A 68,129-nucleotide genomic window follows, 5' to 3' on the forward strand; every position below is an offset into this window, starting at 1 on the left:
GTCCTTCCTGTATGCCCAAACCCAGCACTGCAAATAGAAACAAAGTGTCCAAGTAAACTTCATGAATATAAGCTGCATGTAATCTGATTTTCACCTTGCAGATCTCCCTATAAGAGCATCTTGGACTCATCTCAGACTCATGCTGAATGATTCATGGCCCAAAATGATATCATCCGAGGAGATGGCCTGTTTGATGTTTAAAGTCAGAGCGACAAGGATTTTAAGTGAACATAATAAGATGTGTGTAATTTTTAAGCCAAAAATCTTGAATTGTTGCTGGATAATTTATAAGGGATAATTCCACAATTATTATAATGTATGCAAGGGATACACTTGCCTGTCTTTCGGGAAGCCATGTTGTGTTCATCCACTTTTGAAGTCTTGTATTGGTCCTCCACAGTTCACTGTCTTGAAGATCTCTAAGTGCTAAATTGAAGTCCCCTTCTGTGGAAGTTCTTGCAAGGTTTTCGCAAACTGTTCAGGAGGTTGTCTTTCTTGTCTTTGTTGATGCCATTCTTTGAGTTGTTGATCCACCGTACCCATGCTTGTTCTCGATGGAAGTCACAAATATACACAAGACAGCCTGGAACAGTTATAAAACTGAGTTGTAAAATCTCTCTGATAAGAGAATACATGCTGCCGACCACTTCAGCTAACACAAGGCCTATTGTATGCTAAAAATTAAACTACCAACGAAGGGCACCTAGCATGACCTGTGAGCCATGGAGTAAAATAATAATACTATTACTACTACTACTACTACTACTAAAAATAATACTAATAATGCTAATAATAATAATAATAATCCTAGTAATTTATTATTATTATCGTTATTGTTATAATAATAACATTGATTTTTTCCAGGAATCTAAAATACACATTGACCCTTTTGCTTCCAAGATCTCAATGTTAATTATCCTTACCATCATCTACACATTTCTTATTTTTTAAATGATTCTAAAAGATTTCCAAAACTTTCTAGGACCAGAAGCCTTTTTCCAGGACTTTCCAGTTGTGGAAATGCCAAAATAAAATTCCGGGACTTTCCAGGTTTTCCAGGACAAGTATGAACACTGTTGATATTTTCATGAAATTAAAGTAATGATTTTGGAATGTCTGGAGAATTACTGGTAATTGGCAATAATTTATTGTCATTATTTCAGGTTAGTCCTGTAAGAAAGAATTTTTTTTCTTTTTTTTTTTTGGGGGGGGGGGGGGGGGAAGAAGTTATTCCTAATAAGTATTGCCTCTCTATAATTCCCACATGAAATAAAGAAAATGGTTATTATCGATATTTACCAGTATATGTTTACATGCTTACTTGGAAACAGCCTTTCATTGGCATTGATCTCTGCCTCACTGAAGTCCACCATAAAGAAATCAGGGTTCCATGTTGGGTTCCAGTCCTTAATGAGCTGTAGAGCTTCATTAATGGCATCTGCATTTTCCAGCTGAACCACAGAAGAAAGAAGCAACAACACAGTAATCTACATTGGTTTTCACACACAGAAAGAATGTGGGGAGGGCAATTAACGTGAAGTTTTGTAGGTTGCATCCAGTAGGCAAATTTCACCACCATACTTTAAAAGCCACTTCTTTGCCACTTCGTTTGGTGAACAAGGAGGAGGTTGTTGGATGGATCACCTATACTTATTTCAATTACATCTTCTTCCTTCAGTGACTGTGGTTGTTGATAGGACTCACTATCACTTGGGAATGGTCAGCGGTCATCATGGCGGGAAGCGGTCATCATGAAGCGGTCAGCGGTCATCATGGCGGGAAGAAGCAAAATTTTTAGTTCGCCTATACTTTGGTTTCTTTTTGGCTTTTCTCTGTACATATTGGCATGTTCAAGTGGCAAAGATGCACACATCGGATTAGATATGCGCCTCGTCAAAGTAAACAAGCAAAGCTGGGATAATCATTGGTTTTTGAAACCGATATCATCCATTTTGTTTCGACTCAATATCCGCCATATTGGATTCGTGTGGAAAGCTCGAGTCAGATTCAGGAATTCGAGAGTCAACTACTACAGCAACTCCGATGCAAGCTTCAACTTTGAATATTTACAACTATGTGGCGACATATGTCCTAACCCGGGGCCTGCTTCCCCTCTGTTTGATGCACTTCACGTGGTGAGAGACAATGGAAAGCAAGGAGTATCCATCGGTCACTCGAACGTGCGAGGCCTCCGTAAGAACCTCCCCGAAGTGAAAATACTTTTACAGCATACCAACCTGGATATCCTAACCATTTCTGAAACGCATCTGACACAAGATATAAGCGATAACGAAGTAAACATCGATGGATACCGAATTCTGAGAAGAGATAGGTCACACAAAGTAGGAGGCGGAGTCGCTATTTACTTTAACATTAGCCTAGATTGTGTACGTATATCCAAATATGACAACGACGGCATTGAAGCTCTCTGGATTGAATTGAAAGCTCACTCGCAAAGATTACTTGTGGGTTGTGTATATAGACCTCCTGACGTTACATCTTTCTTTGATGAATTCAACCAAGTATTGAGTACAATTTGGATGTCTCGCAGGAATGTTGTGATCGCTGGTGACTTCAATTCAGATCAGCTTGCTACTAATGGAAATGGTGCGAAATTCAAACGCATCTTACAATCTTATAACTTTTGTAACATCATAAAAGCACCCACAAGAACCTCAGCACATTCTAACACTTTGATCGATCTGATTTTGACTATCAATACCTCAAAGGTCTCAAAGTCTGATGTGATTGAGTATTGCATAGCTGATCACAAATTCATCTACGTTATCTACAAGCTGAAGATCAGGAATCCAAAGCCTTTTATTAAATATGTCCACAACTTCAAGAACGTGTTGGAAAACCCGAAAGACTTCAAACATGACCTGGAAAGTGCTCCCTGGTGGGTCTGTTCCACCTTTGAGGACTTGGATGACATCACTTGGGCTTGGAATTGCATGTATAATGTTATTGCAAGCAGTCACATTCCCTTACGTAAAGCCAAGGTTAGAAAAAATTCACTACCTTGGATGAACAGTGAGATCCGGAAAGAGATGAATAAGAGATATAAACTTCTGAAAGCCTGTGATGGCACACCCGCTACTAATAAACTCTGGGTTGATTACAAATCCTCTAGGAACAAAGTATCTAAGATGCTACGACGTGCTGAAGCTCAATATTGGAAAAAGAAATTTACAGAGACCAAGGACTCAAAATCTTTCTGGAAAACTGTGAACGAGGCCACTGGAAAACCTAAGAATAAACATATTGGCCCCCTCAGAGATGCTGAAAATAAGGAAATCACAAATGACTACGAGAAAGCTGAACTGATTAACTCTTACTTCATAAATATTGGCAAGGAACTAGCTGAAAAATTCCCCGAAGCTGATGAACCCCATCAATTCATGTACAGAGTTACCCCCACTGTGCAGGTCTTGGAGGTCAACATCAACAAACTCAAAACTGATATCAAGACAATTAAAATTAACAAAGCATCTGGTCCTGATGGCATCTCTTCTCGTAGCTTAGCTATTGCAGGAACATCCGCCCTAGAGGGCATTGTAACTGTTTTCAAGAGCAGCATGGCTCAGTCCAGCTTCCCTAACACATGGAAGATTGCAAAAGTTAATGCAATCTTTAAAAAAGGAAACCCAGCAGATGCTTCAAATTATAGGCCAATATCACTTTTAAGTATCCCCAGCAAGCTGCTCGAAAGCCAGATCTGCAACATAATTGATACCCATCTGAACAGCTGTGGCATAAAAAGCTGTAAACAGTGGGGGTTTAGCAAGGGACTATCGACTGAAGGAATGCTTACCTCTATGACTGAAGGATGGAAGACAGCAATTGACAATGGTCTGACAGTTGGAGCAGTCTTTATTGACTTCCAGAAAGCTTTTGACACTGTCCCCCATTATATTTTATCGCATAAACTACACGCCATTGGAATATCAGGATCTCTTCATGAATGGCTAATGAGCTATCTTACTGATAGATGTCAATTTGCTGAAGTTAATAATTGCAGGTCGGTCACTGACTATGTGCGATATGGAGTCCCTCAAGGCTCGCTTCTTGGCCCCCGGCTCTACACCATATATGTTAATGATCTCCCTGACCACATCGACTCGGGAGATCTATACATGTATGCAGATGACACTACAGTTTACTGTATTGGACCAAATGTTGACCAGGTTATGTTGTCACTAAATAAATCATTGGAGCAAGTTCTCCTGTGGAGCATTAAGAATCAGCTAACCATCCACCCAATTAAAACTGAAGCAATGATACTAAGTAAAACCTCTTTTGTTGGGCCTATACCTCCCCTCCACTTTAACACTGGCCATATCGACCTGGTTAATTACACCACTTGTCTTGGAGTTAAAATTGACAATAAGCTGACATGGTCTGTGCACATTGACTCAGTGAAGAAATCTTTTACGCAGAAGGTTGGAGCGTTGAAGAGAATGAGAATCCTTCCGAAGAAGGTTCTCGAGGAAATATACTTTAAAACAATTATCCCCAGTGTAACGTATGGAATTTCGGTATGGGGAAATTGTTCTCCTTCCGCACTGAACTCTCTAAACCATATTCATGCAAGAGCAGCTCGTATTGTGAATAACCTCGACTCAACGATGGCAGATGACACATGTCTCATGAAATCCGACTGGCTGCCCATCTCTTACTTCTATAAAAAATCTGTACTGTTTCTCTTGCACAAAGTATATTTTGGAACAACGACCCAGTCGATATGTGAACTGTTTTCTAAAAGAGTTTCTTCTAGATCTTCTCGTGTTCCTAACCAATTTAATGTCATTAGATTTAGATCAGAGACCGGCAGGAACTCCCTACGATACAGAGGTCCTGTTATTTGGAATTTTGTAAATAGATTAGTTAAAGTACCTGAAAGTTTTTATTCTTTTAAACAAATTTTACGTAAACATGTTAAGACTATTGACAATTTTTCATTTGAGAAAGAGGCAACAGTAGTTGCCAACAGAAAGGACCATTTCATTTACTTTTAGATTTATATGTTAGTCTTAGTGAACACCATTTTATTTGTATATAGTAGTTCTAAGTTATTATTGCAATTTTTATATATATGTAATTCTTAATATTTAGTATAGTAGGTCCACATCAGCCCTTTGGCTGCCTTTCACACAACCTACTTATCAAATAAAGAATGTATGTATGTATGTATGTATGTAAGGCAGTAAGGCCTGAAAAAGAAATTATCATCTGGGCTTTCTTCTTTCCACTTCTTGATTTTTAAGTCAAGGTTTTCTTGATCAATTTGTGAATGTCTGCATACCACTGTGGCACGATACATGTGGTTCCTGACATCCATGGTTGTTGGGAAGAACCGTCTGTTGGTTAGATCTGGAGGCTGTTGGCCTGTGAAAAGTTCCTTCTTTACATAATGATGCAGGTGCCGTTGCATTTCAGAAACACAATTAACACCATTTCCAACAAGCTCATGAATTTTTTTAACCAGTGTCTCATCAATAGGCTGAAGTAGCCCAGCAGTCTGATTACACAACAAGAAAGAAAGAATAATTGCTTTATTATTAATTTTTATTCATTTAAAAAATTACACAACCTCATCCCCAGGTTTTCTTGGTCAACGGTTCAATAACCTGGAGCCGGCTGCTTTTGATGTCATTGGTTCAATATTTGAAAATTTTTTCTTAATTTGGTCAACAGCAGCTGGTTATGATGAAATATGCGAGTGGTTTTTAACCTATCAGAAACAGGGAAATATTTTGAATTAATAATAATGCAAATTATACCAACATTACTATAGGCAGTCCTCTGGTAGGGTTTTTCAGCAATAGTTACAGAATGTTATAATTACAGATTACTGAACGCTGTATTTTTAAAGAAAATCCATTTAAATAGTCCATGACAGCATTCCATTAAAACAGTGCCAGTGGAAATCCCTCTCTGATAAAATTGTGATATTATAGTTTTGACTTTGAGTTTGAGGAATAACTGCTTGTGTAGCTTAGAGAAGTTGTACATGTAGTACATTTAATTGGTCTTTTGTTGTGATGTATAATCTTTATTCATTCTTTATATATATTCCACATGACAGTGGAAGCAGCACAGTCTACAGTAGACTGATGATCTGTGTTAAGTTAAGTCACCTTAAATCCCCCACCAAACTTCAGTTTCCTGATTCCAAAAAAAATTTAATTGATGGCCAAGTACTTACCCTCCCCATGGGGTGAAATAAGTGATCCGTAGGTTTACGAAGTAATATGTAAATATGCTCCTCTGTAGCTATTGTTTGCTTCTTTTCTGACTCTAGGGATGTTCTCAGAAATTTTGACATTGTCTCCCTTCTACTCTTTGTGTTCTCTGAAATCTAATGATACAATGTTTTAATTAAAATAATTTTTGAAAAATTGGTTTCTAAAATATTCACTCTGTTTCCATTACAGGTAAATTTGTTTCAATTCTGCACAACGAAATGTCCAGGTTGTCTTATCATATGTCCACTTCACCTACATGTAACACAAGGCCCATTGGGATTAAGCACCCTTTATTGGGCTAGTGATCATTCATGTTAATGGTAGTGCCCCCTGAACCCTTATTCAATAATTTAAATAAACTGACCTTATTTTCAGGATAGCAGGTAATTTAGTGTTAACAACTGGGTTGAAAACGTAAATTAGCCACCGTAAAGAGTAAAAAAGCTGACGTTTCGAGCGTTAATCGCTCTGACGAAGGGCTAACGCTTGAAACGTCAGCTTTTTTACTCTTTACGGTGGCTAATTTACGTTTTCAACCCAGTTGTTAACACTAAATTACCTGCTATACTCTCCCACCGACGCAGCACCACAGTTTCTTTAGAAACTTACCCCTTTATTATTTTCAGGATACTTTATTATTTTCCTTTGGTGGACTTTGCTGGACAGTCACATTTCTTCGTATCCTGTACTATAAAGCACTGTTTGGTGTTGTTATAGCAGTGATCAGCATTCTCCTTCTGAAACCAAATAGATTTATTGGATTGTTAGATAGAGCAGTCATATGGGAATAGTCAAGTTATCAATAAACTTAGAAGTAATGAAAAGTATCCTTTAAAATAGTACTTGATTCCTACCTTAAACTGCAGTCACAGTGGTCCTTTTTTGCGACTTTGCTTATTTTTACAAATAAAATGTGATATATCCTTTTACTTGCAAGTGGTAAAAAAGAAAACATTATTGCATGCTATTAGCCCTGAGGGAGAGGTGAGTGCTCACCAACTTGCTCAGAAAAATCAGTTGGGACTTACCACCTTGTTAGCTTAAGAGCAAATAGGTGAAGGTAAATCAATAACTATGTAATGCCCTATATATGATATCCTCTTTGGTAGTCCTTAAGTAATAACATCTTGTTTACATTCTTATTTAGTTAATTATTATGCATGCTTACATCTTTTTGTAGTCTCTTTTGAGCCTCCTTCCTTTTGAGTGCCTTATTTCTGTCTGGCCCATTTTGGCATTCTAAAACCTTGACCCCCACAATTTGGAATGGGATGCCATCAAAACTTAGTCTGCATCCTGTCATCTCCTGTGAGTCAGCCCATTGTATGCAGTGGTTCTTAGCATTTTTATCTGCATTTTCTTTTACTCCTACGTTTTTATGTGAGAAGAGGAACCGAGCTAAGTTAGCAATACGATACATGTACACAAACACATACGTAAATATATACACATGGGTGCTTAAAATGGAGGGCCTGAAAATCAAGCCTGCCCCACCCAGATGTAGCCCAAGGACTGGTGTAATGGATGGGGATGCTGGCAGCTGTGTGTCAATAGCACTGAGTAGGGTTTTGACACTTTAAGCTTAATCTTAATTAATTAAGCATTTCTTGCCAACTCTTGCTGCAGGCTCACAGTAAATTGACACTTGAAGCTAAGTTGAATTTTAATTACATTTTAATTTTGAAAGTCTAGCTGACCAGTGTAAACCGAAGAATAATGATGTGTACATGTATTCTTAAGATATCAATAATTGGAAAAAAGTTAAATCCCTTTTTTTATTTTGATTTATCTATATTTCACGTTAATAACACGATCTCACACGCCCCTGGCTTTAAATACCTATAGCGTCTAATAAAGTTATACTTCACTTTACTTTACTGTCAGTATGGTTTGTTTTGTAAATCTTTACATGTGAGCTTACTTACCCAGCCTACTGCAATTTGAAAATCCTCAAGCGTGTCGTCGTAGTTATCTCGTACTGTTTTATGAGTTCGTCAGCGCTGCTTTCATCGTTAACATATCCGGAATAAGGGTCAAACTGTACGGTCCATCTTGAAGCCCAAGGTGTACTGTTATCAGCCATGTTTGTTCTTCTACCAAATATTTAGATTTCCCGCCAATATTTACCCGCGAGCCGCAAAACATAAATGCATGAGTGTTAAAAATTAACTGGACCACCCCTTGGCAAATATATTTATTAGTAGCAAATAAGATGTTGAACAAAAACCAAGAGATCATGGTCAAATAAAACATAAAGATAATTTATTACAAACAGAAAAGAACTGTATGTTTGTTCCAATCGAAAGATTTTACAGTGCAAAGTTATGCAAATGATCTTTGACCTGAATCTGCTTTTGGTCGATGATAGCGAGGTCAGAGGATAACATCGACCGAAACTATTAGGCCGGTCATATTTAAGTGTCGATCCTCCTTTTAACGCCTTTATAACAGGCTAGATTGTTTCTTAAATATGTGATCTAGACAGAAATTAGTTTATACAAGTTATGGGAAGAATACTTTCGCAATAAAATATTGAAGAACACGACGCTTTATCGTCAGTCACACAGGTCACGGTCTCTTGATTCGCCGGAAACGAGCAGAAAAATAGGTCCGCAATGCGTACTTGTGTGGGATTTTATTGACAAAGTGTTTGGAAGGGGTTTTTGAGCGGAAGCAAACCTGTCGCTCACCGTGAGTCAACTGTACTACAGGGGTGATATTAGGCCTGGAATCAACAGTCTGAATAGTAATTTTTGTGTGGGAATTATTTGAACAAATACAGATTGACAGGAGGGATCTGGGGCATTAACTTTTCCTTTTATCAAGCAATATGCCTTTCCTTCCCTCCCTGGAAGCTTTTTGGCGTGTTTTTGAACGTTTGGTAATCGTCTTCAACAAATAAATTACCTCTTGGTGGCTTGGGCTATTTATTTGTTTATACGGCAATTCTGGAAATACTTGGAGCAGTAAATATTTTCGTAACAGTCATTGAAAAAAAATTGAAAAAATTTCTGCTACTACTTTTTAACTCGTGGATACACGATAGCGTAGAAACGAGTTCTTGTGGGCGCTCTGCGATATGCAAATTAGCGTGGACTCTTCGTAATTAGTCGTAATTAGTCGGCTTCAAACTCGAGATCTATCCTTCCGAAGAAGTAAGTCCAAAGTCGTGGCGCTATTATGATTGCACTGATCGTTGCGATATTTATTGTCTTTACACGCCTGTTTCGACATTTACTATATTGAAATGGACTTCAAATGTTTCAGATTAGTGCTATGATCAACTTAAAAACCAAATTTGAAGCGTCTTCGAATCGTCCATGCGCTGAACATAACGAGGACCAGCGAGAATCACGAAGAGTTTGTGAGTGACAGCAAGCTGTTGACACAGAAATTCCCACGGAAACATGTACACATGACATAAAAAATGGTAATTTGCAGCATTATTTCTTTCTACGCCAATTTGGGTCTTTCCGTTGTAATCGTTTCGTTTTGTTATTCTTCTATGCAAACGTGACTGTTTTGATGGTAAGAATGAAAGATGATCGCTTTCCACAAGTCGTTGCCGAGCACGTGACTATAATCTGGCCGGTGTTGTTTTGATCACTTGACAATCTTTTTCGCTGAAAATACAGGACGACTTCCTATTTCAAGGAATGTTTTTCCAATTAATTTCTATCGCATCGGTGTAAAAAAGGGCTAAACTTCAGAATACCCCGCAACTTTGGTCCGCATCACTTACACGTGTCGGGAGGCTTTGAAGATCGAGGCATAACACAATAGACGCTATTCTTATTCAATGACATGTAAATGAGTTGCGGGGTATTCTGAAGTTGCTCCTAAAAAAGTACAGGTATATGGGTGTTCTGAAAAACAAAAGGGAAATTCAAAACTACGAGAAATTGTGAGTAATCGGCCTCTTGTACTACACGCGGTTTTTTTTGGTGTAACATGCGTGTGTTTCCCGTAAGTTACAAGCACTTTACGCACGTGGGAATGCTGCAATCACGAATTTTATATTACGTGAAAGTCACGCATGTGGTTGTTTGCTCACTTCACTAATATGTTTGTTTGCTTGTTATTGTTTTTTTTGGTATCCTGGAGTATTTCAGGAGGGGTTGCAGACTTAACTGTGGAATAATTGTTTAATGCAGGGTTGTCAATAAAGGTTGCAGTTAGAAATTAGCCAAGATGCTAAAGGAGCTGCCCTGAAATTTCAGGACTGTGTGTTATGTAGTTTATTTTTGTCTTTTGTAAATGGTTGTTAAACTGGACAACTCTTAGAAAGATGACTTCAAACTTAATTTTAAAAGGCCTGTTCTGGTACCAAATGAATAAGCAGCATTTCCTTATTAATAGTTTTGCAAGTTTCTCATTACAAATTCCTCTGAAAAAAGAGAAACAACTCTTTTCATAACTATTTACTGCTTTCTTTTGTTGCTCTCTTAACTTAAAAACAGTGTACATCATGATAAAGTAATTTGTCATAGGACACCGTGAAATGAGGCCCAAACAGCTTTATGATCTGTGAAATATGTTTCTAAAACATCTGCTTGTATATCAATGTTAGATATATTTGTATATATATGATCAATTACTGTGTTGTTGTCAGTTGTATAAGTTGATATGAACTGTTTGTAGTGGTTATCCCTCACTAGTAAATTATACAAAGGTCTTCTGTCTGTTTCAACAAGCCAATTTATATCAAAGTCTCTAGTAATGATATTGTTGTCTGGTGAAATGTTATTTAATACCTCAGTTATTGCTTCATAAAGTTGTCTTACAGGCACGTTTGGGGAGTGATATATCCCTATGATTGTCCAATCCTCAAACCTTGCTAACTTAATTACTGTTATTTCAACACCATGTATATTGTGACAATAGGGGTATCCAGGTAAGTATGGGATTTTACTGTACACAGCTGTACCACCATAAGACCTTGATCCATTGCTGGAATTAAGGTTATCATTACTGAAGAGAACATAACCAGCAATGTCATACATGTCATTATTATCTTGAGAATTAAATCTTGTTTCTGTGAAAATATTGATATCAGCACTTAGATAAATTAAGTCTTTACGTATATCTTCTATGTGTTTGTGAAGGGACCTTACATTAAGATAACACAGTTTAAGAAGGGAAAATGTTATGTCATGGAGAGGGAGATGCAAAGCTTAAGTTTTGCAGTTGTTCTTAATCTCTCCATCTGGACTAACAGCAATCTTGCTTTCACACAAATCAGAAATATATAGGCCTTCTATAGCAGTCACTCTACTGAGTCCCATATAATGTATGTGTGGAATAGTATTTCTGGTACTAAAATCCACAACAATTCTACTGTCAGTATCACCTTGTGACCTGTGAATTGTTTTTGCTGCTGCGGGATGCAGTGGAAATTGTTTTCTAACAACTTGTGCTGTTCTGTTTCTACCTACTGCAAACTGTGTAGTCACAGGGTTTACTGGGGTCCATGTGTGTTCAATTCATTGTACATACAAATGTCTTTTTTCATTCCTTGTTTTCTGACCTACATCTGAGTGGTCAAATTGTACCCATACAATACCAGATGGTTTGGTTTGTTGATGTAACTGAACTAGTTTAACAACATTTCCAGCACCATTTGTCATGCCATCTTCGGTTCGTACATTCATGACAAGGTGTGTTCTTTCACCCTCAGCAAGACAAAGGGTTGAGGCTAACTGTTTTGTTTTTCTTGGATCATTGGGTATTTGTCTTAGTATTTTGTTTCTTAGCTCTGGAGAGATAGCTCCAATAACACTATCTTGAGCATTTATTGTGAATTTGTTTCCTGTGGCTGCATTATGGGCCCTTTGTTTAAATTCATCTACTTTAGCATTCTGTATAAATAGGTGAGCTGCATCTATTGGGTTGTTGATGTCTTCTTGTATAGCTCTCTTTAAGTTTTGCAATGTCAGCTATTGTGTGTTTACCTTTACACAACCTATTACTTAAGTTATTCTACAAACAATTTGCTGTCTCTTTGACCCATGATTTCATTAAGTTCAAACATTTTAAAGTGTTTATGCCATAAACTGGGAGAAAGAACAGCATAAATCTACATTTTTGAGGTCTTTGAAAATATAAGCATCCATAACAGATTCTAATTGGAATAAGTCACCAATAGCAATTATGCTCACACCTCCAAAATCCTCTCTACAGCCTTTTATATCTTTAAGCCTATTGTTTAGCTGTATTGCAAACATACCATTTCCTACCATTGAGATTTCATCAACAAAAATCAATTGACTTCTCAAAGTGTTTAGTCTACTTGAATCAAGCTGTTTGTAATTTCTCAGTGATTGATTGGCAGGAATGGCCAGAGTGCTATGAAGAGTGTCACCCTTAAGCTTTACCAGTTGGAGCTAATAGTATAACTATGATCTGATGAAAATCATCACCAGCTCTAGTGTTATAATACTTAAGCACTGCCTGATACAAAGCTTTTGTTAAATGCGATTTGCCAACACCAGCCCCTCCACTGAGGAAGCAGTAGAAAGGGGTTTCTGAGGTTTTAATCTGATGTAAAATGTGTTAAAAAAATTCTTTTTGCTCTTTATCGGGTGTCTGGACTATTTGACGAAAATCAAAATCAGGTAATTCATTCAATATCAGTGGTTCATTATTCAGCGATGTTGATGAAATGTTGAGATCATCAAAGAGGTCATAGTTTTCACTAAAATCAGGATGTAAATCTTCATGAGATCCAATCCTTGAACGGAATTGGTTAATGGAGATCCCCATATTTACTTGTGTGCTTGAGCGAGCAACAACAACAATCCAACTAACTAGAAACTCAGTTTATTAAAATAGATAACACTCTTGACAGTTCAAGGCAAACAATAGTTTCTTTCAGTTTGTGACACTTTGAGACACTCGTGAGACATTTTGAGACACTCGTGAGACACTTTGAGACACCCTGAGACTCTTTGAAGCGCAACCCGCACAAATACATTCAAGCCGACAAATGTTGGCTTGCGAGAGTACAATGACTCCTTTCAATCTGACACAACCCGCACCGAAGGTCCAAGCCGATAAATGTTGGCTTGTGAGAGCGTAAAAGCTCCTGTGCAACCTGCACTGAACACAAGCCGCGTTTCAGCGTGTTGACTTACGTGAAAAAATCTTTTGTTATAGACACCTGAAGAAATAACGAAACAAACGCGTCAGATTATGAAAGAAAGAACACAAACCAGGTGTACAAACGTAATCGCCTTTCGTGAGAGCTTAATCGTGAAGCTCCCACAACAAAATTGAAAAGTTAAAGAACGCAAAGAACCCGTGAAAATATGAAATGACTTATCCTTACCTTGGAAACAAAAATCCCCAAGAAACAAACATGAAATTCCGAATAAGTTCTCCAAAACCCAACGACTGAGAAGAGAAATGGCCGCCGTACAATACACTATGAAAAAACGCCGACTGGAATCCAGTCTTCATGGCTCACTGAACGCAAATAGAAACCACGTGACAAGCACTTCTCTCTCGTGGACAAATAAATAAAGAAATAAATTTCGCGGGCGTTGACAAAGTGTGGGAAGTCCCACACAAAAATAGAAGACTCCCGCTACGATTCCGCTGACGTGTCATGGGCTCATCTGGTTTGGGACGATGATATGTATTGCCCTAGAGGTGTTGTCAATCAATCAGATCGACCGAAACCAGGTCGACTACTTACGAACCAGCCAAACATTTCGTTAACAGCGCCATCGATCAAGTTTACTTCGCTAAATAACATGTTAAGCAATTTTTCAAATATGTTGATTGTGCATACATCTCAGTTCACTGCTGTAATAAACCATGGAGGTATCGGAAAGGCATCGGTGGCATCCCGAAAGGCACCAAGAAGAATTATATTGACGTTTTGTAACTTGCAGAAAACAATCGTGTTTTAAAGCCGAAATGTTTCCAAGTTATACTTCACTAATTAAAAAGTTAAGTAATTTTCCAAAGGCTTTGACTGGAACAATATTTTTTACTGCTATCCTAACCAACGGAGGCATCGGGAAAGGCATCGGTGACACTGGGAAAGGTATCAAGAAGAATGATATTTACGTTATGTCACTGGTTGTGTGACGAAAAAAAAGTATCTTGACTCGTTCAAGGCTTTAATCACAGTTGGCTTCCTCTTCACATGAATTTTGCCATCTCGACTGTCGTTTCCGTAAAAATGAACAGTTAAGCAACTCTACAAAAATTTCGTTCTCGATTTTTTATATTTTTAGAGTCATTAATTGTAACTGCTTCCGTTGAAGCTAAGTGTTACCGCTTCCGAGAAAAGCTGCGAAATATTTTTTGGTCAGGTTGACGCCCCCATGATTAGTTCTTTTTAGACAGAAAATTATAGTTAGCGTTTCAGTTCAAGATAAGACCCTGTGTGTTCAAGATCGTTTTGAATAGAAGACAAGTTAGACTGTAATCCTCGATAAAGTAACCAAGACCCGCGAACGTTGTTCACCGCCTCGATATAATAACGCCCTAAGGAATAGGACAAGGAATAAAGAAAGAAAAGATCCTATTTGGTTTGGTGTTTATCGCATGCGCGTGTGTCAACCCGGGAATCGAATTTGCAACTCTAGCTTGTAAAGAAACGTTTACATTAATAAATTTGTATCCACAGCCTAAGATAAGAAATTTAAAATTTCCATCAGCTGAAGTTCTTTTACTGTATATTATATATATTCGATCGCCCCAATTTCAAGTAAAAAAAAGGCAAGTAGGAAAACACTGAGCTTCGAGAAACAGCTAAGTTAGGGCTTACGTGTTTACCATTTCTTAAATATTTATAATCAGTGGAGACTCGTTTACGAGACCTTTTCTCAAAAGATACAGACGTTAAATTAATTCTGATTTCCGTTCGAATTTTTTTTCCTATTCATTTTAACAAATGCACTTGGGATGAAAACTTAACGTCCGAACCGAACAAAATCACAAATTTTGAATTCTGGGATGTTCTCCACTGTTGGCTCCATCACGTTACGACTCTAGACCATTGACGCTCGCGAAACTCTATTTTAATTGACTACCGAGGACTGTATAACTTATCTTGGTAGGAATAACTTATCTTGGTAGGAATCCAGAGGAATCGCTGAGAATTTGAACCCGTTTAAGGATTTGTATTGGAAACAAAATACGGACGATTTACAACGTTAAATATTCCGAAATATGAAGATTTTACGCGAAAAGTTAACATAAATTAATCATTCCTTGTGTGTCCGTTGTGGTTCCTTGTGATCACTATTGTTTTGAGCTTGCTTAACCATCATTGTTATTCCTGTCAAAAGACGCATTCAAGTTTTCACTCTATCTTATGTCATTATTTCAAGAGTATCACAGTTTTCTAAGTCATCACCCGCTGACCCGTTACCAGTGTACAGGACACATAAGACAATCGAAATTGGTTTGTACATATCATGGGTAAGCTGGATAAATACGAAAAAAAAATTTGGGTCTTGGATACTTTAATTCGTTTCCTTCAAATAAAAACTTCGATGAAATAAGATCCTAAAAAACTGGCTAATAGAACAACGGATAAACAAGAGTTACGAATACAAAGAGGAGAACATCACCTTAATAAATGTTTTCCTTGGAAAATGATAAATGGCCTCAAGAGTCGTCACTTTAAATAATGACATGTCTCAAATCACTTGGCCAAGAGCTGGAGAAAATTCCCATGGAAAATTCCAAGAATTGTCATTATTCGCCGTAAAAAACTTTGATCCGTGATTTTTTTATTATTATATCTTAACCACAAATCGTAGTGTACCTTTGCATTGCCCTCACACAGAAATGTGATTCCATATTATATTTTTGCTTTCAATAGCCATAGACTATCCAATGTTTTTTCCAAGAGGTATGCACACGGGCCACCAAAATATGACAGAGCTTTCATAAATGATATATGAAATAGATTATATTTAGGGATCATCTGGCAGTAGCGTGCTTCCAGCATCGGGAATATACAGGGTCAAGTCTGGCTTTGCGTTCTCCGGTTGTGCTCATTGCCGTGATACTGTTAAATGAATCATGTACTTGGATTAGCTGGCAGTAGCGTCCTTCCAGCATCTGTAATGTACAGGGTCAAATCCGGCAAGACGAGACAAGACTTTTTACACCACACGCTTCATTTCAAATGCTTCAAGTACACCCTACATTAGAGGTTTCCCTCACTTAATGTTGAACGGACAGCCGGTTTAAGACAGCTAACACCACGGCATAAAGTTCTATAGAAGCATGGTATTTGATTAAAAGAAAACCAATTTTATGCAATCAACGAATTAATGACAAGGGGAGTTCCTAAAGTCCCATTCCAAATAAATTGGGGAACATAATTCCTTTTTGGTTATCTTACTGGCATAGATTTCTCATTTACATAATACACTGATCATGATCACTGAGTCCTGAAAAGTGACCATCGTTTTCCATTAGCATCAGGTCTTGACTTCACGATAAATCAATCAGACATCAACAAACTAAGTTTTGCCCACCGATGCAAGTTCTTTACGTAAGAGGCAAGTTTCTTTTCATCTTTACTCTGCACTTTGCGCATACCCTCTCAGAAAATTGTTCTGGTTTGTAAGGGCTGTTCCAATCGTAGCCTACGCAATGTTGCCTTTTAATCTAATTTATTCAGAAACTAAAACTGATCTCATTCCTCGAGTTTCAAGACAATGAAACTTAAACACATTTGAACTAAAAGTGAAGTCGAACCACATCTGAACCAAGAACGGACGCACTCAAGGTGTGATGATGCATAGGCTTGCAATAGTATGTGGTATCGTTTTATTCGTATTCAGCTCTTAACCATTTACAGCCTAACATCAGTATCTATACTTCTCTCTCCTTTTTTGTAAGTAATGACAAGGAGAGTTCGTGAAACAATGAACAGGGTCTTCGTAGGGTTACCGCTAGCCGTAAAGAGGCCAAAACATTTAGCCTTTAGGCGAAACAAATGACAAATTTTAACCGTTAGTCGTGAAAAAAGTTAGCCGAAAACATTTCTTGTTTTATTAATTAAGGAAGGAGTTAACCATTAGCCGTAAAATGGCCAAAATCTTAACCGTTAGCCCCTCAATCAAAGCTACTTTGGTTTGAAATCATTTCCTTCATTCTAATGTTTCAATAATTAGGCAGTCTCAATGTAAGGAGAAATTAGATGCTGGTCACTCTTGCGGTTTACAGGTTAAACAAAAAGTTCTTCAGGTTATTCTTATGGGTGAGTAAATTTACTCTTTTACTTTTGAAATAGAAAAAGATGGACCGAACCAAAGAACTTCCATGAAATCTTAAACCGTGTGGTTGTCGCTCTTCTTTACTCGTGCATTGAGCAATTGAGATTAAATAATGATCTGACACCGACCAGGTTCAATAAATAAGTAAAGAAATACGCGTAGAGATCTGTACACAAGTTTGCCTGAGGCTCTAAAAGCTATCAAACTATTTCAGACAAGCCGGAAAACATCTTTGTTTCTCTTAGTTTAGCTGCAACTGGCAGCATGACCACCGACAGCTGTGCTCAGAGCCTTACAAAAGTAATCAAACAGATCAGAAGGAGCAGAAACAATGCAGTGTAGTCAGTTTACTCACTCTTTCTTTTCTATAGTGTTTTCAATCTTAAAATAAATAAGGTTGTTAGATTCTTTGTACGTTGTATGAACAGATTTTTATCTTCGTCATTGATCATCAGGGAATATATGGTGAGAAATTTGGATCATCTTGTTAGATGCATTTTGCCTGCCTAAACATGAACGTATTATTGTTGATTTGTTCGTGTATTCTAAGCACTTTTGAGCTCGCTGAAGGTAAGATTGTTCCCTTTCCTACAAACTCCTGCTCTTAATAATAATTGTTTAAAGCGCTGTGTGACGATTTGGGCATTTTGAAAATTTCAGTCAAAGCTCGTAATTTCCTGCTTTTCATTTGCAACTGATCCGATTCTTAAAATGTTCTCCAATCTTGGCCACTCTGCTCATTATCGGCTTGTTTAGTGTTTTCTCTTTTAACTTTTTTAATCCTATGTTTCTTTTAAATTTTCTTATTACTCGACGTAGAAAAATAGGCAAAATGGAACTGGGAAGTTTTATATATTTTTTGCACGTGTTTGCTTTGGAGATGTTGGAAACTATAGTACAAAACAGGCATGGTCTGCGTAAAAATTTGTTTTTGTTGATGAAAGCTTGAGCTTTAAGCTTTCGATTTGTAGCGAGGAAGGCATATGCATTGGCATAAGATCGTAAGGGGGGTCTTAGGGTGTGCCGCCCAATTTTTCAAAAGTGCCTTTTAATTCGTCTAAGGTAAACAACGGGATGTTCAACTAAGAAATTTAAAGTTGTTCTATTGTATCGAAACTGAATATTTGCCAATCAATCCGTTTAAATCGAAAGCATATAAACCAGACCAGGAATATACTGCTGGTTTTGGTTCATTATCAACACATCTACCATAAAAATCTGCTCCACTGTCAACCACTGCCATGACCTTACAGACCAGAAATCCAATGATTTCGTCTGCATTTCACCTAAACCAATGGTGCATGTATAAGCATTGCATTACACGTATCAGCTCATTGAAGGAGCGGTGCCTGTTACAGAAATTACGGTCCATCAGTGAAAGATTGAATGGATGTTTCAACATAGTGCATGTATAAGCATTGCATTGCACGCATTAGCTCATTGAGGAAGCGGTGCCTGTTGCAGAAATTACAGTCCATCAGTGAAAGATTGAAGTTTATCTTTTCAATGATTTATGATTTATAAGCCCTATCCCTTAGATAGGTAATGCAAAAACGATCATAATTTACTTCATTTTATTTTATTTTTTTTGCGTTTTAGACCATTATTTCAACATCAAACCGAATTTCATGACCAGTTACTGACTTACGAATTTTCCAGTGAAACTGCTTCTATTTCATTGCCTATTTTCTTTTTCCGTATACTTCTTTGGTTAAATGCATGCTTAATCTTTAAAATGTGGTAAGTCTGTTTAAGTCAATGGAAAGGTGCCTTTTTTGTGATTGTATCATGATATTATCAGGTTATTACATGGTAACTATTTAATTTTGTTTTACATGCTTGAGCAGGAAATTGCGGTTCTCGTCCAATCACCAGAATTGTGGGTGGTCACGAGGCTGCTATAAACAGTTGGCCATGGCAAGTTATGTTGAGGTATTCGTCTGGTTTCCCTTTTTGTGGAGGATCTCTCATCGATCCGAGTTGGGTTGTAACCGCAACGCATTGCGTAACAGACACACACCATTCTAGTGTTAAAGTCAGGTAACTTATCTGCTTCTTCAGCATCTTCCAATACTGAATATTCTATCAATAGTCTATAAATAATGTTTTTCTTACAAGTCTTTGAAGTTTATTTACCCGAACACATTCACTGCTAATTCAGTTCGAATTTCTTTAACTCCATTTATCTAAGCCCATCCCCCTTTATTTAAGTAATTTTGTCTTCTTCTACAGCCTAAGGCCTTCAGTGGCTAAAAAGCAGTCCTCCTCTAACAGTTTTTATTGTAAAAATAGGTTGGGCGCTCACAGCCGCGTGGGTGAAACTGTTGGAACTGAGCAAGACATTGACGTTGCGGAGATTATCACCCATGAAAAATACCATTCCCCTCTGAGATATAGTCACGACATTGCCCTTCTCAGATTGGAAAAGCCCGCCAAGTTAGGCAAAGGAGTCGGTCTTGTCTGCTTGCCAGATCTCAATCTACCTCTTCCATTAGACGACCTCAACAAGAGAAAGAAGTGTTGGATCACAGGGTGGGGAAGACTATCCTCTGGTGGTGCTGTCCCTTCAGTTCTACAGCAGATTGATGTACCACTGGTGTCAAAGCAGCGCTGTTTGAAGGGGTACCCAGGAGAGATTCACGACTCCATGTTGTGTGCAGGCCTAGACCAGGGTGGCATAGATGCCTGCCAGGGTGATAGCGGTGGTCCTCTTGTTTGCGAGTTCAATGGAAAATGGTATCTGGAGGGGGTGACAAGCTGGGGATATGGGTGCGCTGCGCCAGGAAAGTTCGGTGTCTATGCTAAGGTTCGGAATCTGCACTCCTGGATCTCAAAAAAGATAACTGGGGTTGTGCCACCGAAGCCAGGTATGTCAACTGACCTCTTGAACCCAGCTAGATTTCTCCGCTGATGGATAAAAAGTTTATTTTGGAAGGCTTCGTCCAGAGAATTTGGTTTCATATCCAAACCACATTCACCCGTCTATAATTACGGGACAGAGTAATGGTAATTCATTTATTGATTACTTCTAGAAGAGAGAGAGACTTAAAAAGCTTGTCTGAAAGTTTTAGACCTTGAGATACAAACATTAATCCCTCTACTAAGCCCTTTAAGAACTTGTCTTTGTCCATAAGGCAATCTATTGGAGATGCATTTTCATTTCGAGGGGTACTCGGAGCCGGAAGGATTGGTGGGGGGCAATAACAAGAACTGAACGTGAGTTACAAACACTTTGGCATACGACGAAACTCACCCAGTTTATTTATTCTATACGCCAAAATTTCCAGTAAAGAATAATCTCTGCCGTATAAATAATGCCATTGTCACAAACAACTTTAACACTCCCACTCAAACTGTTGAAATGCTGAAGCGATAAAAGGTATGTTAGGGCTATATCGCCCGATAATCCCCTTTCGAAGTTGTACAAAATCAATTTTTTAAGTTAACAGAGCAACAAAATCCTTCAATTTATAACATTCGACCTCACAAGTCAATCGGTTTTGATACTATGCGGAGGCACGTTCACTGTAGGTAACTCAAACAGAGGATTAATTTATGCCCCGATCAATTCGAAGCTTCAACAAACCCCGACCAACGGGCATTTGACTGTCGTCCATGCCAAGGGGATGGGGGGGATTTGAACCGGACCTGTCTAGTATTTCCAACGGAATAAACGTGTATCATCTTGTAATGTGGCCCAGAAGAAAAAGTCTACAAGAAAGTCATGGTCGCTAATCATGCTTTTTATCAAAAAATTGAAGATGTATCCGACATTTGAATGGGGCATTTGAACATAGAGGAGTGGGAATTTAAGGGAGCCAATCTTCAAAAGATCAAATGCCCCAGGGATTGCCCGGGGGAGCAGGGGGGAGGTTGAAGCTTCGAATTGATCGACTCGTTAATTTTCCCACCTACCACGTAATTCTTTACACCTTATCAATTCGAACAATAACAAATGCCTTTTTCCAACCTAGATTGCAAAGACAGCGATGCTTTTGCCAGTCAGTGTCCAACTTTAGCAGGATATGAAGGCTACTGTAAAGACCATCATGAGTGGACCAGGAAGTATTGTGCCAAGTCGTGTGGCTGGTGTTAGTGTGAGTATTCATGAACGCTAATTCAACTTTAAATTGCATCTTAAAAGAAACAAGCAAATTTTGAGGGAAACTCTTTCCAAAGACAAACGTATCTTGCACATTCCAGCAAGATTTGGATACTCAGCGTTTTCCCTCGCCCCTGTCCTAAAGGTTTATTAGAACAATTCAGAATCATTCCAAAGTTATATCGAGGTGTTACCCGAGAACTTTTATCTTTTCACTTAATTTAAATACAATTTGAAGGTTATACATCATTCACTCCCAAGATCTGATAAATATTTCTCCCCTCTTGCTGATACAGATTTCCGTATACATAAGGAACGAGAATTTGGTGTTAGATCAAGATAACAACTTCTACTTGATAAGTCTGAGTATTCCTATTTCGTTTTTGCTGGATAAGTTATGGAACATATAGGGAGATGTTTCATGTCATTTCCTTTTAAGAGTTACAGGGTTAAAGCATATTTTTTACCTCAGTCATCAGTTAGGTGATTGCCTTCATTCGGTCAAAGTTTTCCATATGATCAGCTGCAGTAGAAACAAAATGATACGGTCAACTAAAGGCTTCTTTTTTATATTTTGCAGAGGAACGCAAATTTGGATGCACGCTCAAGCGTAAGCCATTTTCTTCAACACCAAAGTTGGGGTCGGAATAAATCCCGTATTTAGAAGTTTATAGCAGTGGTTGTTAGTTGTGGAAAATAAAGTTGAAAAAAGTTTAAGTTGACTTTCTTTGTTGAAATATATATACATTTTTTCTAGTTAGCCTAGCATAGCTGCTTTGTTGTTGTCATCATTGTTCTTGATATGTCTTATTTCGTTTTTTAAGCATCTTTTTCTTGCCAGCTCAAGATTGCCTACTTTCTACCCACTTAAAAAAATTGTCTTACTTCCCCATAAACATTTGATTCAACTTTCAATAACCCTGTACTCGCCCCTGGCCGAAAAACACATGGAGCGCACTTCGATCGAGTGTCGTAAAACCAAAATAGTTACGATGGCAAATCAGAACTCAGAGTGAAAACAACGACAACAAACTGCCTAAAGCGCGGGAAAACGAAGGTGACTAAGTCGCGATTGATTTAGTTTTGCAGCTGATTGGTGAAAAGAGTGGCGCGAATTTTCTTGACTAGTCACATGCAAAATCAATGCAATTTCGAATTACTTTCGATACCAAATGAAAATCGCTCTTAATATTTCATGGGGTTGGCCTTACAAAGCCGCAAAAGCTCAAGGTTGTCCTGTAATTGTTTACTGGAGAGCTGAAATTTTTGTAAAGGGTTAAGCGTTCCTTGGAAACGACAAGAAATGACGCAGATGAATCATAATGAAAACTTCTTGCTGTCAGGCTTCAATATAAAGCTGGTAACCATTTCCCGGGTGGAGCAGGTAGAATTATTTGTGGTCATATAACTCTTGAAAATAAAACATTCAGCGAGATAAATATGTTTTATTTATCTATTTACAATCACTTATACAAAATACGTAAGAAGTTATATAATTACATATTTAAGAGCTTGTGCAATGTTATTAAGTCGACGAAATAAGGGTAAGGAAAAATCTCCTAAGTAAAATACTTGTATTTAAGATTACAACCATCCCCAGTTTTTCACTGTTATAACCGATTACCTCACGTGGCCCGAATTCTTTGCTTAGGACCACATCTTTCCATTGAATATCTCTGCATATTCTAGCCATCTATTGTTGTCATTGAATAATAACATAATATGATATAATTTAATACAATCTTGTGAAACAAACTCCTAATGGGTTGTTTTTCGTGACTGGAATGTAAAATTTAAAAGATCGTAAATAATGTTGCTTATTACAGCAAATACATTATCCCTTGATTAACTGCGATAAATTGGGCAATAAATACATGCTAAGTGTTTCAGAGATACGCTTATTCACAGATTTTAAACATTTTTTTCAAAATTGCAGGATCGAACGGACCCCATCCCTTCCTTAACCTAAGAAAAAAGATCGAAGAGATAAAGTTGCGCGTAAATTTGCCCGAGCGACTGAGTTATTTTCAGTTTCAAGATTTCTACTATTTTATGAGAACTGAGGATTTTTCTCAGGAATTTTCGAAAGTTTCAACTTCTTCTTTCCATCAGCTATTTTCCAAACTCATAACAAATTGCAACCTTAACCCAGCGCACAACTTTTTCCCCGCAGTATCATGCCCTAAAAGGCCGCTATTATTCTTCAATATAACTATGAAGCTGCTTTATTTACTCTAGCCTGAGTTTTGACGGACCACTGAAATATGCCATCAACTTCTTTCATAGTTTTATACATTGTTTCGCACTGTGTTGACTTGAATGTCAACTTAATATATTTTATCACAATGTAATACAATGTAATTATAAACGTAAAAATTATGCGAGCCTCGAGCAAGCTTATCCCACAGAAAAAGGTAATTTTCAAGCAACTCTCTCGTGTTTGAAACACAGACAATTTACTAACATATCCGCCCCTTACTAAAACCCAAACCAGACAGGTTGTCAATGAACACAACTATTATATGTTGAAATTCATCTCATTGATCCACCATCCTCTCATAGATATACTAGCTACGACCTAATAAAATAATTGTATGATACAATTTGTACAGTATTGATAGATTACACAGCATGCAATTGGAGGAGACATGATACAATACAGACTACGTTTGAAACACGCCTTCACCAGAGTTGCATGTCATGGCACCCATTCAGTTCTGAGGATCATTTAATCGAGTGCGTTATGTCAAGCATTTAGAGAACCGTTACTTTTTCGACAATGACCTCTTTTCTCACTGTCTCCGAACTCTTGCTATTTGCAGGTCTGCTAACCATCAGCCTCATGGATGGTGGAAGGGAGTTCCGCCGCTGCTCACGCGGGCGCAGCTTTGCTATCATACCTTCCAGTCCGTTCGATGAACTCACTTGTGAATTCCGCCTCATTTCACCACTCGAGTATGAGTATTTTCGCCTCGAACTTGTTATTTTAGGAATCTGAGAACTTTTTACTCTACGACACAGCGAAATACAGTCTCTCTTAAATTGTGCAGTAAAAATAGCGTATAGGAAAGGGTTAGCGCAACTGTTGAGAGGAAACACGAAAACTGTAAATATTTTTGCGTCTTTAAGGCTCACATACTCTCCACCAAACGCTGCGGTGAGAGAAAACACAGTTATGGGTGCCCAGCACGAAAAGTCTGTAAATATGAGAATTGCCATTCTTAGTGCAGTTCTTGAGTCATTTGTGTTCCAGGCGTTTGAGCCACGGATAGCGCTGTAAATTCTACAGTAACAAGTTAATATGACGATGAACGCTGACCCATTTAGTATGAGCACTGATGTAACGTATACCAAAGATTTCGTGTTCCCAGTCTCAAACGGCAGACAAACGCTGAATTTGGTATAGTCGCTGACCCCGAACAACGGCAGTGTTGCAACTGTGAGAGCAAAACACCAACCAACAAGCATCACAAGGTACGTTTTCTTTAAGCTCATCTTTTTAGTGATGTCCAACGCATGCGTGATAGCAATGTAGCGTTCAATAGTGATTACAGTCAACGTGAAAACTGATGTTTCGCTTGACAATACAGCGAGAAACCCCGCTGTCCTACACCCTGGGCTCAACTGCCACTCGACACCATAGCTCCGAAAGTTTCCGAGGGTTGACGCATCGACGACTGCTAAAAGCCCGAGATACACACCCATGCACAAATCTGCTACAGCTAGATTACAGATCAGAAATCTAGACACGTCGATTCGTGAGCTGCGTGTAATGATCACAAAGATGACTATGGCGTTGCCAAGCAATGCAAGCAAGAACACTATCCACACGCCGATACGGAGGAGCGAAGAGTCCATGAGATCATCACACGGGAAAAAAGGGTCAGCAGGCTCAGGGGTGCACGTGACTTGGTGGTCGTCGTCCTCGTCAATGGAAATATCATCTACACGGCCAACATTGCTAACCTGACCCGAACCGACTGTTGTTGCAATTTCCGAGCTGCCGTCGAATTCCATTGCTGGGTCTATGTTTCCAGAACCGAAGCCTGACATTTCTTCATTGCTTGTGATGGAAGTTAAGTTATCCTCGGGACTATTTCGTAGAAAGGTGACTTCTTCACCCTCAGCCCAGGTCCAAGAATTCTTGAACTCGCTTGTTTTCAGCTTTTCAGTCCTGACTGGACTTTCTTTCTTTTTACGTTGTTTTCGGAAGTCACAGCAGTGATAAGGGTAGTGCGCTTCCACAGTTCGAATTTTATGGAGTTTTGCTGCAGGTAACCCCTTTAGTTCTCTGTTGCCTCGCACCTTAAGAGTTTCAAGTGTTTCCAGCCCTTTAGCAGGAAGTACTGGAAAACAGTTGTTGCTCAGATCCCTGAAGACAAGATTTACAAACACACAAGTAAACTAATTACACATGAATTGAAAGCCCATCGATGTTTTTAAAGAGATGCATTGTCTAAAAGATAGAACAAATCATTTTGACTCCCACTTCAAACAAAGTGTTTCAAAAGATTGCTTGTGGTAGTGGAAGCGCAGAAGAATTTTTGAAACCGTTTTTTGTTTTGTTTTGTTTTGTTTTTTTTTACCATGCAGTTTGCTAACCGATCAACCCTAGTTTAGGGTTGGCAGGAGGAGGTTCCTACACGAACGTCTTCCAAACATGTAAGGGGGAAATGACGCGTTGTTTTATCATAAAAAATGATCACTTGGGTCAACAAACAGGGGCTCTAAGGCTCCTCCCCCCTCCCCCCTCTCCTCCTTAATTCTCCTTCCATTACTCAGACATTCCCTTCTTTCCATCCTAAGCTACAAATTCATGGTTCTTCTATTTGTACAGTCTGGCTTAGGTTTGTCCATATAACAATCAACAGGGGGAATCCATCAGTTCGTGACCATTACATCAAGGCATGCTGTTAAAAGCCACTGTTTTTCCAGACAGAAATTTTACTTTGTTCAGTTGTACGTTTGGTGGTAAAATCTTCCCCTTTCCTTTCTCCACTGAATATAAGTATTTGGCAAGTTTAATTTTTTTAAGCAATATTATTATCAATATACGCGGCCAAATAGAGAATCGGCCTCTTCAAAACACACGCTCAGCGGGCCGCAAAAGACTGACAGCGGGCTGCTAATGCATTATCAGCCCTACAGCTTTGTGATGATTCTGTTACCAGCATGGACATTTTTTAAGGTTAACTTTGTGATATGCCTATTATTTATAGACGATTTTAAGCATTTTTTCGGTAATTTTCAATAAGTTCACTGGACTGAGTTGATTCTTTAATAGCTTGTTCAATCAACACTTACATGATGATTTGAAGTGACTTTGAATTCGTCATTCACTTAGCTTGTATTATTAAAACTCGCATTCTTTATATCATTTGGCCTTGTTTATTGATAATAATGATAATGACATGACTTTTTTCGGGAATATTGTTTATTTGCGGCCACTACGCGGGCGCAAATAAACAATATTCCCGAAAAAAGTCATGTTATTCCCTTATTTATGAAGTTTCAGTAACTTGCCCATGTCGACAAAACTGAAGTCCATCGCATTTGAGCGTATTTCCCCACAAATGTCTCCTTATTAAAATTTCTTTTTCTTACTAAAAAATAAATTAATCTCCGAACTATGAAAGTTCACGAATACACGAATGTATGTACTTACAAGAATTTTATCATCTCAAACGGTGCAAATGCGTCCTCAGCAATGTACCTGATTTCATTTTCCGCAAGATTTCTACGAGGAGAATTTTAAACAACAAGATCAGCCTGACAGCAAAGTACAACATTTTCAAGAATTGAAACAACAATTCAGAGCACCCCCTTAGGATGATGCGTATCGGTATCTAGCTGGATTCCACTTTGGGCTCCCATTGGACTGTGGTGTTTCGTATCACCCCCCCCTCCCCCCTCCACCCGCGTACCATCGTTCCCGCAAATGAAAGCCCTGGGTGTAATCAACACATCTTCCTTTGTAGAACACACGCATGGAGACCTTAAATCACTAAAATATAGTCAGTTATATGATGCTGTTTAGTTCCTATGAGAGGTCTTAAATACTTGATTGCAAATAAGCAATGGGAATCTCTAATGGCGTATTCACAACCCCGTGCAACAATTTCCAAATTTGTGTGATTAGGCGGTATATATTACGAAATGCCAGTGTAAGTTTAATGGCATAGTAAAACGAAAAATAAAATGACTTGCAGAGGGCGACAATCCAGGTTTTCTCTGAATTTCATAAAACAAAACGATATCGATCAATTTGAAGTAAACTCTGTATACCCTTAAATCAAGAGTCTTGATGGGCTGTCGCCTGCTTAGTTATGACGTACTACTGTAAAAATCATTTTGGAACGATCTGGTCGACACTTAGTACATACAGATTTTCCAGTTTCTTTACTCCTTTGAACGTCTGACTCGGTAAGCCCTGGATTTTGTTTCCTTCTAAGCTTCTATAGAAATAAAAGTTTCAGATACATTTTAAGGCATTTTCTTATCTCATACTTATATTAAAGATATCCATAATTCTATCTATATGTTCTGTAACTCACGAATTCGCTTACTTGTTAGGTTTACAAAAGTCGAGATCTTTTGTTTAATTGCGAATTATTGAAGGAATTTCACATAAATGCCCATTCCAAAATGTGAGTAACAAAGTACACTTACAAATCTTTAAGACTTCCCAGAGTTTGGAAAGACGTTTCAATCGACGTGATTTTGTTTTCCTCAATTTTTCTGTTAAAAAAAAAAAAAGCAGAAGATTGCATTTTATGTCAATAAGTACACACATTCCACTTGGAGCTTTCCCATAAACTAGCAAGGGTATTTAGAAATGAGCTGGAGACCGCGACTTCGGATTTAGTAAATAAGTAATTCGGGCTTGGGTTTGGTTCACCACCCACCTACCCATCCCTCAACCAGTTGGTGTTTGTTATTGATCTATCATTACAAAGCAAAGGGAAGTATTATGAGAATGATTTTGACGCAGTTAAAAAGCTGTTATCAAGCTTTACAGACACCAACCTATATGTGGTTAACTGGTGTTCATTATTCCTTTTAATGATGTTTACACACCGAGCATCAAAAGGCCGTTTGGCTGAGACTATTTTGATTGATTCATAACCGAGAGGATGTTATTAGAGATGGTTGTTTCTCCAGTTAGAAATGTTAGGTACCTTTGACCTAGAATTTTAAGCGAGTTACAATAAGATATGAAAGGAAAAGTTATGTACTTACAAGAATTTGATCATATTTGATTGTGGAAATGCGTCTTCAGAAATGTGTGTGATTTCATTTTTCGCAAGATTCCTACAAAGACAAAATACGATGAAAGGATAATAAATACGTTTAACATCAAGATAATGTCAGCTATAATTCCCAAATAGTAACGATAAGATGTAAAAAAATTATTTCCAGCGCCCAATTTTGCAATGGTTGTTTCTTTGGACCCAAAGGTAAAAGCTCCTGTTTCACATCTCCAGGATTTGCTATTTTTATTTAAATACTTACAGAACCTCCAGATACTCGACTCCTTCAAACGTCCGACTTGGCAGGCTTTGGATTTTGTTTCCCTTTAGAGTCCTAAGAGGTTAGTGGCAAAGAAAACAGATGACTTAAGTAGGTGTGCGTTTACATTCTTCAATCTTGTTCCTCACCAATCTGGTAAAATTCAGGACTAGTCTGGATGTATCCATATTCACATGGAAATTTCACTAATCCGTTTATTCGTTTTGTTCTTTTCTTAATTTATCCATTTATCATTCTAATCACCATTAGTGTATAACACACCGGTGAATGGTGCTTTTCGCGCGCGCTGATTGGCTAGGTCGGAGGCGATAAGCAGAGTCCCATTCACCTCTGAGGAGTCGATGAGACAAAATCGCGAGGAAAGTTTTTAAAATATCCCACCATCGTTCGGCATATTGACAGAAACGAACTATTTTTTAGTTTCTGTGTGGTATATACCAACACACCTATCTACCTCCACTTCGGTGAAAATTATTAATTACACATCTGAATGGCGTTACTTACAAGTCTTTAAGATTTTTCAGATTTTGCAAGGACCCTTCTATCGACGTGATCTCGTTGTGCTCAATTTTTCTGTTGGAAGAAAACAAGACATTCGTTAAGCAAGGTAAAATCCGTACAACTATCTCTCCATAAACTGGTCTATAACCTAACATGAATCGATAGATGCGAACAGCTTTCAAACGATTGTCGAAAAGAAGGCAAGAGATTGATTTGCTTCACTGCGCAAAGTAATTGAACCTCTCCTTCAACCAATCAGCTGCAGAACCCAAACCAATCATGACTTGGTGACAGGCGTTTTCCCGCGTTTAAGACTGCATACATCTTTTAACTTTGGTTTCTTATAGGTTTATATAGATATCTTCCTTTGTTCTGCTTATGAACCGTTCTGATTACTTTGGTCTGAATTTTACGCAACTCAATCGTAATGCGTTCTAAATGTCATACTTACAGAACAGACAGCGATTTGCACTCGGATAGGTCCGGTAAACGCTCAATTTTGTTGAAATCTAGAGTTCTGTAGGGATGAGGAGAAGAAGCCTGATTATCCACGGTAGCAACCAAAATTCATGGAACTACGGAACTTAAATCTTTGCTAGAAGCACCACGAAAAAAGGTTGAAGGTTTTGACAAAAGTGATAAAATCTAATGTGATGTTTACGTCCTCTTGAAAATCTCGTTAAACCATCCTTGCTTTCATTACAACGGCAATATCAAAATCGTTGAAAAAAGAGGCAAGGTACCCAATCTATTATCTTCTGTTATTTTGCGTTTCTTAGTATCCAGGGGTGCGTTTAGAGTTGTTTGACAAAGTACAACTATACTCTACTTACAGTTCCACCAATTCCTTCAGATTCTGGCAAAGATTCGTAGGTAATTCTCTAATTTTGTTGACAGTCAGAGTCCTGAAACAAACAAAAGCAATCAGACCACCAAATAATAATCAGCTCATAATCCGCCATAAAGATTCGAAGTAGAAGACCAAGTCAAGAAGTTTTATATCTGACTTAATCCAACCAAAAGATATCTCGTTTCTTAATCATTTGCTAAGGTAAAAAAAACATTATTCAGCAATACGTACAGGTACTGGAGAGAAGATGTGCCCGTCAGGTTTGGAAATTTTTCCAAACGTAAATTAACCAGTCTCCTGAAAAACATCGAAGTAAAACGAAAAAAATTAAAATATGAATAAAACATCATTTGATGTGTTTAATGCTGGAATCGAAGTAATTTTTTCGATCGTTTTCTTTTCACATCCATACATCTCATCGATAACTCAATATCCACAAAAGGTTATCCGTGCCGCCAATGTCTGTTAGAAATGGCACCAAGGGCGCTGAGTTTGAGGGAAGTGTGATGAACTAGCAAGTTTTTTTTTAGCAACACGGGGAAGAAAAAATACTCCCCCGTCTTTTCAAGTTGGAAAAAAGGATTTAATCAACGTTATGGGAAAATAAACTTTCACAAAAATGTGTCAGAACTTACAGTCGGGTTTTTAGTTTTGGTAGGTTGGCAAAAGCGTTGTGACCAACAGAGTTCAGCTTCTCCCAAGTGAAACGTCTGCAAAGTGGTAAAAATAAGTCAATGAACTGTAACAAGTTACAGACCTTGACTCTTTCACTCCCCAGGCTGACCAGAAGACAATTTATCTTTAGTAATCCAACAAATTTTCAAGCAAAAAGAAAATGAAATTGAAATTAAACAATGAAGAAAATTAATAGTAACATCTTAGTAGTGATGGGGTTAAAAAAAGGTCGTATTTTGGTTCAGGTCATAGGCCAATGGTATGCTTTCTAAGGGCCATTTGGAAACACATCCATCTGGACTTCGCAAGGAAATTTTATTTGTTTAAAATTTAGACAGCTTTGATTCCAGTTCTCCTAGAGAACGTTGCTTAAGAATTACAAAAGCAAAGGAAACAAACTCAGAAAGAGGGAATTTGAAACAACAAGAGAAAAATAAAGGGGCGCTATCCGACAACAATACTTACAACGTCTGGAGTTTAACGAGTCCCTTAAACGCATGGTCGGGAATTTCATCGATCGGATTGGAACTAAGTTCCCTGTTTGGAAGGAAAAATAAAACTCAAGTTGCGAACACAGAGTGTGGACAGCAGAATACTGATCCTCTCTTAAACTGCTTAAAGTTGAAAAAAAGAATTTAAAGTGCTTTTTTTCCTTGAAAGCTGGTACTCTTTTAAACTATGGTCAATCAAAAATAATATGTGGAATGAATCCTGTGAGAACATGAGAATGTAGGGCAACTACAATTGGGTGTCGACAGTAATTCGGGTTTGCTTTGGTTTTATTTTGCTTTGCTCCGTGATTGGTCCAAAAAAAATCGCGTCGTACCCTCAACCAATCAGATACAAAACAAAAACTAGTCGCGACTTAGTCACCCGCGTTTTCCCGCGCTTTAGTTTTCACTATGTATTCACTATGAGATCTCATAGGCTCCTCAGGGTTTTTTCCTTTCTTTTGATTGGCCGTTGTGATTTCTTTGGTTTATGTTTTATGAGTCTCAATCCAATAGCGCTGTATGAATGATTCTCACAGGTCAACTGCACTTATAGTAATAGCAGTAAGGCCTAGACGGAGCCTGACGTCATGACTACCAGATTACAGTATGTAAGTCAAACATTGAAATGACGATATTTGATGTTCAGCAAGTTCATTAACATTGTCCTCAGACTCACTTCATAGTTTGTTCCTGATCGAAGAATACGAAAACACTTACAAGTGGGAAATGTTCTTGACATCTTTGAGAGAAACAGGTACTTGGCTAAGGTTATTATCCATCAAGCTTCTAAAACAAAGAAGAAAAACAAAATTTACTGAGCTTTGTCCATTGATGGAGCCTTTTTTTTTGTTGCTATATTGCAAAATTACCGCTGTTATAGAAGTGACCATACGAAAATATGCGCTCTTGAGACGGAAGTATGGTTAGTATCACATTTCTTTTGGGTATATCTATACTTAGTTCGCTATTTAAATCTAGCATTGAATTTCTTAAAAATGAAGGTAAAATCATAATAGCTTTAGCATATACTCACAAATACTTCAAAGAGTCCAGCCCTTTGAATCCGTCGTCTTCGATCTCTCTTATTTCATTGTTGAAACATATTCTTCACCAAAGAAAGAAAAAGGAAAATTAAAAATATTAAGTAAAAGGAATGAAAAAGGACACGAATGGATTTCATTCTTTGTCTGTACTTAAAACCAAAAACTATTATCGGTACATTAAGTGTCAGTTAGACGACAACCAGTTGTGAAAATGTTGAGACATCTTAAAATACAATTTAAGTTTATCGTGTGATACGCTTAGCTATCCAAGTGTGACATTACGCAATGAAATGACGCACCAGCTAATTTACAGGTATTCCACATAAATTAAAATTAAATTTAAAGTAAATACTATAACATACTTTAAAATTTCAGAAGGTTTACGTCAGCATCGTAAAATACAATCTAAAATAATTCCACTTTACGCCAAGAAGTAAAAACGATAATCTTGTGCACTTACAATAATATAACAAAAAGTAAAAAGTTAGGTTGAAAGACCCAAAACTTCAATTTTCTTTATGCTGTTTTTGAAGGCCTTAAGAGTTCTAACAGCTCTGTGTGCATGACTCTGGTAGAAGATTCTACAGCTTTGGAACTAGGTAACGCCACAATTTCAATCCGTGGGTTGTGGTGTTGAGCAGTTCTAGAATGTCGGCCGGTTTTCCTCAGATCGTATTTAGTGTTTCTAATATCTAGTAACATTTTTTGCTTTCAGGAGCATCATCGTAATTAATAGCTTTAAAAACCGCACAAACTAGTTTGTGAGTCTTTCATTAGTCAATGATGGTAACTTTATCTTAATGAGTAGTTCCTGGTGGTGCGTGTGTTTTACATCAAAAACAACTCGTACAGCACGTTCGTTTACTTTTTCCAGTTTTGCACTGGCACCTGTACTGTGGTAGTGCCAGGTCTCAGAACAATAGTTGAAATGGGGAAAAATTGATAAAAAGGAAGATATCCTTTCTTGTTTCAAAGGGAAGCATCTTTTCTATATACTTGAGCAACTTGCCGAGAGACTCCTCTGAATACTCTCGCTACACGCGTTTCAAATTTTAGTTTCTCATCTAACGTTATTCCTAACAGTTCAAAATCTTCGGTAATGGGGATTTGGTAACGGTGTTTTGATGATAAAACTGAGGCGCGGTTTGCGTTATTACCATGACAATTGCTTGGTAATTTGCTGGGTTTCTCTTCATATCATTTTCCTCGTACCATACGTCTACACGACGGAGGTCATTGAGAAAAAAGTGCGTTTACCGATTTCATCAAATGGCCAAGAACTTGGGTACCAAAAAAAACCAAAATCTGCCCTCCTTCCTCAATTCACATGTTGTTTATCGAAGTTTTGTAGATGTTATGTTACTGCTAAGCTAGAAACATTGTAAAGAGGGGAGGGAGTAGAGGAATACATTATGTTGGATCACATGGTGAATAATTATCTCTTGTCAAGGTAATACGTCTCAACTACTTTTGCAACTGGCTGTAGCTCTTTACTGCAGTCTCAGGAGCTGAAATTATGTACTTTGGGTATTCTTTCCATTCGAGACTTCAACTCATGAGCTTGTAAGTGCTCAGTGCCAGAAATACAGGAGGTTGTTTAGCCTTCTTGGGGAGAACCCAGCTTCCCACCCTTTGTAACCCTTTAGTCCTATTTTTACTTTTGACATTTTTATCAGAATGTTGAAGGAATTAAATACTCACAGCGACTCAAGCTTGGACTGACTTTGGAAAGAACTGTTTCTTATTATGCGAATCTTGTTTGACTCAAGATTCCTAAAAAAGAAAGGAGAATTAAGTCAACCCTTTATTTATTAAACGGAGGAAAAACTAGTTACAAAATAAGTAATAGTGTAGTTTGATCGTTCGGGTGAGTGTAGTCCTGAGAAGGACTGTTGTCGGTAGTGGTGATTGACGTTTCGAAACCTGAGCGGAAGTCGTCATCAGAGTCAAGTGAATAGTTGTTGTCAGTCGAATGTTCCAAGTTCGGTTTGTAGAAACTAATTGGTCAGTTTTACCGTGATGCTATTGGCTGTAAGACTCAAGTGGCGTTCGTCGTTGGTGGTGATTGGTCGGTCTCGACCCGTTAGTAAAGTTAGGTCGTTCTTTTCGGTTCGTTTGTAATGTTGATGTCGTGAATGAGTCGTTTGTATGGTGCCGGTAGTGGTTGACACCTGTTGAGGGGAGTCTTTTCTTAGTTAGTAAACCAGCTTTCCGGAGTCAGTCGTTGAAAGTAGTCGGTGCTGTTGGTTAGATATTGCGCCGAGTCCCAGTCCATAGTCTGGTTCGTAAGTCGGTGATGTTCAGCAATGTGATTGTTGACATCGCCTTTCCTCGTCGCTCGCTTGTGTTCAGTCAGTCTAGTTGTAAGGTTATTGCCAGTCTCATTGATGTAGGAGGCGTGGCTGTCGGAGCAATTGATCTTATAAACTGCTCCCTGTCTGTTCCTCAGTCCGTCTTTGACGTCAGTCAGTTACTGACGTAGTGTGGTAATGGGTTTGTGAGCAACGCGGATATTGAAGGGTTCTAGGATGCAAAAGATGTTCTCAGATATGTCCTTTATGTACGGTATAGTCGCTGTAGTCGTAGGAGTTGCGTTGTCGTTAGCTTCGTTAGTAGTAGTAGTTCGGTGACTGTTTCGTGGGATGAAGTCTTCCTTGCCCACTATAACTTGTTACCCCCGGGTTTAAACCATTTACTGTATGAATTAAAAATAAGTTGCATACATACAAATATTTAAGTTCTTTTAGACTTTTCAAAGCTTCCGCTGGGACTTCTGTAAGGTTGTTGTTATCAAGCCAGCTAAAATCAAGAATAGAAGGGTAAATATTTTTAAAAAAATGTACGTACCATAAAAAAACAATAAAGAAAAAGTACATACATTGGACTCCCGATAACAGGTACTTTGGAGAAGAACATAAAAAAGGCTTGAGTTTAAGAAACGTCGGACTGTGGTCATGTTTACTGAGTATGGCCCCACTGACTTAAACCCTAATTAATGATTCTTTTGTATCTTGTCGGCTAAAATTTTGGAACCTCCTTCAAGTCTAAGGAAGTAGTGCGAAGCGATAAAATAAGGACTCGAAAAAAAGTTGTGAGGCTCTTTTAAATCGAAACGTTTAAGTCATAGCCATGGGTCCCTGTAACAGATCCATTATTAACACCAGGTTGATCCCTCTCAGTAAGGAACATTTAAAGAAAAAAAACAGCAAAAAAATGTATCAAAGGTATTAAAGGTATGCCTTAGCAATGTACTTCAGCAAGAATCGTGAAACAAAATAGCAAAAATAATGAATAAATGAATAAGTCAATAAAGATATCTGAATACAGGAAAGGGTCCAGATATAAGAATGTCATTGAAAACCACGTAACAGTCATTTTAGCTTACAGGTGCTCAATATTCGGAACTTCTTTGAAAACCCCAGCTTTAATGGTGTTCATTTTGTTCCCTGTTAAATATCTGAGAGAAAAAAGAAAGAAATCAGTTTAAATAATTATTAGGTGGATCAATATGATATGGTATTCAAGTACTTACAGCTCGTTTAAGGATTTCAGGTGAACTCCAAACTCTGGACAAGTCTTTAAGTCATTATCTTTAAGTGATCTAAGAGGCAAGATATGCGAGGTTAATGTCAAATTATTTAATTCTTGTTACACTTCAGATCATAGAGAATGCCGAGTAAAAGATAATCTCATTTGCCATTCAGAGGTAACGAAAACTCACAGTATCCTGAGATGCTTGAGTCCTTCAAAGGCATTAGGGTGAACATGATACAGCTTATTTCCATTCAAAGTCCTAAGAAAAGGGAGAAGCAAGAACACTTTTGTGAGCGTCATGAGCACGTCACTAGCCCCTTACGGCATACCGAAGCTTGACTTCGTTAGTATAAGGCGACTAAGGGCATTATTGGTCTTCCTACACGGTGTTGCTTATTCATCAAAGGTCACCGCTGAGAAACCCGTATTCCCGTGAGAGTTAGTTGGTACTCACTTTAACAGTACATAAGCAGTGTGGGGTTTTATTTCAAAAGTTGTCTTGTTATAGTTATAAACGGCCGACCTATTGAAGAAACTCTTGGAACATTGTCCTCGTGAACGTAAATCAGACGGTGGATAAGCTCTCGGAATCATATTCAAGGATAACCGAGGATTTACGACTGAAAAAGTAAAATAATTTTCCTTCTAACGTGGTAGGAAAGAGAAACAAAGGTAGGATACATTTCTGAGAGGAGTTTCATTAAAGGAATTACTTTAGTTATGGACGAGCATTCACTTGTATTTGAACTGACTTTTTAGAAGTCGTTTAGAAGTCGTTTAGAAACGATTTCTAAACAAACTGTTGTGCTGTGTCAGTAGGCGAGTAAAAGAATTTCGCTCCAACCATCAGCTTATGCTATGGACGTCGGTTTTTTAAAACTGGCTTCGGGGGCTTATCTTGCTTTATCCTCCTATGATTAAGAACCATTTTCTTAAACGAGTATTGGTATATTCTGTACACTATACTGGAAAAATTAGCCTACATCTTTTTAGTTTTTCACTTGAAACATATTTTACAGTCTTGAAATATTCTTCATTCTTAGCCATCTTTTTTCCATATTGGTTTCAATATTCAGGTCTCCTCACTTTTTTTCCTTAACAAACTGATATTGTCATCTGAAGGTAACGTCACGACGAATGAATGAAAAATATCACAATCTTTCTTCCTTCAAACGCGTATCCACATTTTAAAACTTCGTAAAACTTTTCAAACAAAAATTTTTCCTTCAAAAAATTTAACTCGGCAATTGAGATAAAACCCTTGCTGATTTCTAAATCTTGCCGATAACTGTGTGGGTGGTGAAGTCAATGCTATTTTCCACATTAAAATTAAAGCTGATTTTTTTTGCGGCGCCTTATCATGATAGATAAATAACACAAAGTGTTTGAATTAGGACCACAAATCAAATTTTCAGACAGAAAAACTCCCACATGCAAAAGGAAATAAGGATTATACGCAGTGATTTTCTAATGTTTCAAAGTTGCCGCTTTGAAAGAAAATATTTTCATTTCACATTTACAGGATATGTTTGAATTTGAGCTAAAAGTCATTATTATTTTTTGTTCTCCACGAATCTTCGGCTGAATTGGTTTTGTAAAAAAAAACTTCTTTTTTAGCGACAAAATTAAAAAGCGAAAGTTTTGCAAAAGTGCTCTTGGCAAATATCATTTAGGACAGTTTTTCTAATATGTTTCTCTTTGTAAACAATCCATTTGTGTTTAGCTCTCCTCCTTCTGGCCAGGGGCGATGTAACTAATAAGCCAAAGAAGACCCAATTCATGGCGTCAAAAGCCATACGCTGGCTTACAATATGAAATTATCCTGTTCATCAGCTATGTCTCAAGCGTCTTGTGTGGCAGAACACAACAGAGAGTACAAATCTAATAAACTGAATTGCTTTTGTCTTTCGACACGAGCTCTGATTTCTCGTAAGCCATAGTAATTCGTACTTCCCAGTACTTTGATGATGCGCTTTCTGTGACCTGACTACCGCCGAAATAGACCTCTTTGGTAAGGTTGTGGTCTGATGTGTTCATCCTCTTTCAACTTGGTGTTTAATTCGTGTAAATCCTTATGTACCCTGTAATATATAACAGGTTGTCCCAGTAACTCTTTCAAAACTACAACAACATCGTCGACCTAGACGCAACATTATATAATCGTGTAGGAGCTAGCGGCCAAACAAAAACATCAGAGAAAAGACAGAAACATCGGGAAAAATTGGTCTCGCTCAGATTGATCTGTTTTTACCTGTCTTAACTAGGAGTCTTGACTCAATTATTTGTTGTAATGTTATTACACTACGGTACACTTCTAATTCAATTTGAAGATAATCATTGATTCTATATTTTCAATGACTTTTTTTCTCGCAGGGGGGTTTTCAAGTGACAATTTTAACATTGCAGTGTCCCCTGTCTCTGGATAAAATTTGATCTAATTAGTTTTTTTTTTTTCGTCGCCGGATATGATTGTTTTGAATGTGATCTTTGACTGAGTTGATACTCTCCCTTTCACGTGATAACAACATGAAGAAAATTAGCATTCCGTCCATCGATATTTTTAACCCATCAGAAGCCTGTACGCTACAAGTCCTCTTGATAAATTCTCTCAAGAGCATGACAAATTAATGACGCACAATAATTTCATTGTCTAAAATGAGAGAGTTGGAGGAACTCTCGAGATTACTGAACACGCACAAATGGGTCATCTTAAAAAAAAAACCCTCTGGATCACGGTTGGCTTAATATGCCTTTTAAAGTAGAAAAAAGACTGTAACAACAATTAATTATTATGACATTGTTTTCTTAAACATGTTTAAGTCAATTCAAATGATTAAGTGCTTTCTATATACCTCCTGGGAGAGTGAAAGCGTGTGTGGTAGTTTGGACTTGAGATGACCTTAACTAAAAGCTTTGAGGAAGTTATCTGGATATTTTCAGAAACGTTCAGAAACAAAAAGTTTTCTGTTGTCTGCATCTCTCATCAAGACAAAGATAATACCGGATGTTCTTATGAGTGCTATTCGCTACTCCATGTATTATTTCGTTTAGCTTGACATAATTAATCCCCAGTTACAGATGGGCGGCTTCTTTCAGCCGGCAAACAGTCAGCAAGTAGTTGGGTACCTCACGATATTTCGCGTACTTTCTAAGGCGAGAATAATTATCTTTTGTGGGAATGAAACCACGCATTATCAGTCTGGAAAAATAAAAAAAACCACAAAGGGAAGAAACACTACAACGGAAGGCAGTGAAGATGATTAATGCGATGGAACAGATTGACACAAATAGCAAATAAAGACATTGTGGGTTTTTTTAGAGTATCGAATTCATGTAAGACAAGTCAAGCAATTGGTTTTGCCCACGACTTCAGAGTTGCCTTTTCATTTGCTTTGTGAAAACCTTAGCAGAACAGTCGCGAACAATGAAAGAAGACGAGAAGAGTACATTAAGCGCAGCTCCACCAAATCTTAAAACAAGTAGCGGAGGTTTGGTAAATCATGACACTGCAAATTGAATTTAGCCTCTTATGCTCAAAACACCCCTACTGGTAAGCTAATAATTTGAAGAATTGCATCTTATTTTTGATTAAAAAAATAATCACGTCTTTCCGGTTGAAAAGAGATGGCAGAGTACACTTGACTCTTGGATACTAATTTTGTTTCAGAGCATAAAAATGAAGCCACCCTAAGTGAAACTATAACTCCATCTTACCCATTAGTTATCATCGTATTGTACTTATTTCACGCGCTAAAAGACGGGAGCGCGAAAAAGAACAAAATGTAAGCTAGCGGAAGCGGGATCACGGGATCAAATGTTCTTTGATTTCCCTTCTTACGCCGACTTTCCCCTCCCCGAGCTTAGCACCCCCGCCGGAAAAGAACGCCCGATAGCATGTTGCACACCAGTCGCCTTACCTAAGGGTAAATCGATAGATCTCTACTCGAAGCATAATAAATTTCGCACTAGGAAAGTTTTAAACGCATCCTCTAGAATTATGGTAATCTATTTAGCATCCTCATGCAGGAGTTCATTTGGATTAAACAAATCTAATGTAATCTAGCTCATTATAAAATTGCGTGTGATTATGCTTTAATTGTAAAAACACAAAACAGAGTTGATAAACACGTTTTTTTCTCCGATGAGGCAATGTCAAAGCCCAACGGCAAAGAAACCATAAGCCAAGAATTCCACAGATCATCATTATTTTGTAGGCTGACTGACACTTTGGATCCAACAATACATGTGCTCTTTGATCATCAGTTGGCTTAACATGCACTTAAATTAGAAAGGAATTTTCTAGGAATACAAAAAATCATACCTTTTATTGAGCATGAACGAAAAGCTATACTCAATAAAAAAAACTAATAATAACATGTAAAGACTATTATTAGGACCTAGATGTCTTTTATAGCAGATTAAAAATGAAAGGAATGATACTATTTTCACCGCAAAATTCACACCAAGGTTCTCGTTAACCCAACCAAACCACAACAAATCACGTATAACGGTGAGGAGTTACACTGTTTGTAAAAAAAAGAACCGAAAACAAAATGATTTCTACATTATCATGAAAGATATGACCGCGTTACTTTTAAACTTTGCGTTAACAAAAAACGATCGAAAAAGTTCTAGTAACAGGGCGCAGAAGACTTTATCTTAAATTGGTAATTTAATGCTTATCGGCTTCCTTTCATTTTTATTAATAGTTAGAAATGGTCGTAAGCCGCCAAATTCTCTTGAAAAAAGATGAATTCTAATAACGTGAGACAAGTACAGGTGAAAGTGTTAAACTGACTGTCTGTCAAACATCTAACGTCTTTTCAAAGTTGTCGGCAACTTGAAGAGTAAGCTTTGATGCTCGGGTCAGTCTGTCCTGTAATCAAACGCCTTAATCTTATTTCATCTGTTTGGTTTATCATTTTTACCTGATTGATTCATAGATTAGCGAAACAAAATTTTGCGTTTTTTTTAGCTCAATTTGTACTGATAGTAATTTTGCAAGCCTGAGAAAAAGTCAATTATTATCATAACGCAGTGGGATCATTTAGCCTAACTTTGCAATTGTTGTACAGAACATTCCAAACCAGTAGACCACAAAGTTGAATATGAATTTCATCAAACTATCGTCTTTTAACCTTTACTGTCTCACACATTGCCCGAGAAGGATTTTTTCCTCAGCAAGGCACCTGTCAAATCTCTGTTGAATTGTTTCGAAAAGATACACAAAAATTATTTTATGAAAGCAAACGGAATAGTGTGAATTGATATTTAAAGAAAGTAGGAATGAGTAGATTGTGATTCTGTTCGCTCTAGGTACAGTGGACGAACAATTCCTGCCATTGGATTCCATTTATTTTTCAATTATTCTTAATCAATTTTTTGAAACGTGCTTTGACGGGGTTTCTCAAATATTGTCCAAAAACAATCTGAAGGAATTACTTATGGTATAAAAAAACTACTGGCGGAGGTAGTCCGGCGTTTTTCTCAGCTAATGGAAGCTTTAAACTCAGAACAGACTTTCGTTCGGTAAATATTCAAAGTTGTTGATATTTGACATTCAAGTTCGGATACTAAGTCAACAGTGGTAACAACCTCAGCCACAGAAGCCTTGTTTAAGGACTCAATATTACTCTGTGCACAAGTGCTTCAACTGACCCCGATCTCAAGTTTAACCAGTTGACTCCAGCTATTCGACCCCTAACGCCCTGGACCGCAACCATTAACCCTGTGCGAAACCACGTTTGGATTAACGAAAAAACAGCATGGCCAAAACACCCTGACATGTTTAAGAGAAAAGTCTTTCCTGGTAGCAATACAGGTTAACCGGAAAGTTCTTCGCTTCGGCAACACGAAACGATAGTCTTTTTTCTACAATCCAAACAGGTCAGAACACAACACAAAATACACAATGAACTGATTAAATCAATAGTTGCCTTATCGCAATCTCTTGTAGTTTAGAGTGAATGCCTCTTGATCCGTTAAAGATTACAATCAAAGAAAAAGCCAATATTGAATTAAGCATATGTTAAATCACGTTATACAGCAACTGAGCAGCACAAGAGAATATTCTCACGAGAAATTTGGGTCATTAAGATAAGTTTATCCGCCCAGCTTGGCCATAAGATTTCAGTAACCGCAACCAGTTTGATCTGCTCTCGAAGATCTTTTAATTAATTTCAAATATATCACTAAGCTCATAAACCAATTAAGATCGGTAAATGCAGGACAAATTTACCCTACGCTGACAAGGAAACCTATTGAGGTTCGGATAAATTTGCTTGACGATAACAGCTCTATGAAACAATTAGATTAAAATGCTCCTGATTAGGTGCCAATTACTATGATGTGATATCGTATTGTAATTAGGTATTTGTTCCATCACTTCATAGAATTCTAATTCTGGGCGAAAATTTAATTGTTGATATCATTAAAGCAGATTGAAACCCACACCAAAACGGCGAAGAGTGTTAAGGGAGTACATAACAGAACTTTGATCTGCAGTCATTGCGGCGAACTATTGGCTAATAAATGTATATCAATGATAGCTCAGCCTATCAGATTTTATATTCGCATTTAAGATTACAAATTGTGTTTGTAATAAATTTTTACCATTCCAAGCAATTAAAATATTCATGGTGTTCCAGTAACTCGGCGAGTTAATTCATGACAGACCGAAGGCAATATGAACTGTTTCTGTTTCCCTTTCGATCACACAAAGGACATCTTTTCTCTCTTGAGGACGCTATTTCTACATTCTGCCTTCTGTTAATTCATTTTTGAGGTTCTAAGAATTCAAATGTTCACTCAAATAAGAAATATTTAATTCCCTTGAGCCACTTCAATAAACAATGATAGGGGTAATCGTTACACGCCAAAACATTACCAACTTTGTCAATCGGACAAAAGAAAGACCAAGAAAGAGTTACGTTACGTGTCGATCATCAGAAACGATCACACTTCAATGTACTTTTTGGAAGGTCTTTTGATATTGAGGCACGAAATAAGTAACCAAATTTGTTTCTGGAGTGAGAGAGAGTTTCCAGACATGACTAATGGTGAACTAAGCAAGCTCATAGGGAAATTCAGTGCATCCCTCGAAAAAAATTATTAGATTCGGCAAGCCCGTACTTTATTTTTAAACCTAAATTGCATGACCAAAAAGTTTGATATACAGACTAAAAATAGGTTTGATTTCGTTTTTGGTATGTTCCAACGCGTTCTTCATTCAACACATCGTCAAAACGAATCCATAATGAACGGAAACGGGCGAGCGGCAGTTATGCCTCACATCAGGGGTCTTATCAATGGCAGATGTTGTGAATTGATCGAATTTTTTCTAAATATTGAACGTGCCTTTGAAGAAAATTTTTAATGGCTCGCTGGAAAATGCGGCTCTCCTTGACCGTAGAAATAAATGCATTATACGATGAAGTCACATGGCAAATTGATAAAATTTTAACGAAGAGCTTTTATTCAAAATCGCGAGTGAATAATGAAACTAATAGAGAATGAATATAACGAGTGAATAATAAAAAGCATCGTGTCTTGTGAGAAGACCACTATCAAGTTGGTTGTGGCTGATTGAATGTCTACTAAGATGTAAAGAAAGAAAATGACCAACTAACCAAAGAAACTAAATACCTAAAGAGCATAAACAGAACATTTATTAAAACTCTGTGAAAAAAACTATACAGTACCCAGCGGGATTTTTCAGTGGGCACTCTGTGAAACTTGAGTGCAATCAATTTCTTTCCTTGATTCTTGGTATCTTTCTTCGAAATACGTTAACTGTCGTGATTTTCTTAGGCTGCAGCTACAGTTTGGACGTTTTCGCTGCAGTGAGCTTTGAAAGAAGGAGACCTAATCCCTGTTTGTCGCCAAAATTCCAACTCAGCTTCCTCTACATTGACGAAAGACACGATAGACACGATACGCGGTGACTACGCTGTGTAGTTTCTTGGGCGACTAGTCTTGTAACAGCTCGAAAAAAATTACGAGACCAGATTTATGAAACAAGTTTTGTTTTTCAGATACGCAATTCTTTGTCTCAAAGCCATTTGAAAATAGTGTTTTACGAAAGGAAAGAGTGAAAAGAGGTGGTCAGTTAATTTTTACGTTGATTATCCAAAAATAAAACATTGAGAGAATGAAAGACTCCTTGCTGCTGATATGTTTCGGTATTTAAAGATGGTGTGCGAAAAAGACTTTCAATTTTAGTTCGGGAGAGATAGTCTCACGCTTCGCGAGAAAAAAAGAAAGTATAAGATATGAGGAAACTTATTTCATTATCCTCATCACTGTTATTATCATGGTTATCATCATCCTGAATGAAATGATTTACAAATAAGTTTACAAAGTATCGTCATATGGGATTCGTTTCGTACCAAATTCGACTGAACAAAGCCTGTTGGAAAACCTTCAAAGTTAGGACGACCGTTGTATTTGCAGTTCAGTGTTATGAATATGGAATCGAAATATATAATAAGAAAACAGATAAAGACATGTACTGAAATGAAGTAATTTTTCAATTGCTTTTATTATTTTTGCACCAAAATTCCACTGCGCAAATGAAAAACAGAAATAGGAACAAAGGTGAGCTCTTTGAACATCCGCGAAAGATTGGAATTCTTCATTCAGATGACAACTGTTATTCTGGACACACCTGCCTTAAAGCAATGTTGGTGTCTTAACATTTTTAATTCCGCTCATAATTATTCTCTCTGATATAAATTATCTCTGATAATATTCGAGTTACTTTTATTTCCTCAGCTGGTAAAGAAATCTATCACGGCAAACAATTTTCAATGATGGCCAACCTTGGCGAATTACTTTCAATGACAACAGAAAAAAATTGTCGACGACTATATACGAATTTTTCAGGGTATGACATTCTTGGAATATATTAAACAAAGTTTTGTATGAGCGTAACGCATTGTTCTCTGATAACTTAGTGTATAACGAGTTTGACATGCATGTTTATATGTACTTGAATGTAAGGCTTTTTGGTTTGAACAACTGGGGAGAAGAACAATGTACGGGATCAAATGAGCATATAAGGAGCAGATTCCTCGCCTGCTTTCAAAGCACACATGCTGATGACTGAGGAGGGTACTTTCTAGAACAGCAAATTTCGCAAACATTGTCCGTAACCCAAATTTTTATATCCGAATCTTTCTTATTTGGCAATGATTTAATACCCTGACTTTATACCAATTTCCTGTGTAGCTATGAAAATAGATCTGCCCTCCATTGTCTTTTTACTTTCCCATTAACACTCCACGATTTCGTAATAAGCGAACCGCAAGTACAAATAACTGAACTTCTAAAAGTACCAGCTAGAAATTATAACCCACAAATTTTGCCTTTCACTTTTTGGATATGGGTTTTATTTCATTGTGCGACCGTCATCTGCCTTATTGGGACAGAAATAATTTTTGAAGATCTTGATGCCTAATGATAATATGCAATATGCCATCTCCAGCATGCCATATGCATTATAAGTTGCATCGACTAATACAATACATCGGGGCATCAGCAAGCGCCGGATAACTGTTCCATAATTTTGAATCCTTAGTATTTTGTTATCAGCTGTAGACGTTTGACTTTTGTCAATTGAAAAGTTTTCCGCTTACAGCTGAAATTGAATGGAAAGATTGCACACTTCCTCTCTTTACTATTTTATTTCTGTGGACTTAATCAAACTAACTACTTATTCATTTGAAGGTTTCCGTAAAAAAAAAACCACCGCATTGCTTCTCTGGAAAATTTCTCAAATTGTACTAATATTCACCCTTCCGTCTTCAAATTACCTCATAATTTATACCTTTTATTTCCTTCGTGATTTTACCTAAAAAAAACTTTACTGAATATATATTACTACACCACCAATGCAAAACTGTTATAACAGATCATGGCCCATCCTTTGTCATTTCTTTTGTCTAACTTTTGACAAAGTCGTACAGATTACCGACCTTAAAAGCAAATGGAAATATAAATTGTCATTTTTCAACAACTTGAGTGGTCGTCAGACCTAAATTTGTCTGTTGCTTCGGTAGGAAAACAAAAATGCTCATGAAAAAGGCTGACTTCTTAACCTCCTCTTATACAGCCGTCAGTTCGTCTGTGGAGATTTGTCAAGTAAGGCGAGTATTTTCGAGATTTTAAAGCTCTTCTGAAACGGGGTTACCTTGAAAAAGCTCTTAAATTGTCGCATTAAACATATAATTCAGTTTAATGGAATTTCTAGTGTCAAAATTTCTGCCCAGCGACATTGCGTGCAGTATAACTGCTATTTCGAGAACTTGCTTCTATGTAAACTGTTCTCCATTAGGCCGAGAAGCAGATTAAAGTTTAAAGCGTTTAGCAAAAATAAGATACCATCGCTTCTGAGCCGATAAGAGATTTGACATCCCACGAGGATCAGGCGAAAATCAACACTGGAAAAAGAAATCTATAATTCATAAGAAAACACGAAAATTGATACTCAAAATGATCAATATAGTAGAAATTTCTTGGTCCTCAAAAAGAAAGTTTTGAATCAAAATTTATAGCGTCGTTATAGCGTCTAAAGAGTAAAGATCCTTCTAACGTTAGTGTTGAATAACCTCCACTTGATCTCACACTTAAAGTTGAAGTTGTATACCGCCAGCTTGCACGCCAACGCGGTTAATACCAGCAAATATTTTCATGTGAGGATATAATATGGAAAGAGAAAAAGGTAAGAGCAGAATTTGACGTGTTTCTTTCCTTATGAAGTAAAAGTACGACTTTTTTTCTTACAAAATTAACGAAATTCGTGATCTTTTTTTAATGAATTTTATGTTCCCCGACTAAAAGGCGTTTTTTGCTGTCAAAACAGAGAGGCGAAAGGCTGTCTGCGCTTCCGGCTTGTAACCTCAAGTAAAAGTTTAAAAACTTTTTAATGAGTCATATCAAACTTCAGCAATTGATTTAATTGGTTTTCTGGCAGACAAAGTGAAGAATAATAAACTGCTACATTCATTTTTCGAATATTCGAACCCGCTTTTGTTTGAAAAACAGTTGCCACTTAAAAATATCAGTTATCAAAGTTGTGGTTATGACAGGGTTTGATACTTCAATTCTACGGTGATGTTATGCTGAAACCATTTCCTGCAGACGTGACGTTCCCTTCACAGCGTATTTATAAAACTACAGTCCCATTTTGGGACGGTTATTTTTAAACACACGTAAACCTTACTTGTTTACAGACGTTTTGCCGCAAAAAAAAAACTAAAACCAAACAAACAAGTAACCAGAACAGATTCCTTAAATCGCTGTTCACAAGCATTGACAACCAATCGCACTCTGTTGAATCGCTTTGAGTTAAAAGAATACAATTGCGATCGCAAGTTGTTTTCCAATAACTTCTTTTTCACGCGGAAAGGTCTATAGGTGTGTATTAGTAAATTATATCCTACATCTTTCGTCGTCTGCAAGTATGTGCCATTGATAGTGTAGAGTGACTGTGGAATACTTCTAACCTAATAGAAGAGACCTGATCCAATTTGGGTAATCAAAATAAATTATACTTCTGATTATGTGATTTGACACGACAGAGAGAAAAAATGGACTGCAGATATTATTATTATCAATAAGTGCATACCAGTTTCATGCGAAAATCCTCGCTAGTTGAATCGGAGGTAAGAGAATAAAAACACGGAAAAATGGTCAAGTGGGTAAAACAATGAAATTCGCAAAGTTGGAGACTGGGGTATTTATCCTAGGAATAGATGTTTTCTTTCTCCTTTTCAAAATAAAGTAGAGCATTTGAAAACAATTTTAAAAGCCAGAGGCATAGACGAAATTAAGCTCTAAAATCAACAAGGGGCTTCTAAAATTAAAAGCAAAACAAAGTTTCTTTGTCAGGTTGTTAACTTGGGGAGAGGGTGAGATGTTTCGGAAATTCTTAACAAAACAAAAATACTTCTGATGCACACAAAGTCATTTAAATAACTACACATGGTGAAATCGTCAAGATTTAGTCATTTTATATTTGCAGCTGAAATACTCTAGTACGTTCCATGCTTATTTGATCCATCAGCTATCCCATTTCACACCCTGAACCCAGCAAGAGGTCGTGAAATTTATATCTTTAATGTTGACAAAAGGAAATACTGAAAAACTCGGCTTTGCAAAAGAACGTTACAAAATCGGAGAAAGCTGCCATAAAGTCTTGCCCCCTCTAATTCAGTGTAAAGTAAAAGATTACAATAGGCTGATTGTTTAAATAGCTCGCACTTTTTTTTTTTTTTTATAAACGCATCATCACGAAACGCAAGCGCAGTCGGTATATGTCTGTTTAAAAGAGGCCGGACAGTTATTTTAATTTAATTTTCTACTTTGATAACAAAGAGTGCCCTATCAAGCTAAATAGACAAAGTGAATTAAAACAGCTGTACTTACAGTTTATTCAGATTGGGAAACCTTGAAAACGTGAAGTTTGCAAGCTCGCTTATCATGTTGTCACTCATATCTCTGAAATTGAGAATATGCACTCGGGATTAGGAATATAAACAAAGTATTTGACGCTGTGACAATCTAAAGTGACCGAAGAGTAAATTTATCGAATAGCAAAGAACATATATAGACATGAAGACAGATGGAATTGCCTCGCTTGTTATCAGGAAGCTCTGTACAGCTTGAGTGCCGGCATTCAGGATACCACGAGAATTCCTCTGCTTTTCCTAAAGATTTCTACCCCTTCCAAGATCAAAACAACAAAAAATCCTTGAGTAGCTTTGCTATTTCATAATTTTCAGCAGAGCCGACGATGTGTAATATATGGCAGACATAGAGGTAAATGTCAAAGGGTAGAAAATCTAACAAATAATTCAGATCCAACTTAGCAAAGGCCGAATTAAACGATGACATTCGAACATCGCACAATGGTTTGCTTATTAAGATTTTTTTAAAACGAAAAATACCACAGAGGCTTGTTGTTATGAACCGATTTATATTTGTTTGATTCATGTATTTTTTATGTTCTGGATCGAAAAGGTTTTGACAAGCTTTAACGGTTTGCGATGTCAAAACCAGGCTCGACAGGACATTTTAAAACCATAGTAAAAATTCAATAATGATTTTGGCTCAAGAGCGTGTTAAAAATTATAGTAACGTACTGATGCGATAACGTTTCATTCCAGGAGATATCTCAGTATTCGTGTAAACACAAAACATAAACCGAATTAAAATCATATAATGCTACGAATAAAATTTGTTCGGTTTGCAAAGCCTCACAGAGGACTCCGTCATTCTCTCCAGATGAACCAGCCATAAATTTATTACAATCGTGTTATCCTTTCTTCTGCGTTACCAGCGTCTCCTTCTAATATTTTAGCTGTATCTATTTCATTCAAACAGTCAAACTTTCTTGGCGGATTGGTAGTTTCGAAAAATCATCTAAGTCCCTCTTTCATAAACACTAAATGGGGAGATAACTGCAATTTTCAATCTCTCTCGAACGCGGTCCGTGTATGATTCAGGACAACCATGAAATTCTATTAAAATCTCACGGAAGTGTATGTATCGGTCAGCTGGACATTATGTTTTCATGTCGTACGGCATGCAGTTGACCTAGAATAGTAAATCAAATTCAGTACGTGATCTTGGGAAGACATCTTGCTATTTTTAACTTTCTTTGACACCCTCAAGAGAGACACACATGTGATAGCCTTTGAAACAAACATTCCAGATATCGCCATAACGGCGAGAGAACGACATAACATTTTACTTTATCACAGAAACAAATCAATCGACGAAGGAGCATGCTGTAACTTACAAGGCAATAACATTGCGAGGAATTTCAGCTGGTATGGAAGTAAAGTTATTACTTGTACAGTCAACTTCTCCCCGCGTGTTCATCACACATCCATATGGCCCGCGGTGGTTTTTCGAATATTGCCATCCTTCTATAATGCTTAGAAGCGAAAGAAACACTGCCACAGAATGCCATAACACAGCCATTTCTCAAGCTACACTCAGTGGCTTTGTCGCTCTCGTATATGATGTGCATCAGTTGTTACCGCTACTCGATACCCATTAATGTGTCAGGTTTCCCTTGGTCGCACAGTCGCGAATCAACGCGATTGAAAAACGCCAATCAAAACAATTGCTATATTTAGGGTCGAGGGTAAAGATCAAAAGCAGAAATGATCCCTTGGTGAAAATACTCTTCAGTCACATATTTCCTTTTTAGCCACCTTAACTGTAAATAAAATAAAAAACACAAGATTTACGCTCAATTAGGGGATCTTTGGAAGATAATTCGATTACAATTCATTGCCTAAATTCTAAGGCATGGATGTCGAAATGATATGGCTTGTACCTGGAAATCATTTTTTATTCTTTGTCAAAAATAACCATTTTATCACTAGGGGGTTGGACTAAGTTAACTCTTTGACAATTTCTGGAATGGCTTTGGTGAAAAAATAGTCAACTCAAAACCCCATTATTGGAGTTTCTTGACGAGTTTTCAACCCCCGTCATCGTCAAACTTTAGTTCGTTTAGGACTTGATTCCCGTATAAATCATCTGCTATATCAGTTCAACAAAGAGTGTCAAACCATATGTCAAACCATTCTCGTCCATGATGCTATTTTTAGACCCTAAAGGGCTTTGTTGACGGAAAAAATTGAAATACCTTGACGAGGCTGGTATTTGCCCAGGCAAAACTAGTTACTCAAAATATCACATTAAGTGTCAATAAGCGTGTGAGCATTTTGGCCAATCTTTCCAAGATCTTTTGATGACCTGAATAACTATTGAATTTATTAAAACAGTTGACATATCAAAAGAAACAATGAAGCTCGCAACTGAATCCCAAGTAAACTCAACAGCCGTAATCTTGATTAAACTCAATTTAAAATGAAGGTAGCCAAACAAACTCGATAGTTTTAATTTATTTATCGCTGAAATTCTCTATATCATTTCTCAGAGACATTCAGGCCTCGTCTAAGATTCAAGACTATCCTGCAAGATGTAGGCGAAGATAGATTAGAAATGCGAGTCCTATTCAGCCGGATGTGCAGGAAATATTTGTTATCTGTTTAGGTCTAAAGAGATTACCATTTGATTCAATATTGCACGTCCACATCAGTTTTAACCAGAACGAGGCCAGATAAATATATTTGAACTCTTAAGTATTTGAAAACTTTTTGTATACACTCGATGGAGTTGTCGTGCTCGGCTTCAGACCGAGGTACTTAAAAATGCTATCCTGAGTTCCAAACCCCGCATCATTTGAACAGTGATTTTACCCAAAGTTGGTTCTTGCATAAATCTACGATAGAAAAAAAGCTCCCATTTGAATACCTACTGTGAAAACTACATGGATTCTCATTAAAACGTCATGTTATGACAAGGGAAAGACCAAATAATTGTTTTGCTTAAGAATAAGATTTAACTTTGCAATCCCTATGCTTTCGTGTAAGCCGCACATCTTACATGACAGACCGTGTTAAATACGTCAATGGTAATTTTTACACACCCCCTTCCACCTCTCATTCCACCTCTCATTCTGTTATATTCCCTCTTATCCTTTTTTTTACTTCTCAAGCCTGAAAAAGGTTGATCACTTTCGGATGCGTAGTTCATTATAAAGTGAGCCTCCGTGATCTGGCAAAGAAGAAATAAGAAAAAAAAAAAGGGTCGATTTACTGGACCATCCCTTTTCACACGACGGTTAATTGATGGGAAATCAATTTATATCCCATTATATCCCAGTTTCCTTTATCAAACATAACTCAAACCGTGACAATTTTTGTCAAAGAAGTTCACAATAAGCCGCAGCCTAGTCTCTCTCCCTCTCTCTTTTTTTCCTTTTTTCTTTTAAGTTCTGATTTTTTCTTTTTTTTTTTTTTTACATTTTAAAATATGTAAACCAAACCCACGTTGGTATTGCTGACGTTTTGATAGTTATCCAATTGAGGACAATTGATCCAATTGGGGTTACTTTCAAACAGCACAAGGTCACCTCTCCAAAGCTGTGCAGAATCAGTGTAAAAAAAATTACCTCGGCAGAAATCAGGTACCTAACTGGTATTTGTATTTTTGAACATTCCCTTCTAGTACAATTAGCTAGTTATTCCATTATTGTCATGTGTTGCTCACGGAAGCCGTTCGTTTCTCAGATGTGAATTCTCATATTTCGTGATTTTCGTGAACCTCAACGTCGCTAATTCTCATAAAAGCAGCTGAGGGTCAACTAAGCTGAACCAGCTGTGTATAGCCGCCAGGTTATTGCGTATCACCCGTTAAAATCCTTTCAAAGATGTTAAGTCTGCGCGTCAGTCAAGCTCCTGACATACCAGGGCAAAGAATCAGCCATCGCTAAGTGATCTTGGCATTCCGTTAATGTCTGTTCTTGTTCGCGGCATTTTCCTGCTGTGTAAACTATTTCCAAGTTATTAGGAACATTTCTTTAGTGAACTTCGTTTGTTAAGTTGAAAGACAAGGCCCGTGTACTTGATTACGACTTAGGCTAATTAAAGAACAGTGCATTCAAATTTCGAACTGTGCAGTTTTTAGTAAGAGTCCTTTGTCATCTTAACTCAAAAAACTCTTTATAGAATTCTTTATTGGCCCGTTAAGACCTGTAATATTCTTTAAGTATAGAAAACGTGAATATTTCTACTATTTCTACCGGCAGCTGAAATATTTCTTAATGCTCAGGGTTGTGGTCGAATAATGGGAAGTTTATAACATTTCTACTTTATAATCAGCTTATTTTCGATTATTTGTATGAATTCATTCTGGTCCTTCACATTTACAGGGCAATTGAGGCAATCAATCATTTTTATTGTTTTGGTATCACTACTAGGCATTACGATAACCATCAAACCAACCACTCTAAGTGTGGCGCCCTGTTTTAAATCATTCTATAGATCACGGATTATACATTCCGCCGTGTAAATATCCGATTCTGTTCTCTTCAAAGTTCCTTACTCACTTATTTACGAAAAATCACAAAGAAAAACTTAAATCCGCTCAAAGCTTCGACTAGAAGCTGAAGTTTATAACTTGGCGAGGCAACTGAAAACAAATACTGGTCGCGTGACTTCTTGCGCGGGAAGAAAAACATGTCCCCGACAAGTAAGGCTAGGAAAGGATAACAGAGCGGAACTGATAAATCTATTTTTACCTCAAAAAACATTTTTGGATAAACAATGATCAATCACATTAGCTTGACTTGTTCTGACCACTCAGCACTCAATGAAATTCAACGCTAAACTTGGCAAACAAGAACGCTATTAAAGCAGATCGTGGGAGCGGCTGAACTGCTATATTAAGGTCATGTTTAGAGCACTCTGATCCTTCGATTGCTTGGTTAATCTCGTGGGAGCATCCGTATAAAAATTCTTCTGGCAAATTTCTTGAGGAATCATCAGGCTTTCTTTTCATACCTCCCTCGAGTGAAATTTTGATTCGAAAAGGATTGTGGTTTGTACGAAAAATATATATTTGTCTATTTGTTGGCTTTGAATTGACGTTAACAACTGAGAAAAAATAAAAAATATTATCATTAAGACAAAAATAACTAAGATTTTAGATGTGTTGACAGAAGGTAGGATCAATAACACGAGATTTGAGCACGGAAGCGTTGAAAGTGTGGTGTACAATGCCTGATGGTTTGGCTGTACTCATGGGGTGTCTTTCTCTTACTGAGGTAATGCACTTTATTTCAGGTGATTCCAATCCACTCCGCACCCTTCAGGCACAGAGACTTCTGACGAATTCTTGTAGTCACATAATGGCGTAAAATGAGCTGGTGTACAGACCCTTGGCCTTTTGTAGTTGCGTTTGATGGTAATCAATATTTGGTATCATTCAAGTTGAACTCGTTCGCACGACTCATGGCAGGAATGGAAAATTTCATTGTTGTTTATTCTTAAAAAGTGCTGCTATTAGGGTACTGCAGTGTGTTAAAATAAGTATCCAGAGTGCTTGATATCAATTAAAATCGTACTGTTTCTTGATCAAAATATTTGGACTGATTCGATTCACACGAAGCGAGCTTGGAAGAGAGACGTGGAAAGAAGGCAAAAGTGATAAGTATTAGAATAAGAATGGAGCGGGAATGCTAAACAAACTTTTATACGAGAATGTCTCCCCTAAGGATCACAATCTTAACGAAAACGATAGCTTTTCCATATGGTAAGAGACAATCAATCACCCTCACATGCTTTATTCGTAAGCCGATCATTCCCAGTCCTCTTAGGATACTTTTTTTGATCTGGGGAAGATCTACGAATGACCAAAATCAATCTTGTTGTGGTGAGGTTTGTTCAGGTGGACGTCCTATATAGCGTCCATTTGTTTTTTCCCACGACGCATTCGAGCAACACGCAAAAACTTCAATTTTTTTAAAGGGAATTCAACGAGGTTGTTCTCTAAGCCCTCTACTATTCGTGTTTGGTGTAGACCGGATCAAATAATATAAGAAGCTACGGGTTGTGAGGGTGCAATGAAGGGAATACAGCAGAAGCAAATATAAGTCAATTTGCAGATGATACAACCTTCGCCCGTAAATGAGCTCACTGAAACTTTGAAGGTCATGAATAAATCTAAAGTCCTCTCAGGTCTCAGATTACTCAAGAAAAAAGCTGAAGCAGTGTGGATGGGTTAATCCAGAAATAGTAAAGCTAGATCTTAAAGCTTTGAAGCTCATAATGAACCAGTTAAATCACTAATAGGAAATTCCAGTATTTTCTACTGCAATCCTAAATCAATAAAGGGAATAGCGCAGGTAACTGTTGTAACAAATAGGAGTGTACTTGAGGAATGAGGTATTTTCTGTTTTCCATCTTTCCAATGAAGAGGTAATCTCCTTGTGGATTTTTGAAGGAGGTTTAGTAACCAACCATTCACACTTTTATAGAGAGCATCACGAGTGTTAAATTCTATCAAAAAAATATTATCGTTTTTCATTATCAGTCATCTGAATTTGTCAGCTGCAGAAATTCAATTTCAGACTGATAACCCTCTTCACACTAATCATGATAACCTTTGAAGCTAACTTGATTTTCTCGTCTTCCTTATTGAAAAATTTATTTGTTGCTGAAAAATTGGCGAAATAATCTTAGCAAATAAAATTTTAAAATAACTTTAAATGCAATGGGAAATTGAAAGTTAGGCTAAACTAGCCTTGATCATTCGAAAATATTTTCAACATTAATTCCATGGAGTTACTTCCCCATCATTTTCTTCTCTTTTCAAGTGGATCAACATTATGATTGAGTAATTTTCAATTGTGTCGAAAGTAATCCAGGATTTCTTCGGTTTTGCTTTTCTTCGGACTTTTATTGGTCTGGAAAAATCGCGCCATGCTCTAAACCAATCAGACGCCAAACGAAAACCAACCTTGACTTGGTTGCCCGCGTTTTCCGACGCATAAGTTTCTTTTTCTTCTTCGATTCCTCATTGGTTAATGATGAAAGAATACCGTTGTTATCAGTGGCTGTTGTGATTTGGTTTTTTAGTTTTACGTCAATCATGCAAATTTGAGAAAGATATTGCGTTCAAGCAGGAAAGCTCATCACCTCTTTCTCGTGTTCTAATGAAAGCTTTCTCTCCTTTTTGGTGATTTATTCTGTAGTCTATTTCCAAGTTTAACTTTATGTTTCTCCCCTGCAAGGGAGAAATATGGTATTTCATCTCATTAAGTAAAGGGAAATTTTGAATGAGTTATCTTGCATACATCTGTATAAAACAATTTAGGAGACTCTACAGTACTCTGTTTTATTGTAAAGCACGCAGGAAGCTGGTGGGGCACGAAAAAAGTGTTCGGCAAATACAAGATGTAGTAGAGAGTTTTCCCTACACTTCTTTTGTGCTCTAGCCGCTTCCTGAGTGCTTTACAACAAAACAGAGCGCAGTAGAGGCTTCTCTATTTGTTAAATACAGATCCTGTTATGTGATGTTATCGTAGGAAAACTATCATAAGTACTGTAGTGTAATCGTCTATGCTTAGAGAAAAAGCGTTTAATTTCACATAAGATATACATTGTTCGCTAATTTGGATAAATAGTGTTAATACGGTAGATAACTGATAAGTTGGTAGAGTACCGCAAATAGAGTACAACGAGAAAACTATCGCGGGAAGTACTACAAGAATTGTACTGTGTATATTTAGCAGTAGTATCATAGTTTTTCACTTATTAAAACTGTCTTGGGAGAAAATTGGCTGAGAGGGATTAGCTTTAGAATGACGCCCCTGTAAATGAGGGACTCAGTCTCTTTGTCTGGTCTTCTCTTGACCCGGAATAAAATCACTGCTTATAAACTTAATCATTCTAATACTTTAAATTCGTTCGTAACGAGAAAGGGCCGATAGTTAATACAATTAAGGTTTATATCTAACTGAACGACCAGCCGACTCTTCTTAACCTCTTTAGATACTCAAATTTATGATTTATGATTTGTTATACCCTTTTGAATACATTTTAATGGTTTTGTTTTCCTTTCCTACAGCTCAGCTAATGAAACCCAGCCTTTTAAAGATCTCTTTTCATGGGGAACACTGTAAGGCACATATGAGGAGGGGGCTGTTTCAATAGGGGTCCTGTTTCAATAGGGGTCCTGTTTCAATAGGGGTCCTGTTTCAATAGGGGTCCTGTTTTAATATCCAAAATGACAGCGTCGACATTCTTTTTTATCTAATTACGAGCACTTTATAATCATGAGTATATCTCTCACATATTCGGAGAGGATTATCACTTTTGATGTAGATAGTAAATCCCGTCCACGTCTCGCCTTGAAGAAGAAGCTAGCATGATTACTATCTTCGCCATTATTAAAGTATTAAAATTTTTAAGATTAACTTAACCTTTCCTTTAGAGAGGAAAATAACCAGCTAACAGTTGAGTTTGATTTCGGAAAGCACTATGCGATGGTAGCCAAGCGAATGAGTGGTTTTTAAAACAGCAGCGTATCATATCGAGGCTTAGCAACCTAGCAGCATATTTGTGTGACATAATAGACTTCAGCTCACAAAATAGCTGTACTATTGACTGTACGAGAAACGTGTGACAGGCTACCAGTATAAACAAAATTGAAAACATTTGTTTAAAACAAGCTTGGAACTACATGTTTTTCTCTCGAAGAAAATGATTACTAGATTGTGTATTTCAGGGCCTTTTGATTTGCCACTTGCGGTACTTAAGAAAACTAGACTGTGAGCTTAATCTAACTTGGGATTATTCATCTAACTTTACCCATTTTCAACTGTTTTAAACTGAAGAAGTTTCTGAGTCGGCAGTGTAGCTAAACTGTTTTTGTGAAAACTTGTCGCAGTTGCGTGGCAATTTGATGCCTTTGGCTCTGGTACCCGAGCACTACGATAACTCCAGCATTATGAAATAGACGCAATAAGCTTTTCAGATGGAATATCTGTCCAGATTTTCCCTTTTTTTAATTTAAGACTGTGGTTTAGATTGCAAATAGGACCCGAACTAAGTGTTGATTGTGTTTTGCTGACTCGCGAATAATTTATTGTGACCATCTTTCACTACGCAATGTTTTGTAGGTAGCAGTATAAATATATTCAGTTGTCCATGTTATTTAGGTTTGGTCACTTAAAGTAAGTTAGTAGTTGTGTATCTAGTGACTAAAGTTTTTTGCGTTCTTTTAAAATGTTGTTCTTTGCTTAAACACAACAAAGACGATGAAGATGATTTCGTTAGTGTAAGCAGCGCGACCAAGACTGCAAAACGCGGACCAAAACAGTCTAAAGTTGTTGTCATGGCGTTCGTTTGCTTGCGTTTCCAAAGTTTCGTGCTTATGGTTTCCTAACATAACTTTCAACTTCGATTAGTTCTCCTGAATCAGTTAGACTACGTTTCCCTTACTCGACCAGAGGACCAAACTTGAAAGTTTCAGTCATGAAATTTTTCCATCAAATGATTTTGTTCTTTATCATTCAGTTATGCTTTCAACTAGGGGCTACATATAAAGCCGTTTCTCTGCAAGTAAACTTTTCTCTGGTCGTGGAGAGATTTTTATCTTAAGAAATTAGAAAACCTTAGAGCTGCGCATATCTTTAACAATTAAGAAAGTACTTACCTGTCACGTTTCTGAATGCTACAATTTCGGTACAATTGCAAGATGTCACTTAAACCTCAGTGTTACTTCAACTCATTTCATTGCAGAATCACCGAGTGACTCGCATTGTTTCGTCAAGTGAACGTCATTGTGGAATGGTTTGCGCGCGGTGAGGTTTACTTTATCTGTAGCGCAATTATATGGGTGGCAATCTTTAGAACCAGAATTATACGTATCCATGTACGACTCAGAAGTTCCTCCGAACCGCCCAACCAGCCCACACAAGTAGTGTCAACTTTTAGCTTTTCGCTGTAGGGAGAGGTTTGGAGTTTTTCTTCAGTACTTTGATCCGCAAAATTCGTTCTCCAATAACTACCACATCAAAGGATGCAAATGGCTACCACCCTAGTCCCCGTGGCATTTATCCCTCTCAAATTTGAGAGCCGGAAAAGTTCCCTGAGACTAAATGATTGCTAATCGAATGAGTAAATTAATATTCGCTCGTAATTCACCGTCGTGAAACTAAGGTAAGGAACCATATCTTCCGATGTTCACCACACGGTAACCGCGATCGGCAACCAACAATGGCTAAGTTAGACTACAAACTGAGAGGTCTTCTTTCCTAGCTGAGCCGTCGTCCGAGTCAGTGAGAAGCAATTTTTCGGGACAATTAATTCGAGTGCATTCTAACGGTCACCACAAACACAGCAATTTTTTGCGAAGAAATAGCTGATTTCAGTGCTCATTTTCTTAAAAATGCCTCAACTTGTCTGACTTCCGACGCCAATTTTTCATACAGCGAGAAGAGTTAAAAACTGTTTAGGCAGAAAAAAGGTTATAAATTTATAAAACTGAGTTCTCTCTGGCATTTCCATTTCAGTTTTTCCCGACCCTAGGAGCATCGATTTCTCCTCTTCTTTGTATAGTTAAGGCGTGTCTCCCTAAACACTTCAAGCAGAAGGTATGAAGACAAGCTTTTTTCTTTGGTTTAGTTATGATCCAATCAAACGAGCAACGTGTGTTTCGAGATTCTTCAAGAGAGAAATGGTTGGGTTGAAATATAATACAAAGACTTGACAGTAGATAGTTTTATTACAGTTTTTATTCAGTGTAACGTAGGGCTAGAAAATAAACTAATAAGAGCTCCGCTTTTAGGCTTGGCTAAATCTATATATTATTTTTGTCAGCTAAGTAGATAGAACTATGAAACATTTGACTGTCGATGCAAAGGTTTGCCTGTCTTTTATGTCTTAAGTATATGTATTGGGTGCAAATGAATTTTCAAATTATATCCACGACAAATGGGTCATAAATGTCCTGTGCAGTAAAATTGCTTTCATAGTTTGCCTCTCTAACTCTCATCCGTCATTTTGAATCGAAGGAGTCTGACGTGTCAATACACTTTCATTTGTATTATGGCTTTCCCCGTGAGCTAAATAATTGTTAATATGACGAGGAAACATAACTCTTGTATAGATATTTTATTAGTTAATCAATAACGAGCGGAATGTACTGTCTTTCCTAAAGGCCCAATTGAGTCAAAAGCCTACAGAACAGGCGTATTATTTATTACCTTTTTTTAGCGTGATTTGCGTTCGAGGAAAAGGACGCAATTTTTTTCCCGTTCCTCCCCGTGTATGTGACTCACGCTTTGCAATCGCCTCATGCTTGCCTCTGTGCGCCTTAAAACGCAAACTAAAATTAGGCTTGTTCTGCAGGCTAGGAAGTCAGGGGCCAGGGAGTAGGGAGTTGGCTTGGAAGAAACAGAGGGACCACAGTGGTCAAATGACAGCTGATGCGTACTTAGAATAACACTTGGTCATTACAAACATGGAGAATCTAGGTGAGACGTAGGTTTTCGTAGTTTCTAAGGAAAGTTCGAAGTTTCTAAGTCCGAGACTTATACACAATGTCGTTCTTAAATTTATCCATTTTGTGCTAGTTTACCTCATCCTTCTTTTTTAACACTTTGCACGGCGGCGTGATGAACTTTAAGTCGTCCGTATGCTTGGTTGTGCTGGCAATAGTCATTCTTTACTGTGTTCATGGTGGAGTTGCTGGTCAACACCGAGAGGAATGTGTTAAAAAGGAAGAACCAGAGTCACACAAAATATTTGTGACATTAACGATAACAGGTTTAAGAAAGGTTTTGTCATTTGCCTCCGAAGCGTCTGCGTTAAAACAGTTTGGATATATCACAATAATTTAAGACCAAGATATTATCTTCCTCCAAAACCCTTCTTCCATTTGTCTTACGCATTGGTTGGAATAGTTAGGACTTAATCTTTTCTTCTTTGCTTTGTGATAGACATGAAAATCTCTCTCATCCTTTTCAAACTCTCGTGCATGCGTGGTGTTTTTTGCTCTCCTTAGAGTCTGCACATCACTGGTCAGTTGCACTACTACTTCACGTAGCTGTTCACAAGATTCACCTGCCCAACGACCATCGACTACGGTTTCCATCCTATCATCAACAATTTCGAATATTTTGACTATTTTGGTCGCCTTTACAGAACATATTTTAATTTTAGGTGAGTACTTGGTATTGTTAGCTTATCCATGGTTGGAGTTGTTTTTTGATGGTTAAACGTTTCAGACCATCCAACTTATAAAAGAAGTGAAATCATTCCGCTTGTAAAGCCATCCATCTATGAATAGATGCAGATTTTAATAGAATGATACAGAGATCGCTCCTAGAGAGTTTCTATGTTTTACATAGTCAAACGATCGATGTTTTCATAAAAAATTAAAACAAGCCATGTACATCATGCTTACATCTTCTTATCAATTACAAGTATATATATCGATATCTGGTCCATGTTGTGTAAGTGCTGAGTTTAGTTATCTACTGGATAAAGTAATCATTTATTTGCTGGTAAACATTATTGCCAGCTATTTCGTTTGTTGTGTAATTAACACCTTGGTTCTTCCACTGGAAGTCCATCTAAGTCATTGCCTCGCTTTATTTATTTAAATGTAGTTTCACGTCAGCCACCATGTTGAGGTTGTGGATACGTCCAGCGAGGATTCTTCATCATCATGTTACCTCTTTAATAAGGAGTACTTCCACATGTTCCACCAGTGGTGCAGTTCTCTCTAAACCGGAAAGTAAGCGCTTTGGATTGGTAAAAGTCACCTGTGTTGTGATTCCATTTTTATACGTGGGAGGCATAATTTCTCGTGAAGGAGCGGCGTGGCTGGAAGAGAATGACATTTTCTCACCAGAAGATGATGATTAACATCATGAAACATTCATTTTGTGGTTTGCTTCTTGTAATTTATATTCCCGTCCCATGGATTTGTGCATGGATGGTGTTTGATGTAAATAGTAATATTATATTAAAAGTTAGAGTGATTTACATTTTCCAGCATTGTACTCTCACAGCTAAACAATCTGAGAACTCAAAGATTGATAAAATTATATGTATGTGAGGAACTTCAAATGTTTTAGCTAGCTGACCGCATGGTCCATCAGAAGCTTTATGGAATCTACAACTCAGTGGGAAAAAGATCATTACCAACTTACTTTGAATGCTCAAAGATTAATAATAAAATTATATGTATGTGAGGAACTTCAAATGTTTTAGCTAGCTGACTGCATGGTCCATCAGAAGCTTTATGGAATCTACAACTCAATGGGAAAAAGATCATTACCAACTAACTTTGAATGCTCAAAACAAATAATAAGTGTAACTTAATTTCATAAGCACTAGATAACCTCCTGCTACTGAATAAAAGTTCTTATCCTAAGTGCAGGAATTAGCCTTGGAACTTACCTGTACTTCAGTTCAGATAGTTTTTGACACAAGTTGCTAATTTTCAACAAGTCATGTCTATTGAAGATATACATAATGTGAAATTTATTAGCTCAAACATAGTTTCAGGTGATTTTTCCCACCATAAATCTGCCTTTGAACTGGTTTACTTAACTCGACTGTGTTCTAGATAGGCTAATACCAAGAAAATAATCTCTTCTTAATGCCTATTGTGTCCTGATTATAATATCAGCTTTAATAAAAAAACTTTCAATGGAGGCCAGATTTACATTATTAACTCAGTAAATAAAACCAAAGTACAGTATCTTGTGTCATATATGAGTTGCACTGTCTTTGAGAGAAATTGATTGAGAAATAAAGTGTTTTCAGGGGCTAACCAATTCAATTTTGCTATTTATGTAAGCTTAGCTTATTTACCATGTAGCATGAATTTTTTGTGGTTTTAGAAATAACCTGTCATTCTACCTATTACCTTAGCTTGACTTACTAATTGCAAAGATAAATTGGTAAGTCTCTGATCTCACTTTCAGTCTTGGTCCATTACTCTCATGATTAAAATATCAGTAACAAGACTTATTTCTGAAATTTTTGAAATGCTTCCCCTGGTGCATTTTTGTTAAATGTAAAAGCAGAATGAGAACAAGTGCATCCTTTTTATTACTTGCTTTGGTCAAGTTTTTTTTTTTTTTCAGTATCCATTCTGTGAGTCAAATAAAGCTGACTGCTGCAATTTGAATCAGAATCTTACAAAATCCTGAGAGAAGTTGGTGTAAACTGATGAAATTGTTGCACAATACTGATATTCACTGAAATCAATGGAAAGGAGAACCAAAGAACCAATCTGTTAAAAAACTGGAATAAAGTATAAGCAATGTTGGTGCTTGAATTTCCTGCTAGGTGATATTACTGATGGTAAAACATCATGCAGGTTATTTCCGTTAGGGTTACTATCAAACAAGAGGGATTTACTTTCAATTTCTCCTTACAGAATCCCCTTTGAATCTGATGAAAAGATCATGAGAATGGAAGAAATGATAACTGATTTAGGAAGCTCTTGATTGTCAAACAAATTCTCCTTGTCGATACCATAAGTAAAGGAAAGAGAACAGTATGGAGAAAATTAATACTGATAGTAAGGTATGAAGGATCATAGAGATTGAACAGATAATTAAGGGGTGCATGGCCATATGGTGTTACACAATTGAAAATGATAGGTGCCCAGTACTTCAGCAGAATTAAACCTTACACTGTAAATCTGTTTCTATTTTTTCTCAAGCTACATGCTTTCTTCCCATCTATGTCAAGATATTGCAAATTTATGACAATTTGTTATTGCATTTCAGCCAGCCTGGCCATTTGTTTTAGTTTTCTTCTAGTATTGAGCCAGGTATTTAAATTATCATTGTAGATGTTTTAAGAAGGTGAGCTTCGGGGATCCTGTGTGGTCTCAATGTTACTCTCCTCTCTCCCCTATTAAGATTTGTCACCAACACAAATCCCACAATGCATTACTGTGCATACAAAATGGCGGGCTTGTCCGATTGAGACTGATTGATAATAATATATACATAAAGATTGACGATCCAGAGTGTAATGAATTCCTGTCTAAACATCCCTTTGGATCTTCCATGAGAAAATAGCTTAAAGAAATCTTTTTTTCCATGGCTTGTATTGAGGAACAATCGGCGTATCCAGGAAAAAGGTAAGTTGACAACGTTGGTTGACAACGATGGCAACCGATGCACGCCACACTATTCTCATTTAAGGGATATCTAAATTGTGACATCCATATGGTGTAAGATGATCTAGGTGTATGTATTTCCTACAATTTCAGATTTTTGTTGAATGGGACGTTATTTTACTTAAAAAGAACGTTTTTTTACCATTACATGGCTGATGGTTCATAATTATTAACAATATATTTATGTACGTCTCCGCCAACGCCATCATTTGCAGTGTAAACAAATATCTGCGTGCAAGTTTAGTTTTATGAAATCCTATTGTTTTAATTGATAACAGTTTCAATTTCTGGCGATGTTTTATTAGTTCTGTTGGAACCTTTGGAACCTTCAAGGTCACTCACATGTAATCTTTAGGTATGTTGTTAGGCACTCTCAGGATCAATATTTTTCTAGTTTAAAGGGTTCTAAGTTGGTGGCCAGGTAGCAAGTGAACACTCTTTTCAGTCAATAGAAGAAACAATTTGGTTGTCTAAATCTGGTTCTTGAGATTTTTTCTTTGTAATTCAATAAGGGTTTTTAAAACTTCCAATGTTTCCTTTCTGAAAAAGAATTTGCTTTTTGAAATTGATAACCCCAAAAAGTAACAAATTTTATTTTTTCTCAGAGGGCATGGTAACAAATCCTGCTATCTGATTGGATCTTAGTGCAGTCTGTATTTTCCTATCTCTGCCCACAGGCAAGGTAACAATTTTGTGATTGCCAAGTACATCCCTACCTTTGCTGCCATTTATTACAAATGTATCTCTTTTTTCGGGCCTGGCAGTATTTTTAAGTAAAGTCATTGGCCACTACCCCAAGCTGAGAAATAACTTATGAATACTCTCTTTTCTCTCTCTGAAATCACTTTGGTTGACAGAAAAATATTGCTTTCAAAATTAATTTCTCTAAGCAAAAGTGTCATTAACTTGGTTGACAAGCAGCTTAAAAACCGTCTTTAATTAGTTTTAATCCTTCTCAAAAAGTACCTTGAAAGTTAAAACATGAGGTATGTGAATGAAGATTTAGATATATGAAAATTCACATATTTGCACTGCGGTGGAAAGATGAAATAAGATCCTCGCAGCTAAGAACACTACTGAAACTAGTAGTTGTAAGTAGGACCTGAAAAAAATTTCAGGCCCGTACGGGATTTGAACCCATGACCTCTGCGATACCGGTGCAGCGCTCTACCAATTGAGCTAACAAGCCAACTGGGAGCTGGTCAATGAATTGGGTACAAATAAACATCCGAGTGAATGAAGATTTAGATATATGAAAATTCACATATTTGCACTGCGGTGGAAAGATGAAATAAGATCCTCGCAGCTAAGAACACTACTGAAACTAGTAGTTGTAAGTAGGACCTGAAAAAAATTTCAGGCCCGTACGGGATTTGAACCCATGACCTCTGCGATACCGGTGCAGCGCTCTACCAATTGAGCTAACAAGCCAACTGGGAGCTGGTCAATGAATTGGGTACAAATAAACATCCGAGTGAATGAAGATTTAGATATATGAAAATTCACATATTTGCACTGCGGTGGAAAGATGAAATAAGATCCTCGCAGCTAAGAACACTACTGAAACTTCAGGTCCTACTTACAACTACTAGTTTCAGTAGTGTTCTTAGCTGCGAGGATCTTATTTCATCTTTCCACCGCAGTGCAAATATGTGAATTTTCATATATCTAAATCTTCATTCACTCGGATGTTTATTTGTACCCAATTCATTGACCAGCTCCCAGTTGGCTTGTTAGCTCAATTGGTAGAGCGCTGCACCGGTATCGCAGAGGTCACAAATACGGTTTTGGTGAGTCTTTCCAAGTCCATTCAATTTGGACATTTGCACCAAAAATTGCAAAACAGAGACTGAAGGAATTCAATGAGAAAAAGCCACATTAAATCTCCTTGTGTCTAGTTGAAGTGTCTCATTTACATTGAGTTTTTGTGAAGGAAGGACCAGATTTACACATGCCATTGCAGCAAACAAATGAGCAAACTCTCACAACTAAACACCACAACTGACAGAGTTTGTTTTGGGACCAGACAGTTTATTAAATGTATATATCCTATGTAAATAACACACTAGACTATTACATAACAAAGATATTGGACGAATACACTAAACCAATGGTTCAGTAATCAAGACTAAATTACAAACACAAATAAGATTGAGATACAATCAAAACTCTCTATGTTGTGGGTGGGTTAATGCTAGAAATAAACTTGTTGCTTGCTTGCTTGCAAGGTTACCAATAACACGTGCACAAATACCTAAGCAGTAATACTACAGTAATTTCGCAATTAAAATGCATCAGTGTTGTGAATAGCCATTGGCTCAACAGAAGTCTTATGACTTATATGCTGAACAAATTGCTCAATCTTACAGAAAAGGGAAAGTACTAACTTGCACCCTGTCTGTACCCAGTCCAGGCCTCTCATTTATCAATGTCTAGATTCATATCAATAGAGATTAATATTCACAATTAAAATAGAACATTGGAATTTACTTACAATTACTTTCCTTGCCATTAACTTAATGAACAGAGGTAAATCTTTGTACATTGATTAATCGTCAATGAGAGTGAATAATACTTTTGGTTAGGTCATTGATTGTTTTTGAAGAAAACATGTTCATAACAGTCCTTGCTAAACTAGTTCCGTTGTTTTTCAAAAGTGAACATGCACTTTTTTTCTTATGCTCACAAAACTGCTTATTCTGAAAATGGCACAGATATTTTCAGAATCTATTGATCACTCCTCTATTGCTATTAAAGTTTCCTAATCCAAAGATTTCAGCATTTGTAAAAAAAAATTTGGTCATAAGCTTCATGTTACATCTTTGGAGAGTAGATAGCAGAGTATTGAACTGAATTGTACCAAAGTGATATTTTGATATTTAGACTAGGAATGGAAGACACAACCCTAACCCTGGAACAAGTTGAACACATGCTGCCTACCCCAAGAACCATCTCTTCCGTAAGAATACGTGAATTTGATGACACTACTGCCAACCCTGAACCAATAGTACAAGATGAGGAGGAGGCAGATCAGTTGTTAGAGGAATTTCTGTCACCATCTAAACTTGTGAGTACATGCAACCATAGCTTTTGTTGGCAATTTTTATCTTTTCTCTTGTGTTTCACTTTTTCTCATTTCCTACTGCAGTCATTACTGAATTGGAGTGAGAGTGGCTGTAAATGGTGACAGCCCACCAAACTATTATTATATAATTATCCACAGAAGAATTAATAACCTGAGCAACACTCACAGAGAATAGTCAAGCCAGTAAAAAAGGCCTCTGTTATTAGTTTATGGCTTGGGAATTAGATAAGGAAAAACCCTTCTTTTCATTTAACATCTCTTGGTCTTTTATATATTTTTGTCAACTCTGCCATAAAGGCAATGCTAACTTGCAGAGTTTGAAAAATGTTTTGGTGATAAAGCATTATTTATTAACACTTGTTTGTACCTTTTCTTTGTTTATGTAGAGATCTTTGACTGGTTTCTCGAATCTTGATCAAGTTGAATACCTTGAAATGAGAGTTGATACAAGGGAAAATAGTTTAGGAAATTTTGGTAAGTGGAAGTATCACTAATTTCATCAGCAACAGACTTTTGACAGGAAAAGTGAGTCAATTTATTATGAAATTACATGTTTAAAAATTTGAAAGCCAAAATATGGCGACTGATCATCTTTGTGAAGTTTGTTTTGAGACATTTCCAGACTGTGACATATAGTTTGATGTGCATTTTCATGAACATTTTGTAGTAAAGAATGTCTTGTAGAAGATTTTACCACTGTTCCTAACTGTTAAAATTACATAAGAAAATGTTTACTGTGCATTTTGTTGCACATTTTGTTACCTTTACTTGAGCTCCTTCAACGAGGTTGTCCAGCTCACAATCATAAAGGCAAGCTTAGGAGGAAGAAAATAATATCTCTATTTCCAATATTTGTTATTTGTACTTGAAATTACTTTGAGAGTGTTGCAAAAGCTTTGAGTTTGAAATGTTTTCAATTGTGTTGTTAAAAACACAAAAAGCATGATGTCACAACCATGTTTACATACTCGTATCCAAATTCATCAATTGACCAATAAGGGTGCATGTACTACAGGTATCTTAATAATGTCATAAACAGCAATGTAACATTTTTGTCAGGGTATTGTGTGTGTTCTTTTATTGAATAAAGTTTAGATTTTATTTGTTTTATCAGACATACATGTATTCCATATTCCCATGACCTTAGAAATTCCAGTTTTGATTTTAGTTTTTATCCCAAAGTTTTGGCTTCCATTGACACACTGTTCCACTTGGAATTTTTCAGGGATCCATCTTACAATA

The 68,129-nt window shown here is 37.2% G+C and overlaps 3 protein-coding genes and 1 long non-coding RNA gene across 4 annotated transcripts in view; 2 read left to right on the forward strand and 2 right to left on the reverse strand.

Annotated features, from left to right (window-relative positions):
- Positions 1-13,051: 13,051 nt before the first annotated feature.
- On the reverse strand, positions 13,052-13,698 carry LOC136283120 (uncharacterized). Its single transcript, XR_010718565.1, has 2 exons — positions 13,576-13,698; positions 13,052-13,407 (listed from the first exon to the last, which is right to left on the reverse strand). It is a non-coding gene; the product is annotated as an uncharacterized lncRNA (long non-coding RNA).
- A 4,238-nt stretch (positions 13,699-17,936) lies between these two features.
- LOC131798581 (trypsin-3) lies at positions 17,937-22,321 on the forward strand. The gene is made up of 5 exons (XM_059116245.2): positions 17,937-18,067; positions 19,345-19,537; positions 19,790-20,364; positions 21,472-21,594; positions 22,180-22,321. Exons 1-4 carry the CDS (start codon positions 17,989-17,991, stop codon positions 21,591-21,593), a joined length of 969 nt encoding a protein of 322 aa, XP_058972228.2. The 5' UTR covers positions 17,937-17,988; the 3' UTR covers position 21,594; positions 22,180-22,321.
- Positions 22,322-23,047: 726 nt separating this feature from the next.
- LOC131798530 (follicle-stimulating hormone receptor) lies at positions 23,048-50,274 on the reverse strand. Its single transcript, XM_059116180.2, has 21 exons — positions 50,028-50,274; positions 48,653-48,724; positions 36,414-36,485; positions 36,225-36,293; positions 36,078-36,149; positions 35,420-35,491; positions 34,394-34,465; positions 32,683-32,754; positions 32,367-32,435; positions 31,621-31,692; positions 31,116-31,190; positions 30,712-30,777; positions 30,464-30,535; positions 30,082-30,147; positions 29,634-29,702; positions 29,112-29,183; positions 28,839-28,910; positions 28,269-28,337; positions 27,983-28,054; positions 27,265-27,336; positions 23,048-25,971 (listed from the first exon to the last, which is right to left on the reverse strand). The coding sequence occupies exons 1-21, from the start codon at positions 50,210-50,212 to the stop codon at positions 24,354-24,356; spliced, it is 3,150 nt and encodes a 1,049-aa protein (XP_058972163.2). The 5' UTR covers positions 50,213-50,274; the 3' UTR covers positions 23,048-24,353.
- A 13,311-nt stretch (positions 50,275-63,585) lies between these two features.
- LOC131798580 (leucine-rich repeat-containing protein 56) overlaps positions 63,586-68,129 on the forward strand; it is a 14,693-nt gene continuing 10,149 nt past the window's right edge. The window contains exons 1-3 of the mRNA XM_059116244.2: positions 63,586-63,763; positions 66,686-66,869; positions 67,274-67,361. Coding sequence (XP_058972227.1) covers positions 63,723-63,763; positions 66,686-66,869; positions 67,274-67,361 — 313 coding nt within the window. The 5' untranslated portion in view covers positions 63,586-63,722. The remainder of the gene's footprint in view (positions 63,764-66,685; positions 66,870-67,273; positions 67,362-68,129) is intronic.

Source organism: Pocillopora verrucosa, chromosome 8, assembly GCF_036669915.1.
Source record: "Pocillopora verrucosa isolate sample1 chromosome 8, ASM3666991v2, whole genome shotgun sequence".
Taxonomy (NCBI): domain Eukaryota; kingdom Metazoa; phylum Cnidaria; class Anthozoa; order Scleractinia; family Pocilloporidae; genus Pocillopora; species Pocillopora verrucosa.

Bases quoted from the DNA above. Each gene is read 5' to 3' on its own strand.
- LOC131798581 (XM_059116245.2), top strand. From the start codon at position 17,989: ATGCATTTTGCCTGCCTAAACATGAACGTATTATTGTTGATTTGTTCG. The intron at 18,068-19,344 runs GTAAGATTGTTC...ATGCTTGAGCAG, and splicing joins CACTTTTGAGCTCGCTGAAG to GAAATTGCGGTTCTCGTCCA. The intron at 19,538-19,789 runs GTAACTTATCTG...TTGTAAAAATAG, and splicing joins CATTCTAGTGTTAAAGTCAG to GTTGGGCGCTCACAGCCGCG.
- LOC131798530 (XM_059116180.2), bottom strand. From the start codon at position 50,212: ATGGCTGTGTTATGGCATTCTGTGGCAGTGTTTCTTTCGCTTCTAAGC. The intron at 36,150-36,224 runs GTAAGTACTTGA...TTTTTCTCTCAG, and splicing joins CTGAAATCCTTAAACGAGCT to ATATTTAACAGGGAACAAAA. The intron at 32,436-32,682 runs GTGAGTATATGC...TCTTTGTTTTAG, and splicing joins CTGGACTCTTTGAAGTATTT to AAGCTTGATGGATAATAACC.